Source organism: Ovis canadensis, chromosome 1 (assembly GCF_042477335.2).
Source record: "Ovis canadensis isolate MfBH-ARS-UI-01 breed Bighorn chromosome 1, ARS-UI_OviCan_v2, whole genome shotgun sequence".
Taxonomy (NCBI): Eukaryota; Metazoa; Chordata; class Mammalia; order Artiodactyla; family Bovidae; genus Ovis; species Ovis canadensis.
In genome coordinates this window covers 254,914,047-254,986,135 of record NC_091245.1, presented here as the reverse complement: position 1 = coordinate 254,986,135, position 72,089 = coordinate 254,914,047, and positions in this window count along the sequence as shown.

Sequence of the window (72,089 nt, the reverse complement as noted above, 5' to 3'; positions counted from 1 at the left end):
TATTTGGAATAACTCCTTTGAGTTGTTATGCCAGGAATTTTTGATTCTTGGGAATTGCTTTATTTCTTTCTTTAATACTATCTTATAATTATGTAAAATATTTACATGATTACAAGATTAAATCTACAAAGCAAGTTATATTCAAAGGAGTCCAGCTTCTATATTTATCCCCTAACCAACACTCTTCCCTCTTCTATAGGTTACCACTCTTTAAAAGATTTATGACTTTTAATATCAGCAAATATATGTCTATATCCCTCCTCTGAGATAAAAAGAAGCCACTATAAATGTTTCCTCCTTTTACTTTTTTTCCACATAATAATATGTCTTGGAGATTACTCAATAGTGTACAGTAAGATATTCCCCATTCCCTTTTGTGAATGCATAGAACTCCACTGTATGGAGGTACCATAGTTTATTCAATCATTTCTGTTGCTAGGTATTTGGATTTTTTCCAGTCTTTTACTCTTCCAAATAACGTCACAGTTAGGAATCTTGCATCTTTTTATTACTTTTGTCAAGGTGGCCTTGTACATGTATCCTTTGTTTTTGTGAGTATAGCTTTATTTAAGAATATCTTTTACCATTTCTGTTAGCCAGGATCTAGGAGTAGTTAATTCTTTCACATTTAATTTTTTAGAAACATGTTTTTTGCCTTCACTTTATATGCTAGTTTTGCTAAGAATGTGAAGTTGTTGCTTTTATTCTCTCAGCACATTGAAGACAGTACTTTATTGGCTTCTGTTGCTGCTGGTGAGCAGTTTGCTGTTAAGATCTATAGCTATTGCTTTATAGGTACTCTACTCTTTCCTTCTGGTTGCCTTAAGAGATTCTTTTAGTTTCAGATTTCTTACAGTTTCACTAAGGTATGCCTGGTGGTTTTCATTTCAATTCCTTAATCTGAAGAGTCTAATTTTTTGACAATCCTGAAAAAACTTCTTAGCAATTTTTTTTTTTTCTGTTATTACCTCTTCTCCATTCCTCTACCTTACTGCCTTATCCTTCTTGTGCTCCTAGTAGTTGAATTTGTGTTTCTCATTATACTGTCTATGTTTCTTGATTTCTCTTGCATATTAAAAAAATTCTTATGGTCTCTCAGTTTAGCAGTTTTAGTAATTGTAATTTTTTGTGTGAGTTGCATTCATGTCCTTACAGTGTTGCTTATAGTGAAGAGTAATTGTGTTCATAATAGGATTCTCACTGGGATTTGTGTTTGCCCTGAAATGGTCACTAAAAGATTAAAAACCGAGGAGAAGAAGCTATCAAGTTTTTCAGACTCTAAGGAGGGCCCCCCAGCAGTTGGGGCTTATTAATAATCAATTGACTCTGCTATCTCCTGAAATACCCAGGAGCTTAACTATATAATCAGAATATGAAAGAGAGAAGGAAATCACAACCGGAAGTCATCAGTTGTCTAGTAGTCATCAGTCTTCCTTGTCCCTCAAAACCAGGTGAGGCGCCAAGTAACATTAGCATCTTGTTCCGCAGGTGGATAGTAGACTTGCCGATGTGCTTCTGTGCCTAGGGGCATCAGGTAAAGAGAAACTGGGAAGGATGGCAGTGTGGAGAAGCATGGGGCCTCCAGGCAGGAGCCAGGAGCCCTGTCTGTTCTTTGGTGGATTGTATTCACTTGGGTCAAATAGACACTGTGAAAGGTAGTCTTGACTGAGTACTTTTCCAGATGCTACCTAAGAGAGAGGGAAGGCCACTGAGGAGATGGCAGGGACAAGAGGTGGTGGAATAGATGTTGAGTCACCACCAGTGGCTCTCTGAGGGGGATGAGGAGACCCAGAGGGTGTTCTGGGGAGATCACAAGGGCATCTAGCTGTGCTTTGCCTTTCTCGAGAATAATTTTTTTTTAAAAGTATTTATTCATTTAGTTGCATCAGGTCCTAGTTGAGGCATGTGGGATCTTGCCTTGGGGCATGTGGGTTTCTCTCTAGCTGTGGTGCCTAGGCTCTAGAGTGCGCAGTCTCCGTAGTTGCAGCGCATGGGCTCAGTAGTTGCGGTCTGCAGGCTTAGTGGCCCTGCAGCATGTGGGATCTTGGTTCACCCACCAGGGATGAAACCTGCAACCTCTGCATTGGAAGGTGGATTTTCAGTCACTGAATTACCCAGGAAGTCCCTCTAGAATCTTTTTACCCCCTTTAATCATTAGTTTTAATGTTTCTGCTTTTGAGTAGAACCCTTAATTTTTTTTTTCTAGAGGGTGAATACATTTATTGCTGTGCTGGACTTCACTGCGTTTTACTCATCTTGTGTGCTCTATTAATTTCAACACTGACCTTTTAGCCTCCTTAGGCTGCATTTTGACATACAGCTCCCTGGTGTTTGGTGCAGTCCTTCATCCTTCACACTAACCGCGAACCTGCCCAAGTCCAGCCAGCATTTGTGGCTGGCCTCCTCTCTTGTATCCAGGCGCCCTATCACCATCCTCTCTTTCTGCACAGACTAAGCCCTCCCTTGCAGCTACAGCCATAGTCTGTCTTAATGCTTCTCATGACCAGCCCTCACATGCGCTTTGTGCTCCAATGAAGGGGCCACTTGTGCAATCAGGTAGGAAGAGATCGATTTTTCCAGAGTGATTTATACTCTCTGATAATTGAGCTATCATCAGTGACACTGCTGAGCCCGCAAAAGAAAGTGGTACCTCTGGTTACAGGGAGAGCTCAGTCCTTGGAAGCATCTGAAAATAATGATGAGAATATTAAAATAAAATGTTATCATCATCAGGGACCTGCAGTTAGTATACATGAATTTAAAGGAAATAAATATTCTATATTCAAGAAATAAATAATAAAATCTGTTTTATTAATAGAAGAGGTTATAGGCAAAGCCAAAGAGATCCCCTTGAAGTTTGATGCTATCCCCATATCCTTTGTGGGTGTCCCTAGTGGCACAGAGGATAAAGAATCTGCCTGCAATTCAGAGACCCAGGTTCTATCCCTGGGTCAGGAAGATCCCCTGGAGAAGGAAATGGCAACCCACTCCAGTATTTTTGCCTGGAAAATCCCATGGACAGAGGAACCTGGTAGGCTACCATCCACGGGATCACAAGTCAGACATGACTTAGTGACTAAACCAAACCATATTCTTTGTACTTCTTTCTATAAACAGAGCTTGTTAGGCAAGATGATATGATATCTCCCCTCCTGTGGTTTTATTACCTCTCAAAGAACAGATATACATCACCAGCCATTGCAATACCATGCTGCACAAGTAGTAGTTAAAAATGTACTTGACAGAGAAACTTGGATTTGAGTATTTACTTGTTTTATGACCTTGGGCAAGTTACTCATCCTTTCTGAGCTTTAGTTTCCTTGTAATAATCCCTATCAACAAGAAAATTGATGCACAGAAACACTGACACCTGGCCTATCAACTCACATAGTGACTTCTTTTGGATCATGACTACAAAACCCACTTGGGAATGAGCTTGGAGTTTTATTTCTCTTCTCTTTGCTTTTCTGTTTTGTTTTCTCCAACTGGAGAGTTATGCAAGTTAAATTATTGGACAAAGGTGTAATTGCAGAATTTTATAAATATTGAAAATGGCATCTAAACCTAAACAGACATTTCTCCAGAGAAGATAAACAGACGGTCAATAAACACATGGAAATATGTTCAATATCACTCATTATTAGAGAAGTATAAGTCAAAACTACAATGAAATATCACCGTACACAGATCAGAATGGCCATTGTCAAAAAATTCTACAAACAATAAATGCTAGAGAGAATGCAGAGAAAAGGGAACTCTTTTGCACTGTTGGTGGGAATGTAAACTGATATAGTCAGTATGGAGATTCCTTAAAAAACTAGGAATAAAACTACCTTATGACACAATCCCACTACTAGGCATATACCCTGAGAAAACCATAATTGAAAAAGACACATGTACCCCAATGTTCATAGCAGCACTATTTGTAATAGCCAGGACATGGAAGCAACCTAGAGATGTCCATCGACAGATAAGTGGATAAAGAAGATATGGTACATATACGCAATGGAATATAACTCAGCCATAAAAAATAATGAATATGAGCCAGTTCTAGTGAGGTGGATGAACCTAGAGCCTGTTATACAGAGTGAAGTAAGAAAGAGAAAAGCAAATACTGTATATTAATACACACATATGGGATCTAGAAAAATGATATTGATGAACCTATTTGCAGAGAAAGAATACAAGACACAGATACAGAGAACAGACTTGTGGACACAGTGGGAGAAGAAGAGAGTGAGAAGAATGGAGAAAGTCACATCAACATATATATACTACCATGTGTAAAACAGATAGCTGGTGAGAAGTTGCTACACAACACAGGGAGCCCAACATGGCACTCTGTGATGACTTAGAGGAGTGGGGTTGGGGGAGGGGAGGGAGGCTCAGGAGGGAGGTGACATGTGTAATGGTATGGCTGAATTGCATTGTTGTATGGCAGAAACCAACACAACATTGTAAAGCAATTTTCCTCCAATTAAAGAATAAAAAAAATAATAAAAGAACAACAGAGTTGCAAGAAAGCCATCTTCTGTGAAAACAGTGAGTCATGGGTGTGGATGGATTCTCTCACATTTTAACAGGGTTTTTAGGACATGGACCCTCTATTTATTGTCTTACCTTAGGCTGACTCCATTTGATGACAGCTCTAAGAACTGATTTCTTTATCCACTGAGCACTTGAAACCGAGGAGGAAAGAGAAAATCTCTAGCTAAATTAAGGTTGGGGAGCTCTCTGCCCAGAGTTGTCTTCTTGGGTGGAGCTATACCAAAAGGCTAAATAGTAGGCACATGGAACTTTGAGTTCCCTTGCTGATAAAACTTTCTAGCTCAGAATCTTGGAAACCCTACTGTCTCCCTTTACTTCCTGCTGTTGAAGCCTGAACATGGTTTAGAATGGAAATGTTGGAAATTTAGAGCACAGCTTTTAAGTAAGACAGACGTGGACTCAATCCTGGTGTATGGTCAGTGCCCTGTATATTGCATCTATTATTATTTCTACTCCCAGTTCAGCTTTTGTACTTCAATCACATTGATCCTTAATCTTCCTTTGAATGTTTCTGTGTAGAAGAGCCTTTAAGTGATTAGTTTTGGATTCTTAGCTTTTATATCCTGCATTTTGAATTCTGTCCATGTAGCCAACCTGACCATGCTAATTGCAGCACTCTCAACACAGAGGATGTTTCTTGGATACAGGGTCTATTCCAAAGCATTCAAGGAGGATTGACAGGTCATTCTGGGATGGGCTCCACTCTACAAATTCAATTTTTTTTTTTCTCAGTATGTTCTAGAATCTGTCAAATGAGGGTCTTTAAACCCTCATTTCAATAGTAGGGTTTTATGCAACACTTCTTATATTCCCATATATCCCCCAGTCTGGCTAGGAAATCTTATAAGAAGGGGTCAGGTGTCTGCTTTTGAAAATTACATTATATATTAGCACTTATCTTCTTCTCTTCTCATAGGTTGTTTGGAGCTTTGCCACCGTGTAGCTGAACACTCTTAGAATTTTTGTCAGCCTTTGTGTTGTTTCATTTTGGCATCCTCTTTGGCCTCAGAAGTTTCCTTTGTTTCTCACTCCACCGCATTTTCTCTTGGTGGATACCCTTCTTTTCTGGCTGTATCTCAAGTCATGCTTCCTTTGGAATGAGATGCCATTGTAAACCCAATAATTTTAAAGATGATGATAATAGAGATTAGATTCACTCGCCTCTAATACATTCACCATGTATTAGACATTACTGTGACCACTTTATATATATGAACACACTGAATGCTCACAACTTCTCCATAAATACATACAATTATTGTCTTCTTTTTATAGGTGTGGAAACTGCTATAAAAGAGTCTTAGGACCTTGGACAGCTGTACCAAGTAGACAGCAGCTAGCTTGGCTGCAGGTCTTCATGGACATTCAGGAGCTGACTCTGGAGAATTCCCTCTGTAGGTACCTCTAGGGTCTGGACACTGATGTCCAGGATCCGGCTCAGACAGTACTGAATACAGTGCTCTTGTCACTAGCAAGAGTCCAACACAAAGATATTTCCTACAAAATTTACAAAATTCAGGAATAATGTGTCATTTCTGCAAATCCCTATACAAACAACTCTGCCAGACAGCCTTTATGACATTAACTTCATACTCAGAAGAAATAATATTAACTAATTTAAAAAATACTAAAATAAGTTCACCTCCCTCTCTTGCCATAAGGCTGGGAAGGTATTTTTAGAGCTTGTTTTCCAAACAAAGAAAGTTGAGCTGAAGAAGTCCATTTTATTTGAAAGTCAGGTGAAAGTCAACAATATTGCAGATTATGAAATTAAAAATGGATAATTCTCCAGGAGAGTATCTTCACATGCAAACTAGTTACCAAGGTCAAAAAAAATTAGACAGAATTCAGTTCAACAACAGATAATTTTGAAAAGAGCCAATTTAGGAACTACCCACTAAGTAGGAGTTTGAAGGCTACAATTATTTTGTGGTTATCTAAAACTGACGTGTGTAGACACAGCCCATGCAAGGAAAGGGGACCATGATTTGAAACATGCTGCTGCCAACCAAACAATGAAGTGAAGAGAACAATAAACAAAGGAAACCTTTCCAAAGGCTCTCTTCATTTACATTCTGAGATTACTGGCCTCATCTCTCTGCTGAAATAGCCTTGCGTTCCCAGCCGTCCAAAAGCATAATCAGGTGCTAACGGGAGCTTTGGCTCCAGCAAACTGCATGGAGAATATTTGAATACTGCCAAGACTATAGGTGCCTGTTTCGAGTTGTCATAGTATATGCTATAACATGTCATAAATAAGGGAGGTCTATTTATAAATCTGACATTAAAAATGTGTTCCTAAAATATCTCGTGTGTTCCCTGGCCGTGTCAGCATAGAAATAATGTTAGTATTTGTTTATTTTACTGGACCACCCCATGAACCTGGAGGAAACATGTTAGAAAAAAAATTATAGCTACGCCAACTATTCTGGGAGATACACGAGCCCTCCATGTTTATCAGGTTGAGGGCACTGTATTTTGATGTCAATAAGCAATTTTTCCAGCCCGGTCTCCTGCCCGACCCTTTTAATCCATCAATATATTATTAGAGATAAAGTTGGTGGATGCCTGCTGCAGTTAGAAGATAAATGACATCTCTGAAGTCAGGCATTAAAGACTAGATTAAGGCCTTGTGACACCGTTTTCAGTGCTCATCTGTGCACTTCTGTTCAACCTATCACACTGAGTGACAAGAAAGAAAAATAATGAACTGGGCCAGGGGAAGAAGAAGGAAAAAAAAAAGGCAGAAAAAGAGAGAGATTTTTTCCCCCCCTAACACACAAACTACATCAGTTCATACTCAGGATTAGACTGCATTTAAAGAAAAGAAAAAAGAAAAGAAAATGGGGAATTGGGAAGGACAGGGAGGGGACTGTTCTATAAAGATGAAAATAGGCAGGCAAAAGACATTAAAGCCAAGAATTTCATTTCTGCCTGGCCCGTGTGGCTGTAGTACCCCCACCTTCCTCCCAGCCTCTCCCAGGCCGATGACTCCCAGTTGGTGTCCAGTTGCTCCAGGGATCTTCTCCATTCCCAGGTGGGGAGTGCTGGCATAAATCTTGTTAAGAGGCAGTACTGGGTTCTAAATCTTAGTGAATCATGTTCTTCCCTTCTGCCAAAGGATTTCCTTCACGCTGCTACCACTGGTCTGGTTGGAAGTATTAAAGATTTTTGTAACTGTCTTCTGATAGTGATTTGAATATGGCTCCTGGGTTGACTAATACAAATGTTGAATTTTCTCTGATTATATAAAACAGCAGCCACAAATTAACTGCAAGTTAGAAGCAAAAGGAAAGGGAGATGCAGGTAAGAGAGTAGGCATTAACCAGTGGGAATGACCTCGGTTTGTGGGCAGGGGGCTACTTGAAGACTAGTTATGTCCTAGCTCCTTCTCTCTCAGTCATTTATGTAGAAATAAAACTGCTCCCCATGTGTCATGCCATGCTTGTGAGGATAGAAGACACACCTTCTTCATAGACCAGTTGTGCTCCCAAGGCTCCGACGGTCTTCATCAGGATTCAAGTCTGTGAGACATTTATGTACATTGGGGTTCCTGGTACCCTTCACAGTGGAACACGCAGGAGGTCCTCCACTGGTATTTGGTAACTGACTGACAGATAACTCCCAAACATGTATCTCAGATCCCAGTTTCTTTCCCAAGCTCCTATTGAATGTCTCCCGCTAATTTTCCTGCCATCATAAACATCCTCTGTCTCTAATTAAATGCTTGGCTTTCTGCCCCTTGGTGAGATGCTGTTTATCTCATCTTCCATGGTCAATTGTTCCATTTGTTTCCAAGTCCTGGCCTTTTCTTTTCTTTCCCTCTTGCTTGTCCCTTGTTCTGTTCCTTCCTCACCCCTTCCTCTGGTCTCAGTTCAAGGCCTCTTTGTCTCAGACTTTTGTCCTTCAAATCCACCATACCAGGTGTCACCAGACTGATCTTCCCCAAACTCTTCTTAACAATGACGTTCCCTGTTCAGTATCTCAAATTTCTTATGATAGCTTTAAAACCCTCCAAAATCTGGTTTAACTGCTTTTTCCAGTCTGTTCTTTTCTCTTCATCCTCTAAAACCCATGTTTCAGAAAAGTAGTTCATGTGCTTCAGACATTGTTATCATTACTTTATGTCTATTTATTTGCTCTTGTTCTTTCTTGTCTTGAAACTTTCTTCCTGAAACCTGCATCTGTCCAAATTCTTTACCTCCCTGGTTCACTCTCCTCCTTTTCCACATGATTATCCTTGTTTTCCCTTGGTTGGACATGGTTTTTACCTTCTCTGAGATACCATGTCTCATATTGGCAGAACATTCTTGGTTATACATGGCAGAATCTAGCTTGGCTCAGAAAAGTAACTTATTAGAAGGTTTGGTAATCATGGAAAAGGAAGAGGGCCTCTGGGTCTCAAGGAATCCAATCAGGAGATTGCTCATCCTTAGAACTCTCTTTGTTTTTATTCTCTGCTTCTTTGTAAGTGTTGACTTTCTTCTCTCCAGCTGATGACAGATTCTTCTAATTCAAAAGTGGATTCCAGGGGCAGGTAAACACATGGCTGATAGCTCTAGTTTCATATTTTTCCTACAAGGGACAAACTGATACTTGGGCTCTTTGGCCCCTAAGGGAAAAGACATGGGTAGGATATCTGATTAACACAGCAGTTATTGGATGTCCACTTCTAAGTCAAGAAAATGATGCTGAGAGTGGGGGAGGAAGGTACTATGCTGAGCCCAGTATGGGGATATGGCCCCAATTTGGCCAGGGGCAATATGGTTGATTGCAAAAGTGGCCATGATCTTTCATTCCTCCTTGGGACTTTGTAGCTCCTTCCATCAAGAGATGGAGTTTATTTCCCCATCCATTGAATCTTGGCTGAACTTGAGCCTTGCTTTGGTGTTACCAGAATGCAGCAGAAGTGATGCTTTGTCAGTTCCAGGGCCCAGGTCTCAAGAGGCACACACATTTCCATTTTTCTCTGAGATCTGCCACTGCCAAGTGAACAAGTCTGGGTTATGCTGCATAACTGTGAGAGACATGTGGCCCAGTCACCCTATTACCCCAACTGACAACCAGACAACCACAAGAAGCAGAGCTGCCTAGTGATCCATTAGTATGGCCATCAGTACCATACCATCAGGCACTATACTTGTTATTGTATAAAAAAAATCTCACTTAATTTAAGATAACCCTATGAAGTAATTATTATTCTCCCTTTACAGATGGGGAAACTGAAGCTCAGGGAGACCAGAGAAATCATCTGATGAGCCTAGACTAAAATGCCAACCCACAAAGTCATGAAAACCTTAATGGCTATTGCTCAAAGCCACTAAATGAGATGTTTTGTTATTGCAACAAATCTAATTGGCACAAAGGTAGAATCTGTAATAACACTTTCTCCTTTTGGATGCACATAGTTTAGAGTAGAAAAATATTTCCCAGAAGCAGGAAAGTTGTGTGCCGGGGAGACAAAACCATGGAGGGCATGTATAGACACTTCTAGGTACTTAATATGAGACTATTGTATTCTTTTCTCTCCACCTAGATAGTGGGCTCCTTAGGAAGGTGTCTAATATGATTCTTCTCCTCCAGTGACTATCAGAGGCTGGTTAATCTTAGTGAATGAGTTAATTTTAGTGACATCCTCATATAATCAGTGAAATGGGCAGCTAGATGGGATGTTATTCCACTATAATTCTGACTTGTGTGTATGTAAGACCTAAAGATTTTCCCATTGACTTACTATTAAACCTTAGACCTCTAAAGCTATTCCTAAAAAAAAAAATCTTCCACATGCTACGTAAAGTGCAACTTTGGTGCCACATCATAACAATAGTTCTGGTAAAATCCAGGGCTCAACCACCTCATAGAAAGGAAATATTTCCAGCAGTGCTCACAACACAATTTTTGTCCATTCTCCTCTCAGAAACTAAGCCTACTCTGCCCATCACTGGTGAGACATCTATGGATCACAGTTGAGCATCCACTATGAGCCAGTATCTTTGTCCACTTGAACTGCTATAACAAAAGTACCATAGACAGAGTGACTTAAACAACAAGCATTCTCACAGTTCTGGAGGTTGGGAAGTCCAAGACCTAGGCAATGTCAGATTTCTATGTTTGGTGAGGGTTCATTTCCTTCATAGACAGTTATCTTCTTCTATCCTTGCATGGCAGAAGGGGTGAGAGATATCCCTGGGATTTTTTTTTAAGTAAAGGCACTAATCCCACTCATTAGGGCCACACCCTTATGACCTAATCATCTCCCCAAAAGACTTACTTCAAAATACTATCACATTGGGGATTAGGATTTCAACATATGAATTTGGGGGGTGATACAAACATTCAGTCTATAGCAGTCAGGCACTATACTTGTCATTGTATAAGCACAAAATCACTTAATTTAAAATAGCCCTATGAAGCAATTATTGTTTTCACTTCACAGATGAGAAAATTGAGGCTCAGGGAATTAGGTGCAATTAATTGCTCAAGTTAACACAGGTAGTAAGAGCTCAAGCAGTGGTTCAAACACAGTGCTCTCCTGCTTTATAAACCTCATGTATTTGAATAGTGCTTCTGGGAGATGAGGGAAGACTTCCAGGTTGAGATAATGTGTCTCTGCATTGGCCTTGATCTCACTTTTGGGTCAATGTATTCACTGGTTTCTTCATGTTAGATGTTTCTCTTTATTACAGTTTCAAATATTTTTTCAGATAATTATTTACTTTAGCTTATTATAGCTTCCAAAGCATAGGGAGAATTGTCTATTTAGGGTCATGGTCAGCCATGGCTTGCTATGAAGTGTAAGTAAAATTTACTAACATGTTTGGAGAATTACATATAAAGATATTCAAGTAAGTACAAAGCTTCAACTTACAACCATTCTGTGTGTAGTGAATGCTACAAGTGAAAGTTCAGGTGATAAGTTATGACCTCTGCCTCATGGTGAAGAGAGGAGAGCCTGGTGGGGAATACAGACCTGGACACAATGTCCTGTCAATGAGGGGTGTATATGGAATGCTAGGGCACAGTCCATATACAGAAGAGGGGGAGATAACTTCCATCTGCAGGAATCAGGGAATGATTAACAATGAAAGAGATGAATACTTGAGCTGAGTCTTGGAGGACAGATGGGAGTTAGAAAGGCAGAGATGGTGTGGCATTCTAGTTTAGTGCCTCTGTCCAGAAATGCTTATGTCCCAGAGAGATAGGGAGTATGGCATTACCTTCAATCAAGCATTGGGTGAGAAGGGTTGATAAGGTGGAGGTGAAGATCATGACAATGGAATAAGGCAGTATTACAAGTTCAAGGGATGGAAAATAGGAGAGTCTCCCAGATGTGAATCTCTGAGTCTCTATAACAGTGGCTAGTTTAGACTGGCCTTTTTTTGTGTGTCGGGGGGGTGGGGGGGAGGAGGGGAATACATATTTAAGTATTTCAAGGTATTTTATTCATTACAAGGAAGATATTTTCAATTCTGAAAGTATGAGACCTATTGAAGGAAACTTCTAGTTATAGGAAGTAAAATACACAGAGTAATGAAGGTAAAATTGAAAGAAACAGATGTTGTTAGACATAAGAAACCAATTTAATATATTTTATGGAGAAAATACTGTTTAAACAATCATGCATGCTTCTTCATAAAACATGGGAGAATTTTTACAAATCCTATTTCTATTACATTTGAAATTGGTGTGTTCTTCTTTAGTTGCTCTGAGAAATTTTAAAAAGTCTCTTAAATGGTAATTTGAATTTGAAAATGAGGCAAACCAATTTTAAATAAAGTAAAACAGTATATGATAATGGTGGATTGAATAGCAGCTCCCAGAAATTCAAGGCCACCAAAACTTCAAACCATAACCTTTTTTGGAAGAAAGGTCTTTGCAGATGTACTTAAGGTAAAATTCAAGATGAGATCATATTAGATTACAATGGCCCTAAATCTAAGGACTGGTATCCTTAGAAGGAGAGAGGAGAGGGCATAGAGGAGCGAACTATGTGATTGAAGAGGCAGAGACTAGAGTTATGCTGTCACAAGCCAAGGAATGAGAGGGGCCCCCAAACCTGCAAGAGACCAGGAAAGAGTCCCTTCCAGAGCCTTCAGAGAGATTGGCCTTCCAACACCTTGAGTTTGGACTTGCCCTCAGAACCGTGAGGAAACAAACTTCTGTTGTTGTAAGCCACCCAGTGTGCAGTAATTTGTCAAAGCAGCCCTGGGAGACTAATACAATGATTAACCAGCTAATACAATTATTAACCACTGGGTTTCAGGGAAAGAGGGGATATGGAGCAGGCAGGGCTGGAAGAGAAGGTCAGGCTGGAAAAGAAGGTTTAGGGAGGTGAGGAAGAGAGGGAGGGCTTTCCTGATCACAGGAATAGCAGCAGCGAAGGTATTGGGGTAGAAACAGGCAAGTCTGGGGAGATCTGTGTATGGGGAACAGAACTTGCTTTGATTTGTACCTGATGGTACAGGATTTATTTCTTGATACAGATATATCACTAGACATAGTCTCATATTTAACAGTTATAATAAGGGGAAGATTTTTCGTTCTCAAGTAGACTAAGTAAGGCTGGAAGAAATTAGTGGGAATTTTCTGATGGTCCAGTGGTTAGGACTCTGCTCACTGTAGAGGGCCCAAGTTTAATCTCTGATAGGGGAACTAAAATTGAATTAAACTGTTAGAGCAAGTGTTCTGGCTCAAACACCCGGTGGTGTCATCCGTTTATGACAACTTGGCTATGCCTCAGAATGGCCAAGATGGGCAAAGTTTTAGTGCCTGGGTGCATTTGGAAATTTGTGAGGTATGGGCTATTTGCAGGCTATGTACTTATGATTTAGGTTAATGATCTGTAAAATACAAATGTTTCCTAAACTATGTGGCTTCTAATTTTGCAAAAATTTTAAAATGGTTGTGGATTTCCCATCTGACCAATGAATGAAAAATAAGGAAAAGCAAGAGAAGGTTTATTCCATTTCTAAGTTAATATGTGTATTGTTCTACATGATTATAAAGTCACAAAGGACTTTAGGGTTGAAAAATCTTTGGTTTGTTTACATCTAATTTTCTGAATATGGTCTGAAGTCCTCAGGTAGTTAATCCTGAAATCCAGAGACTGTGTGTTATTCATTTTTCAACCTTCAGCAGGCACAAAATTCAGGGGATTAATCAGTGTTTGTGAAATGAATAAATTCTATAGAATTCTGTAAGTGAAACTGAACATGTGGTCAATGCTATTCCTAATAGTGATTCAGTATGGCTAAAATAATTTTTATGAGGAGGTGGACTGTAAGAAAATTTATTGGGAAAAATCCTTGAGTGTCTAGGGTCAGCTTCTAGGACTTAGGTTTTATTGCATCCCATGTACCAAGGGGCTTTCAACTGGTTTCTGGGAGGGCTTATTTTCTTTGCTTCGCCTGAAACTGTAGATCCTTTGTGGGATGCCTCTGAAATGAAGGCTTGCCTTGCTTTCTATACTCCTAGGAAAGGCCCTAAATATTTCTGTAAAAGAGAGAGAAATTTAGGTGATGGGAAGAGGAACCTCAAATTAGGTTTTTGGTGACTCTTAAACGGCAAGTACAGACCTGTCCTGTCCCAGGATTCATCCCAGTGACCACTGTTCTCTGATGTTTTGAACCAAAAATAATTTACTAAAGAGCTCAAGGTGGTCAAGATGGGCCTGGTATGGCCCAATTTAAAGAGCAAAAGAAGTGAAAACTAACATTCTGTGCTGGCTATAATCACTTCAAACAAATTTGTGTTCTGCAAATCAGCCTCTATAGTCCAACATTTGCTGAGGCATGGCCACCGTGGCTCCATGAGAATGTACTGATATGTGTACAGTTGTCCCAGCCCTGCAAACTTACTTTGGCTCAAGAAGTCTAAACCAAATTAGAACATTACCGTACCCCCCAGACAGAAACCTGGAAGAAGAGTTTTGCTCCCTAAAATATCTAGACGGTACTCTTCTAAAAGATAAAAACAACCTTGTCAAACCCAACCCCAACCACTATGCCTTTCAAAATTCTTCCTTCCATATTTTTAACTATTTCATTTCATAGGTTCATGTGCTAAGTGCTCATGATTATCTCACTCCGAAGGAAGGAAGTTCTCAGTTGATCATGGAAGTCTGCAGACTTTCATGGACTGAACTTGTCATTGATCATGGCCCTTATCCTAGATAACCTAAGTCATCAATAACTATGAAGCAGATGGCCAGAATTAGTGCAGGACCGTGCTCAGCAGGGCAGGAATAGGGCTCTTTATTATGAGCCATTTCCCTGAACAGAAGTTACTTTAACACCTGGGACCAAGATTGCAGCCACTGAGGTAACCTCTGCAAGTTGGTAAAGGGCAGGAGAACCCTTGGCAGAAGGGATTATGGCAGCAAACCCAACCAATCCTTCCACAGGCAAAGCCCTAGGTAGAAGCAATATGTTTGGTTTGACTCTTTTGCTCTGCCAGTTCCCAGCTGCAGAGAAAACTGAAAACCTCTTCTGCAAAATGGGCATTATGTCACTACTTTGCAAGTTTGTAGTGAGGATTAGAGAAAGTAACACACTTTAATGCATTGGGACAAAACTAATATATGAAACTAACACATATTAGTTTTCATTTCCTTTTCCCCAAACTGAATGTAATTCAATCAATAAGTATTGAGTCCCCACTAGAACATTAATCTCTGGAATTGGGGTGTACAGAATAACTACCCTTCTTGTTAGATTAGCTCAGAGGAACTCAGATACTTTGCTGTTGAGAGCTCAGACTTTGTAAATTAGAAGCAGGATTTGGCCTTTGCAAGGAGGACAAAGCCAGAAGAAGCCATTCCATTTCTCTAGGCTACGGGGAGGCAGTCAGGTCCATCACACTGCCCATGGCAGGTCTCTACTTGCATTTCCTGGGGACCCCTAGAACCAGTCACTCTATTTTTGTGCATCTCAGAGTTTTTCATCTGCATGATGGAGAACTCAATAGTGTTGGCCTCATGGGTAATATACTAAGTAATTTTCATAGACAGATATGTCTATAAACCATGTTATTTTGTTTCCCCAGATCTTTACAATGTGGATGAGTGTGTGCTCTCTACATGGCTTCTGATCATCTATGAGCGTTATCGCTCTTGTCTGGCAGTGGTGAGTTATATCAAACACACCCTCAGATCCCCTGCCTGACAGAGTCTCCTTCTCCTTCCAGCGCCTTCCTCATCACTGTCTCCTTTTGAAGATTCTTTTTTCAACTTTCTCTTTTTCAAAAGATTACTTTGTCACAATTATTCAGGAGAGGGTTTTGCGCCTGTAGGAAATATTAATAGACTATTATGAGGCTCTACAACTAATTTTTCCACACATATCATCTGTCTTTGCATGGTTATTAAACTTCAACAATATTTCATGCAATGCTTCCCTGCTAAATTAATTTGGTTCCTTCTTTTCTGGCTTCTTCTTTTCTGTCCACAAGCTTTAAAATTAAATTGAATCTTCATAATTATAGCTTTTTGTTGTTCTCCTTCATATCTTTTTCTTTTTTTCAATTTCTCTATCAAAGGAGCAATAAAGACATAAAGAAGCAAAATTATAACTCTAAAAGACCCAAATGGTCTGGAGTTTGATGGGCTTGAGGTTGGGTATCTTTTAAGGAGGAGGAGAGAGGGTAAAGAAATTCAGACCTGCCTGGAATGTAGATAAATTGGCTCTGATTTATCCTGGGGCACTGGAAACAAATGAGAATTGTTCTCTCAATCATGAAATTTTCATGATTGCTATAGTGTTCTTATTTGTGTCAAGTGATATTCTCATTTTTAAAAAAGTAAATGTTCTTTCTCCACACACATACACATGCATGTATACACACACACACAGACACACACACACACATTTTTCACTTGGTTAAATTTTCCCAAAGTCATATGTAGCTAATAAACTTCTCTTAAAATCCTATTCTTAGCCACCAAGGATTCTTCACTTTTATGCTCAGTTCAGTTTAGTTCAGTTCAGTTGCTCAGTCATGTCCGACTCTTTGCGACCCCATGAATCACAGCACGCCAGGCCTCCCTGTCCATCACCAACTTCCGGAGTTCACTCAAACTCACGTCCATTGAGTCGGTGATGCCATCCAGCCATCTCATCCTCTATAATCCCCTTTTCTTCCTGCCCCCAATCCCTCCCAGCTTCAGAGTATTTTCCAGTGAGTCAACTCTCTGCATGAGGTAGCCAAAGTACTGGAGTTTCAGCTTTAGCATCATTCCCTCCAAAGAAATCCCAGGGTTGATCTCCTTCAGAATGGACTGGTTGGATCTCCCTGCAGTCCAAGGGACTCTCAGGAGTCTTCTCCAATACCACAGTTCAAAAGCATCAATTCTTCGGAGCTCAGCTTTCTTCACAGTCCAACTCAAACATCCATACATGACCACTGGAAAAAACATAGCCTTGACTAGACAGACCTTTGTTGGCAAAGTAATGTCTCTGCTTTTCAATATGCTGTCTAGGTTGGTCAGAACTTTTCTTCCAAGGAGTAAGTGAAAGTGAAAGTGAAGTCGCTCAGTCGTATCCGACTCTTTGTAACCCCATGGACTGTAGCCTATCAGGTTCCTCCGTCCATGGGATTTTCCAGGCAAGAGTGCTGGAGTGGATTGCCATTTCCTTCTCCAGGGGATCTTCCCGACCCAGGAATTGAAACCGGGTATCCCGCATTGCAGGCAGACGCTTTACCGTCTGAGCCTTAATTTCATGGCTGCGATTACGATCTGCAGTGATTTTGGAGGCCAGAAAAATAAAGTCTGACACTATTGCCACTGTTTCCCCAACTATTTGCTATGAAGTGATGGGACCAGATGCCATGATCTTAGTTTTCTGAATGTTGAGCTTTAAGCCAACTTTTTCACTCTCTTCTTTCACTTTCACCAAGAGGCTTTTTAGTTCCTCTTCACTTTCTGCCATAAGAGTGGTGTCATCTGCATATCTGAGGTTATTGATATTTCTCCTGGCAATCTTGATTCCAGCTTGTGCTTCTTCCAGCCCAGTGTTTCTCATGATGTACTCTGCATAGAAGTTAATCAAGCAGGGTGACAATATACAGCCTTGACGTACTCCTTTCCCTATTTGGAACCAGTCTGTTGTTCCATGTCCACTTCTAACTGTTGCTTCCTGACCTGACCTGCATATAGGTTTCTCAAGAGGCAGGTTAGGTGGTCTGGTATTCCCATCTCTTTCAGAATTTTCCACAGTTTATTGTGATCCACACACTCAAAGGCTTTGGCATAGTCAATAAAGCAGAAATAGATGTTTTTCTGACACTCTCTTGCTTTTTTGATGATCCAGCTGATGTTGGCAATTTGATCTCTGGTTCCTCTGCCTTTTCTAAAACCAGCTTGAACATCTGGAAGTTCATGGTTCACATATTGCTGAAGCCTGGCTTGGAGAATTTTGAGCATTACTTTACTAGCATGTGAGATGAGTGCAATTGTGCGGTAGTCTGAGCATTCTTTGGCATTGCCTTTCTTAGGGATTGGAATGAAAACTGACCTTTTCCAGTCCTGTGGCCACTGCTGAGTTTTCCAAATGTGCTGGCGTATTGAGTGCAGCACTTTCACAGCATCATCTTTCAGGATTTGAAGTAGCTCAACTGGAATTCCATCACCTCCTCTAGCTTTGTTCATAGTGATGCTTCCTAAGGTGCACTTGACTTCACATTCCAGGATGTCTGGCTCTAGGTGAGTGATCATACCATCATCATGTCTTGAAACTTGTGGATTAAGATCTAAAACAACCTTAATGCTTGGGGCTGACTCAACCACAGGGCTAGTGGGAAGTGGAACCAGGGAGGAGGCTCTGATTGGAGGCCCCGAGGGTTAGAGATTGAAGCCAATTTAAGTCTATCAGGGAAAATGGACACTCAGACACAAACACCAGGAAACATGCAGGGGAGGGACTTCTCAAACTCCTTTCATCTTCTGCTCCGTAGTTCATTGTTTTATGAGCTTCCCCATAAAAAGAAGAAATGGCCAACCTGACAGGTTGGCGAGGTGTAGCTGATGGGGCTCTGTTTCCTGGTGGGTGGGATTACTGTGCTTCCAAGGTCAATCCACATGGCCAGCCTTTTCTCAGATGGAAGCAAAGCTTCTTTGGGTAAGCCAACCACCCTTGTGAGCCTTCCCTGTGCATCTGAACTGTTGGTTGGGTAGGGAATCTAAGGCTAATCTTGGTGCTTGGTACCTCTTTTTCTCCCCATTTCTACAGCCAAAAAGCTGCTTTCTTCAATTAAACTTCACAAAGGAGACTTGCATGTAGCAGTTTTGGTGCTGATTTAGTCATTAATAAGGAGGTACCAGGATTCTTGTTATGTCTCTGTGGTAGGATGGAAAAGGAAGAAAGGATTTCAATGTTCCTAGAAATCTGGCTATAACATCATAATACCGTCAAATCTTACTTTAATTCACAAGAGTGAGACCCAATATAACTATGGAGTCAGGCAATATTCAGAGTTGGATGCCCACATATGTGATCAAGATAGATCCCAGACAGAACACAGGGATAAGTGTCCCGGACTGTTGCTTTGAACATCAGTAGATACAGGTTTTCACAGTCATGGGCTCTGGGTTTTATGGTGTCTGGTGAGTTAGGCTGGATTAAAGTCCAGAAGTATTTCTCCATGGAAAAAGTATTTATCCAGCAAACAATGTAGTATGATAGTATGATCAAACCTCAGATGAGTGCTTAATTTACCCAAAAAAGTAAATTGAACCAAAGATTTTTTTTAAATGCCAGTTTTCTAACACACTTGGCAAAGCAAGAATTACTCTCCTGATTGCTGAGGAAAGAAGCTAGAGACAACATGATGAAGAAGCTGAGGCCCAGAGAGGCTGGCTGGAAGTGAGACTTCAGATGTCCCTGAACCCAAATCATATCCTATGCATCTCATCCCGAGCACCACTCTTTTTCTTAGCTCCTTTAGTCTGTAGTTGCACAATAACATTATATTTCTTTCCTAAACTTCTATAATAAGTAATTTTTACTGATTCAGCTTTGTCAATACTGGATTAGCAAAATACTAATGAAAACTACAGTATCACCCCAAAGTTGTATGGCCAAAGAAGTGAGAGACTAAAGCATGGGGCGGGGGGTGGCAGTTGATTTGAACAATAATTTCAATATCTGAGAGATTACCTTTGTAATGTTTTACTTCGAAAAGAACCCAGAAAACTCCTAAATGTCTAATTAGCTTATTAGCCATGCTTATAAATTAGAAACAAATATCATTTCCCCTGTCTTATAAATGGACAGAGAAATTTTTAGAGCAGTTCTGTTACTCTCAAGATGACGGACATTCTGCTGAGAGAGGGTGGGTCGCATCTAAGGCTTATTAACCTGTGAAGATTCTGATGTGGTCACAAAGCAGTGTGTCCAGGTAATCAATCTTCAGGGGCAGGAGAATGGGGGACCCAACCCTGGGGCCCATTTGGTCACTTTTTTCACTCTGAGGCTAGAGCTGTAAGTATGGATGTCTAACTGAGAAGTAAGAAGTTCAGTGCAGAGATGATGTAGGAGAGAGCTATCAATCACCAACAAATTTGTTAACATCCACTGAACCCAAACGAGATGGATTTAAAAGCTGAATCAATTTGGTTGGATGTACATGAGTCAGATCCCTCCTCTGGATTGAGCAGATGACATTCCAGGGAAGAGGACTCAGGCCTTATCCCCTGGTCGCTCCCCTACCCCCTGCACCTACATCAGGTCCTCAACTGTGAGTAGTGGTATAGTGGATGGAGCGAGAATGCTTGATCTACCACTTACTAAGTCATTGCTGAGGATCAGACTTGTTTCTGTCTTCTGATTAGATCATTTTGTTGATTGAAGAGAGAAGTGTGTGGAAGAGAAAGAACACACATTCATTAGTTCACTTGTGTGTTCATTCACAAACATTGCCAGGCCAGTCCCTCTCTTCTAAGCATGGGGCTAAGCACTGAAGACAAACATAAACAGGGCAAAGTTGACCTTTAGTAGAAAAAATGTGTTGTGAATCATAAAATGCACCATGAGGTTGAATCTGTGGTGTGTAAATCTGATAGGATGCTCTGGGAAGGAAAGCTCATTTTTAAAAATTTTAATTAATTTTTATGGACATATAGTTCATTTACAGTGTCATGTTTTAGGTGCATAGCAAAGTTATATGCATATATGGGTTTCTCAGGTGGTGCTAGTGGTAAGGAATCCACCTGCCAATGAGGAGACATAGGAGACGTGGGCTCGATCCCTGGGTCAGGAAGATCCCCTGGAGAAGGGAATGGCTTCTCACTCCAGTATTCATGCCTGGAAAATCCCATGGACAGGAGTCTGGCAGGCTATAGTCCATGTGATCACAAAGAATCGGACATGACTGAAGCAACTTAGCATGCACACATGCACATATATATATATATATATATATATATATATATATATAAAATCTTTTGCAGATACTTTTCCCCCACAAATATTGCAAAATGTTGAGTAGAGTTCCCTTTGCTATACAGTAGGTCCTTGTTGGTTATCTATTTGATATATAGTAGTGTGTATATATGGAGAAGGCAATGGCAACCCACTCCAGTACTGTTGCCTGGAAAATCCCATGGACGGAGGAGCCTGGTAGGAGTTGGACACGACTGAGCGACTTCACTTTCACTTTTCACTTTCATGCATTGGAGAAGGAAATGGCAACCCACTCCAGTGTTCTTGCCTGGAGAATCCCAGGGATGGGAGAGCATGGTGGGCTGCCGTCTATGGGGTCACACAGAGTCGGATACGACTGAAGTGACTTAGCAGCAGCAGCAGCAGCTGCAGTGTGTATATATCAGTCTTGAACTAACTTATCCTCCCCTTTCCCTTTTGGTAACCATAAGCTTCTTTTCTATGATAGTGTTTATATGTGGAATCTGAAAAAAAAAATCCAAATGAACTTATACTTAACAAGAAGGCTCTTTACTTAAGAGCTACTGTGGCCACTGGCTTCCCTGGTAGATCAGTGGTAAAGAATCTGCCTGCAGTGCAAGAGACATGGGTTCGATCCCTGGCTTGGGAAGATCCTCCAGAGAAGGAAATTGCAACCCACTCCAGTATTGTTGCCTGGGAAATCTCATGGACAGAGAAAACTGGCTGGCTACAGTCCATGGATTTGTAAAAGAGTTAGACACGACATAGTGACAAAATGACAACTGTGACCTCAGATTTCCATTTTCATGGGAGCAGTGAGCACATAAAAGGGCATCAGAGGCTCGAGTGCCCTGTAAGGGGAAGAAGTGTCATGTAGGAGGGTCTGATGGGCTACCTGCCAAGCAGGGAGGCACATGTGGAGCCTGGAGGCTGACTAGGGTGAAAGGGTGGTTGTGGGGAAGGAGAAGGTTCCAAGTCCCCTACTGGATGTGAACCATATGCATTCTCCATCTCGCCATCTTCCCACCAGTTCAGCTCATCATTCTGCTCCCCCCTTCCCTTTGTCAGCCACTCTCCTCTCTGTCCCCAGCTTAACTTGCCTAAATCTCAACTTCAGTGTAGCAATTGTAGCTGATACTTACAAAGCCCTTCCTCTGAGTACCGTGCTATGCTCTTTACAGATGTATTAACTAAGTTAATCTGCAAAACATGTAGGTACCATTATTATACCCCTGTTACAGTATAACAGCTGACACCCTAGGATGTGACTTTTCTCAGGTCATAGGGTAAATGCTGCTGCTGCTGCTGCTAAGTCACCTCAGTCGTGTCTGAGACTGTGTGACCCCATAGATGGCAGCCCACCAGGCTCCCGCATCCCTGGGATTCTCCAGGCAAGAACACTGGAGTGGGAAAATTCAAATTCAGGCAGCCAGGCTCAGAATCTGCACTCCTAGTGGCCAGGCAAGGGTCCACTGCACCTGTGTCATCCTCAAGTTCAGAAACATACTCTGGTTCACCACTTACTATCAAACAAATCTAAACTTCAACTTGTAACCTAGCCCTGTCCACCACTGCCCAGAGTTCAGTCACCATCATTTGGCAGGCAAACTGAATCACTTAACATCCTTCGTGGCTTCTTATCTCTTGACCTTTGCTTTTTCCCCTGCGTGCATGCTTAGTTGGTCACTCATGTGACCCTGGGACTGTAGACTACCAGACTTATTTGACCTTGGGATTTTCACCTGGACTGTTCCCTCTTTTCTTTTGTGCCTCCAGTTCAGTTCACTTAGTTGTGTCCAACTCTTTGCAACTCCATGAATCGCAGTACACCAGGCCTCCCTGTCCATCACCAACTACCGGAGTCCACCAAAACGCATGTCCATTGAGCCGGTGATGCCATCAAACCATCTCATCCTCTGTCGTCCCCTTCTCCTCCTGCCTTAAATCTTTCCCAGTATCAGGGTCTTTTCCAATGAGTCAGCTCTTCGCATGAGGTGGCCAAAGTGCTGGAGTTTCAGCTTCAACATCAGTCCTACCAATGAACACCCAGGACCAATCTCCTTTAGGATGGACTGGTTGGATCTCCTTGCAGTCCAAGGGACTCTCAAGAGTCTTCTCTAACACCACAGTTCAAAATCATCAATTCTTCAGTGCTCCACTTTCTTTATAGTCCAACTCTCACATCCACACATGACCACTGGAAAAACCCTAGCCTTGACTAGATGGACCTTTGTTGACAAAGTAATGTCTCTGCTTTTTAATATTCTGTCTAGGTTGGTCATAACTTTTCTTCCAAGGAGTAAGCATCTTTTAATTTCATGGCTGCAGTCACCATCTGCAGTGATTTTGGAGCCCCCCAAAATAAAGTCAGCCATTCTTTCACTGTTTCCCCATCTATTTGCTATGAAGTGATGGGACTGGATGCCATGATCTTCATTTTCTGAATGTTGAGCTTTAAGCCAACTTTTTCACTCTCTTCTTTTACTTTCATCAAGAGGCTTTTCAGTTCCTCTTCACTTTCGGCCATAAGGGTGGTGTCATCTGCATATCTGAGGTTACTGATATTTCTCCCAGCAATCTTGATTCCAGCTTGTGCTTCTTCCAGCCCAGCATTTCTCATGATGTTCCCTGCATAGAAGTTAAATAAGCAGGGTGACAATATACAGCCTTGACGTACTCCTTTCCCTATTTGGAACCAGTCTGTTGTTCCATGTCAAGTTCTAACTGTTGCTTCCTGACCTGCATATAGGTTTCTCAAGAGGCAGGTCAGGTGGCCTGATAGTCCCATCTCTTTCAGAATTTTCCACAGTTTGTTGTAATCCACAAAGTCAAAGGCTTTGGCATAGTCAATAAAGCAGAAATAGATTTTTTCCTACAACTCTCCTGCTTTTTCGATGATCCAGTGGATGTTGGCAATTTGATCTCTGGTTCCTCTGCCTTTTCTAAAACCAGCTTGAACATCAGGAAGTTCACGGTTCACATATTGCTGAAGCCTGGCTTGGAGAATTTTGAGCATTACTTTACTAGCATGTGAGATGAGTGCAATTGTGCGGTAGTTTGAGCATTCTTTGGCATTGCCTTTCTTTGGGATTGGAATGAAAACTGACCTTTTCCAGTCCTGTGGCCACTGCTGAGTTTTCCAAATGTGCTGGAATATTGAGGGTAGCACTTTCACAGCATCATCTTTCAGGATTTGAAATAGCTCCACTGGAATTCCATCACCTCCACTAGCTTTGTTCGTAGTGATGCTTTTTAAGGCCCACTTGACTTCACGTTCCAGGATGTCTGGCTCTAGGTGAGTGATCACACCATCATGATTATCTTGGTTGTGAATATCTTTTTTGTACAGTTCTGTGTATTCTTGCAACCTCTTCTTAATATCTTCTGTTTCTCTTAGGTCCCTACCATTTCTGTCCTTTGTTGAGCCCGTCTTTACATGAAATGTTCCCTCGGTATCTCTAATTTTCTTGAAGAGATCTCTAGTCTTTCCCATTCTGTTGTTTCCTCCATTTCGTTGCACTGATCACAGAGGAAGGCTTTCTTATCTCTCCTGCTATTCCTTGGAACTCTGCATTCAAATGGGTATATCTTTCTTTTTCTCCTCTGCCCTTAGCTTTTCTTGTTTTCACAGGTATTTGTAAGGCCTCCCCAGACAGATATTTTGCTTTTTTGCATTTCTTTTTCTTGGGGATGGTCTTGATCCCTGTCTCCTGTACAATGTCACAAACCTCTGTCCATAGTTCATCAGGCACTCTGTCTATCAGATCTAGTCCCTTAAATCTATTTCTCACTTCCACTGTATAGTCATAAGGGATTTGATTTATGTCATACATGAATGGTCTAGTGGTTTTCTCCACTTTCTTCAATTTAAGTCTGAATTTGGCAATAAGGAGTTCATGATCTGAGCCACAGTCAGCTCCTGGTCTTGTCTTGCTGACTGTGTGGAGCTTCTCCATCTTTGGCTGCAAAGAATATAATCAATCTGATTTCAGTGTTGACCATCTGGTGATGTCCATGTGTAGAGTCTTCTCTTTTGTTGTTGGAAGAGGGTGTTTGCTATGACCAGTGTGTTCTCTTGGTAGAACTCTATTAGCTGCTTCATTCTGTACTCCAAGGTCAAATTTGCCTGTTACTCCAGGTGTTTATTGACTTCCTACGTTTGCATGCCAGTCCCCTATAATGAAAAGGACATCTCTTTTGGGTGTTAGTTCTAGAAGGTCTTATAGGTCTTCACAGAACTGTTCAACTTCAGCCTCTTTAGTGTTACTGGTCAGGGCATAAACTTGGATTACTGTGATATTGAATGGTTTGCCTTGGAAATGAACAGAGATCATTCAGTCTTTTTTTTTTTTTTTTTAGTGGGCAGCATTCTTTATTTTTTTTATTTTTTTATTTTCAAATTTTAATATCTTTAATTCTTACATGCGTTCCCAAACATGAACCCCCCTCCCACCTCCCTCCCCATAACATCTCTCTGGGTCATCCCCATGCACCAGCCCCAAGCATGCTGCATCCTGCGTCAGACATAGACTGGCGATTCAATTCTTACATGATAGTATACATGTTAGAATGTCATTCTCCCAAATCATCCCACCCTCTCCCTCTCCCTCTGACAAAGGTCCGTTATACACATCTGTGTCTCTTTCCCTGTCTTGCATACAGGGTCGTCATTGCCATCTTCCTAAATTCCATATATATGTGTTAGTATACTGTATTGGTGTTTTTCTTTCTGGCTTACCTCACTCTGTATAATCGGCTCCAGTTTCATCCATCTCATCAGAACTGATTCAAATGAATTCTTTTTTACGGCTGAGTAATACTCCATTGTGTATATGTACCACCTCTTTTTTATCCATTCATCTGCTGATGGACATCTAGGTTGTTTCCATGTCCTGGCTATTATAAACAGTGCTGCGATGAACATTGGGGTACATGTGTCTCTTTCAATTCTGGTTTCCTCGGTGTGTATGCCCAGAAGTGGGATTGCTGGGTCATAAGGTAGTTCTATTTGCAATTTTTTAAGGAATCTCCACACTGTTCTCCATAGTGGCTGTACTAGCTTGCATTCCCACCAACAGTGTAGGAGGGTTCCCTTTTCTCCACACCCTCTCCAGCATTTATTGCTTGCAGATTTTTGGATCGCAGCCATTCTGACTGGTGTGAAGTGGTATCTCATTGTGGTTTTGATTTGCATTTCTCTAATAATGAGTGATGTTGAGCATCTTTTCATGTGTTTGTTAGCCATCTGTATGTCTTCTTTGGAGAAATGTCTATTTAGTTCTTTGGCCCATTTTTTGATTGGGTCGTTTATTTTTCTGGAGTTGAGCTGCAGAAGTTGCTTGTATATTTTTGAGATTAGTTGTTTGTCAGTTGCTTCATTTGCTATTATTTTCTCCCATTCAGAAGGCTGTCTTTTCACCTTGCTTATATTTTCCTTTGTTGTGCAGAAGCTTTTAATTTTAATTAGATCCCATTTGTTTATTTTTGCTTTTATTTCCAGAATTCTGGGAGGTGGATCATAGAGGATCCTGCTGTGATTTATGTCTGAGAGTGTTTTGCCTATGTTCTCCTCTAGGAGTTTTATAGTTTCTGGTCTTACATTTAGATCTTTAATCCATTTTGAGTTTATTTTTGTGTGCGGTGTTAGAAAGTGATCTAGTTTCATTCTTTTACAAGTGGTTGACCAGTTTTCCCAGCACCACTTGTTAAAGAGATTGTCTTTACTCCATTGTATATTCTTGCCTCCTTTGTCAAAGATAAGGTGTCCATATGTGTGTGGATTTATCTCTGGGCTTTCTATTTTGTTCCATTGATCTATATGTCTGTCTTTGTGCCAGTACCATACTGTCTTGATGACTGTGGCTTTGTAGTAGAGCCTGAAGTCAGGCAAGTTGATTCCTCCAGTTCCATTCTTCTTTCTCAAGATTGCTTTGGCTATTCGAGGTTTTTTTGTATTTCCATACAGATCTTGAAATTATTTGTTCTAGTTCTGTGAAAAATGTGGCTGGTAGCTTGATAGGGATTGCATTGAATTTGTAAATTGCTTTGGGTAGTATACTCATTTTCACTATATTGATTCTTCTGATCCATGAACATGGTATATTTCTCCATCTATTAGTGTCCTCTTTGATTTCTTTCATCAGTGTTTTATAGTTTTCTATATATAGGTCTTTAGTTTCTTTAGGTAGATATATTCCTAAGTATTTTATTCTTTTCGTTGCAATGGTGAATGGAATTGTTTCCTTAATTTCTTTTTCTACTTTCTCATTATTAGTGTATAGGAATGCAAGGGATTTCTGTGTGTTGATTTTATATCCTGCAACTTTACTATATTCATTGATGAGCTCTAGTAATTTTCTGGTGGAGTCTTTAGGGTTTTCCATGTAGAGGATCATGTCATCTGCAAACAGTGAGAGTTTTACTTCTTCTTTTCCAATTTGGATTCCTTTTATTTCTTTTTCTGCTCTGATTGCTGTGGCCAAAACTTCCAGAACTATGTTGAATAGTAGCGGTGAAAGTGGACACCCTTGTCTTGTTCCTGACTTTAGGGGAAATGCTTTCAATTTTTCACCATTGAGGATAATGTTTGCTGTGGGTTTGTCATAGATAGCTTTTATTATGTTGAGGTATGTTCCTTCTATTCCTGCTTTCTGGAGAGTTCTTATCATAAATGGATGTTGAATTTTGTCAAAGGCCTTCTCTGCATCTATTGAGATAATCATATGGTTTTTATTTTTCAATTTGTTAATGTGGTGAATTACATTGATTGATTTGTGGATATTGAAGAATCCTTGCATCCCTGGGATAAAGCCCACTTGGTCATGGTGTTTGAGATTGCATCCAAGTACTGCATTTCAGACTCTTTTGTTGACCATGATGGCTACTCCATTTCTTTTAAGGGATTCCTGCCCACAGTAGTAGACATAATGGTCATCTGAGTTCAATTCACCCATTCCAGTCCATCTTAGTTGGCTGATTCCTAGAATGTTGATGTTTACTTTCGCCATCTCCTGTTTGACCACTTCCAATTTGCCCTGATTCATTGACCTAACATTGCAGGTTCCTATGCAATATTGCTCTTTATAGCATCGAACCTTGCTCTATCACCAGTCACATACACTTGGGTGTTGTTTTTGCTTTGGCTCCATCCCTTCATTCTCTTTGGAGTTATTTCTCCACTGGTCACCAGTAGCATATTGGGCACCTACCGACCTGGGGAGTTCATCTTTCAGTATCCCATCTTTTGCCTTTTCATACTGTTCACGGGGTTCTCAAGGCAAGAATACTGAAGTGGTTTGCCATTCCCTTCTCCAGTGGACCACATTCTGTCAGACTTCTCCACCATGGCCTGTCCATCTTGGGTGGCCCCACAGGGCATGGCTTACTTTCATTCAGTTAGACAAGGCTATGGTCCGTGTGATCAGATTGGCTAGTTGTCTGTGACTGTGGCTTCTGTCTGTCTACCCTCTGATGCCCTCTCGCAACACCTAACATCTTACTTGGGTTTCTCTTACCTTGGACATGGGGTATCTCTTTACGGCTGCTCCAGCAAAGTGCAGCCACTGCTCCTTATCTTGGAGTTGAGGTAGCTCCTCTCGGCCGCTGCTCCTGAGCTTGGGCATGGGGTAGCCCCTCTCAGCATGCTTCTTCACTGGCTGTCACAGCTGTCACGCTTCTGCCTCTAAGTCCATGCTTATGCCTCCAAGTACCCCCCATATTCATGGGCAGCTGAAATGCCACTATCTCTGTAAAGTGAAAGAAAGTGAAGTCGCTCAGTCATGTCCAATTCTTTGCAACCCCATGGACACCAGGCTCCTCTGTCCATGGGATTTTCTAGGCAATAGTACTGGAGTGGATTGCCTTTTCCTTCTCCAGGGAACTTCCCGACCCAGGGATTGAACCCAGGTCTCCCACATTGTAGATAGACACTTTACCATCTGAGCCACCAGGGAAATCTGTAAAGGCTTCCTTGATTCCTGAGTAGGAAAGATGCTCTCCTTCCTCAGAAGATTCATAACACCTTTCAGTTCACATGCTTCTTGACACCCTTATATTACAGAAACTTGAGGTATCTTATAATATAACTAAGGTGCCACATGGGTTCTTCTCACCTGATTTGTAAGCCTCATGAGGCCCTCTTATGCTTTCCCAACCTCCACCCATCAAAGCTCACCTAACTGGTCCTCACTTAAGTCCCCCTTTTCCTGCCACACACGACTAACACTCACTTAGATTTGGCCAGAGCCAAGACACAATAAACACACAGGACTTATGGTCAGATGTCCTAAATCAAGACTGTGTCATTTTATCTCTGCAGTTTGGGTGTCACTATCAATAGTGGACCCTCCCGAGAAAGGTGATCATTTAAAAGTCTACAAATAACAGATGCTGGACAGGGTGTAGAGAAAAGGGAAACCCTCTACACTGTTGTTGGGAATGTAAATTGGTACAGCCAATATGGAGAACAATATGGAGATTCCTTGAAAAACGAAAAATGGAACTACTATATGATTCAGCAATCTCACCCCTGAGCATGTATTTGGAGAAAACTATGATTTGAAAAGATAGCTACACCCCAGTGTTCATAGCAATACTATTTACAATAGCCAAGACATGGAAGCAACCTGATTGTGCATCAAGGGAGGAGTGGATAAAGAAGATGTGGTGCACATATATGATGGAATATTACTCAACCATGGAAAAGAATAAAATAATGCCAATTGCAGTGACATGGATGGACCTAGAGGTTGTCATACTGAGTGAACTGGGTCAGACAGAGACAAATGCCACATGATATCACTTATATGTGGGATCTAAAATATGACACAAATGAACTTATCTGTGAAACAGACATAAAGAACAGTCTTGTGGTCCCAAGAGGAAGGGGGTAGGGGAAGGATGGATTGGGAGTTTGAGATAAGCAGATGCAAACTAGTATATACAGAATAGATAGACAACAAGGTACTACTGTATAGCACAGGGACCTATGTTCAATATCCTATGATAGCCTGTAATGGAAGAGAATATGAGAATGTATGTATGTATAACTGAGTCACTTTGCTGTACAGCAGAAATTAACACAATGTTTAAATTAACTATACTTCAATAAAATATTTTTGAAAAAATAGCGTACCCTCTCATTTTCAGAAGTCTCATGGTGTGGAAGGTAAATCATGGTTACCTTGCTGAAGGCCGCTCTCTAGACAGGACAGCATGACATTGTGGCTGATGTCACAATGTGACTCCCTGAGTTAGAAATCAAGCTCTGCCACTCAGTGGTCATGGAACCCTGAGGAAGCAGAGCTTGGAACCTTCTGGAAAGTAGGTATAACACCCATCCTTCACTTTAGGTTGTGAGGAAAATCAAATGAGTTAATCTTGCACACTTGTCTGGCATGCAGTAACAGCGCTCGCCAACAGGAGGCCCACATGTCTGGGCCACCACTGTTCAGGCTGCACTTTTTCAAGTGTTAATTGTCTTTGTTCATAAATCTGTGTGTGACAGTTATGCTTAATATTGTAACCATGAAATTGAATTAAGTGTTACATAAACTGATGATAAGTGTGAAAAGAAGAATTGTTGCTTCTTTGAACATTAAATTGAATGCTTTGGACTCCATAAAACGTGAGTCACTAAAAAATAGCTGTTGAATTAGATGTGGGAAAAACCACTATAAAAGAATGGGGGGAAATCATAAACATCTAGAGTTTTTGCAATGAAATTGTTTCAAAAATGACCTAAGATCTTGTTGTACTTTATAGAAACTGAATCTGGAAATGGGGGGGTGGGGGGATGAATTTCCATGAGTGTGGTTTGTACAAGAAAAGGAAAGCAGGACTGCATTAGTGCAAGTATATTAAAAGAAAAGAGCAAGGATCAACATCAAAATAATAGGGACTAAATGTATATTTGTGTGCTTTAATTAAAATGTGTAAGATACGTTTTTGTAACATTTTTGGGAAAGCTTCAAAGCACAAATAAACTTTCTCAGTAACCATTATGTTCTGTCTGGAGAATGTTGGAAAAGAAGACATTTCTGAACACTTTTTGAATTAGTGAGTGAACAAATGCACGGGATTAGAGGGTGGCTGTAGGATATGCTGTTGGCTCTGGTCATCTTCTCTTGGCCTTCACCTCCACATGTCAAGCCTGTTTGCTAGGCAGATATCACCTTTCCAGCTGAGAGCTTTTATTTCTGGCTTTGGAAATCACTCAGCTCACACAAAGGGCTTCCCTGGTGGCTCAGATGGTGAAGAATCTGCCTGCAGTACAGGAGACCTGGGTTCAATTCTTGGGTTGGGAAGATCCTCTGGAGAAGGGAATGGCAACCCACTCCAGTATTCTTACCTGGAGAATTCCATGGACAGAGGAGCCTGGTAGTCTACAGTCCATGGGGTCACAAAGAATTGGACATGACTGAGTGACTAACACTACTAAAGCTCACAGAAAAGGGCAAATCAGGAGTGAGTGTGGGAGAGTTAACCCAGAAATAAGCCCCTCCAGGAACAGGTGGGGCTTGGTAAAGAAATGACTCATCTTCTTGGCGCCATCATTGAGCTATCTCAGGGTCTCCAGCTACCCTCAGTGGTATCTTACTGGATCATACTGCCGCTGTTGGCTTCCTCCTACACTCTGCCTCATCTCCTCACTCCCTTGATGATATTTCCTCAAGTCAGCTCCTAAATAAACTCTGGCTTCTTGTCTAGGAGGCTGCTTCAAGGGGAACCCAAATGAAGACACAGGCTCTAGCCATAGGGCTGGACAGTGTCTTTCACAGAGAAGATGTACAGCAGAAGATGTACAGACAAAAGAGCACAAGCACAAATTTACTTAGAAGTTTTAAAAAATCATCTGATTTGATTGAGGTTCAGACAAAATACTCAAATTTTTAAAATCAATAAGAAGTTATCTTTTTATTTTCCAGAGCAGTTACCAGAAGGGTGGTTTTACTTATTTGTTTAATTTCAGTTGTTTTCTTGAGTACATGCAGCCTTTGAGAAGTTGGAGATGTAGGAATTGAGCTTTGAGTGCAGACCCAAGAAAGTTAGTAAACTGCTTTACCTCCTGCTCACCTTTTTTCCTGTTCAAAGAAGGGGGCTGTTCCAGCCTCACATTGGTTGAGAGCAAGTAACCAAAGAAGGGGGCAATGGGGAGGTCCCAGCAATGGCTTCTCAGGCTCCCAGTGATGAACCCTATGTCTGTGGGCCAAAGAACCCTTTGGAGGCTCAATAACCTTTTCTGATAAAAGAGCCCACACCCTGAGTGGTTCTGGTGTTTATAAAAATGTTTGAAAATCTCTCACTCATTCTCCTGCTCACCCCCATCCTACCCTAAGCACACAGCTTAGACTGTGATGAGCATAAGGCCCTGGGCACTCTGCCAGGTCTGATGAGTTCTGTAGATTCATGTGAGCAGCAGCAGCTGCCTGGGAAGTTATCCAACGCTCCATCAAACCTCAACAACTGTCCTGGGATGGCTGTGCTGGCTGGGATTGCTTGCTGCAGCCGGCAGAATCTCCACACACCTGTGGTTCATCCCCTAGAGCAGCAGTTTCTGCCATTGAGAAGCAGGAAGCATCCAGGCTGGGCATAGAAAGGTGAACAAACATTGCCCAGTGCCCTGCCAATTGCCAGTCCCCTCATTCTGGTTTTATTTTTTTTTGACTTGGGAAAATTTGGTTTCCTGAAATTAATTATTCAACAGGAGGTGACAGCCGGTGTATAGCAGCACTGTTGGAACAGAGAATAAAGAGACACATTGGACACAGCAGCTGCACCTCCCAGACCCTGAAATTTAAGATCTTTATAAATGATCTGTTAAAACTATGGTGACGATAAGCTTATGAATCATGATCTATATTAATCAGGGCTGCTGATATGGAAAGATTAATTGAAACGTGCAGTTCTACACAAATGATAAAGTGGTAACAATTTAATATCAGACAAGAAGAGTGAAGAAATTACACTCCAAGCTTCATGCATCATTACTATGGATATTAATATTTTACCCAGCGCAACAGCATCGGGAATCATAATGAAAATCCATAAGTGGTGCACAGACATGATTAAATACAACAGTCTTTAGGAGCTGTTTGGTGGCGGCAGTTGGGCCATATTTCACTCGGTGGCTGGTGATTCCAGTGATAGAGTCTAGACGAGGGTGATTAAAAATCGTTCCTCCTAAAGGCTGTTAACCTTTTACTACTAAAATGAATTTCTTTGATTTTTAAATTATGTCATTCTCTTTGCTCTTTTCAAAACCAAGTTTGATCCCAAACCTTGATAGGATGCTGAGTCCTTGGAATACTGACAATCAAAGTAAAATTTCTCAACTACAGTCCCTGCCTTTGGGTGTGGTATTAGCCAGGTCATGGAGAATGGAGGGTTATTGTCTACCTTGACCACAGTTAGATGGAAAGAGTGAATGATGGATGAATCATCAGGGACGCTTAGGGAGTTTCTCAAAACCAGGGGTTAATATGGCTGACTTCCTCACCCAACCTTAGCAGAGTGGGATGGCAAATTACTTACTCTGAGATCCTGGTCTCACTGGTTTAATTAATTCATTTATTCAATCACTCATCCAACCAATAAGTAAAGAAACATGTACCCACACCTGTGAAATGCAAAAAAAAAAAAAAAAATCTGCCCCCATGCACATGTGTTTCAGGTTGAGGAGATGAAAATGCTAATCAGTGAGATGGCTTCCGTGATGGAAACAGAGAGAGTCAAGAAGAGCTTCTTTGCCAGGTTGTTTCTCCTGCCTTATGAAATCTTCTCTCTCACAAGCCAAGAGACTTCTGATCCGCCTTATGTGCGTGTAAGCGTGCTCAGTCGTGTCTGACTCTTCGTGACCTCATGGACTATAGCCTGCCAGATTCCTCTATCCAGGCAAGAAACCTGGAGTAGGTTGCCAGTTCCTTCTTCAGAGGATCTTCCTGACTCAGGGATCAAATCTTTGTCTCCTGCATCTCCTAAATTGCAGGTGGATTCTTTACCACTGAGCCACCTGGGAAGCCCCTTGATCCCCCTTACCTTTGTCTAAAACAGAGAGGTCAGTGTATATTTGCAGTGGTGAAGTTCATCACCACCTCAGGTGGTAATAAAAAAATGCAGCCTATTCCCTTGAGTCTATTACATTCATTTCTTAAATCTCTGGGGTAGTGATTCTCAAATTTTAATGTGCACAAGTATCAACTGAGGGAGGGAGGGGCTTGTTTAAAAAAAAATGCAGTTTTAAAGAGAGAATCCCTATAGAGATATCCAGAATTCCTTTGCTGAATAGTTCTCTTCTTTCTGAAACTCTGCCCTGTAATTTCCAGAGACCTTGACCTGCCTGAAGACCTGTCTCCTCTACTCAATGAAACCATGGACTCAGATGGGATTCCCTTTGCTGCCTTATAGTTCTGAACGGTGTTCTCAGGCAAAGTGCTACGGTGATCATAGCTACTTTGTTTTCTTTCTTACATGGATCACAGTTCTGTGCTGCTTGTTCCCCAATGTCTGAAAATCATTGTTTCACATACGTTGTCCACTTTTCTAGTGGCTTATGGTGGAGGGGGAAATCTAGTCACAAGTCCTCTCAGAGTCTGAAGTGAAAATTGCTACCATCATCTTTTATCTCAAATACTGCAAAGTGCTCTGATTTCCATTCCTGCCAACTTTTCCACCTCATGTTCTACCATTCTCTTCATGCCAAACTCAGTTTTCTTCTATCCATTAAATACACTAAGCATCTTTCAATTGTGGGGCCTTTGCAGTTATTCTTTCTTCTGCCTAGAATACTTTCTCAATCAAGTTTCAGCTCAAATGTCACCTTCTCTGAAGGTCTATGCTGACCAATGAGCTATAGTCATCCTTCAGCATCCTTCAGTCTACTATATTGGACTATTTTACATCCTCATTGACTTCATCACAACCTGATATTACCTTATTTGCTTACTTACATGTTCACTGTTTTGTTATTTCCATGGAAGTTCCATATGGTAAAATGGAAGTTCCATATGGTAAAAATCATGACTGTCTTACTTACCAGGTAACTTTAAGGTCTAGGACAGTGTGACAAATGCTTAAAAAATACTTTTGAGTGATAAGTAAATGAATAAATATAGGAAGGCATATAAAAAAGAAAACAAATTCAGGAATAATGTTATGATGGGATTTGGTAGAAAACCAATCACAAGGACAGGGCACTCTTACTCTGCTAGGGATATAAATTAACCTGACAACTTCTTCTGAACTGTTTTAGTTGGATATTTGGGGCTTGCAGAGCATTGTAATAGAGACGGTTAAGAACATGTGTTTTGAAGTTGGGAAGCTTGAGTCTGGTTCTTGGCTTTATTGTTTAGAGATTGTGTGTGGGGGCCTCAGTTTCTTCTGTAAAAAGTAATCCATTAGTGTTGGTGTGAGATAATGTTTGTAGAATATGTACTACAGTGCCTGAAAATAATTAGAATGACCAGACATAGACCTTAAAGTAACTGTTTAGTAGTTCAAAGAGGTAAAAAGCAAGATTCAAATTTTTTTTTCTACAAAGAACTGAAAACCATGCCACATGAATTTTATAGAACTGAAAAAAAAAGTTAATCATCAAATTAGAGAGCTCACTAGACATGTCAGACTACATGTATCAGTGGACTGGAAGGTAGGTTAGAAGAAAGGAGCACTAACGACACACGGAGGAGCAAAGATATAGGAGGTACAGAGGACTGTGAGAGACATAGGAAATACAGGGAGAGATTCTAATATACGTGTAATTGGAGTCAGAGAAGGAGACAATAAGACAGAAGAAGGTGATGAAGAAGAGCTGGCCAAGAATTGGTGAAATACATTGAGCCACAGATTTAAGATGCTCTGTCAACCCTGAGCCAGATAGAAAAATCTATACCTAATCATAGAGTAAAACTGCTGAAAACCAAAGCCAACTAATAATACACAACCAATCAGAGGAAAAAATTGACAGATTATTTCAAGGGAATATAAATTAGACTGACTTCTAGCCACTTAATAGAAATAATTGCATCCAGAAAACAGTGCAATGATATTGAAGTGTGAAAGAAAATAGAAGCCAAACTATAAATTTATATCTAGCAAAAATATGTTTTAAGAATGAAAGAAAAATAAAAATATTTTCAGACAAACAAAATTGGAGAATTTGTCACCAGGAGACCCAGAAGTAAAAATGCTCTTCAAGCAGAAAGAGAATGATCCTAGATGGAAGAAAAGAAGAATGAAATACAGTGAAAATGAGGTTGGTGAATAGAAGCAAACACTGATGTATAAAGCAATTACAATGTGTTACTAGATTTAAAATATTCTATAGACCATTAAAATGCATGACAACAATGAGATAAAATTCAGAGAGAGTATGTACCTATAGCTAAAGAATTTTAATGACTTTGTATTGCCTGGGTAAAGAGTATAATACCAATTAATATTAGACACTTAGAAGGATGCATGTGATAACTTCTAATGTTCTTGTTATAATAAGATAGTAATATATAGTTTCCAAGATAATAGTATGGAATTAAATAATAAAAAAATACCAAGAAACTATTATTAAAGGCCAAAAGGAAGAGAAAAATGAAATAGAACAGGTATGGTAAACTCAACCCAAACATATCAGTAATTTCATTAAAATTAAAATGATTAAATGATTTAGTAAAAAGACTTCAGACTGAATAAATACAGTAAAACCTTCTGTACTGTATTTATAAAAGTCACATGTAAAACATGTGAATAAAAAACTGTTGGTGATAAATGAAATATTTAATGAAGGTGATTTGGTCATATTAATATCAGACAAAATAGACTTTAAGAATGAAACCACTACTGAAGATAAAGAAGATTATTTTATAGTAATAAATGTTTAACTCAAATATACAGCAATTCTAAATTTATATATGCTCAATTTATGAAATGAAAATATATGAAAATTTACAGAGCTATTAAAGGAGATTAAGTTCACAATCATCAGTTCAGTTCAGTCGCTAAGTCGTGTCCAACTCTTTGCGACCCCATGAATGGCAGCACGCCAGGCCTCCCTGTCCATCACCATCTCCCGGAGTTCAATCGGACTCGCGTCCATCGAGTCAGTGATGCCATCCAGCCATCTCATCCTCTGTCGTCGCCTTCTCCTCCTGCCCCCAATCCCTCCCAGCATCACAGTCTTTCAAATGAGTCAACTCTTCGCATGAGGTGGCCAAAGTACTGGAGTTTCAGCTTTAGTATCATTCCTTCCAAAGAAATCCCAGGGTTGATCTCCTTCAGAATGGACTGGTTGGATCTCCTTGCAGTCCAAGGGACTCTCAAGAGTCTTCTCCAACACCACAGTTCAAAAGCATCAATTCTTTGGCGCTCAGCCTTCTTCACGTCCAACTCTCACATCCATACATGACTACTGGAAAAACCATAGCCTTGACTAGACAGACCTTAGTTGGCAAAGTAATGTCTCTGCTTTTGAATATACTATCTAGGTTGGTCATAACTTTTCTTCCAAGGAGTAAGCATCTTTTAATTTCATGGCTGCAGTCACCATCTGCAGTGATTTTGGAGCCCCCCAAAATAAAGTCTGACACTGTTGCCACTGTTTCCCCATCTAGTTCCCATGGAGTGATGGGACCAGATGCCATAATCTTAGTTTTCTCAGTGTTGAGCTTTAAGCCAACTTTTTCGCTCTCCTCTTTCATTTTCATCAAGAGGCTTTTCAGTTCCTCTTCACTTTCGGTCATAAGGGTGGTGTCATCTGCATATCTGAGGTTCTTGATATTTCTCCCAGCAATCTTGATTCCAGCTTGTGTTTCTTCCATCCCAGTGTTTCTCATGATGTACTCTGCATAGAAGTTAAATAAGCAGGGTGACAATATACAGCCTTGACGTACTCCTTTTCCTATTTGGAACCAGTCTGTTGTTCCATGTCCAGTTCTAACTGTTGCTTCCTGGCCTGCATACAGATTTCTCAAGAGGCAGAAATCTGGTGGTGGTCTGGTATTCCCATCTCTTTCAGAATTTTCCACAGTTTATTGTGATCCACATACTCAAAGGCTTTGGCATAGTCAATAAAGCAGAAATAGATGTTTTTCTGGAAATCTCTTGCTTTTTTGATGATCCAGCGGATGTTGGCAATTTGATCTCTGGTTCCTCTGCCTTTTTGAAAACCAGCTTGAACATCTGGAAGTTCACGGTTCACGTATTGCTGAAGCCTGGCTTGGAGAATTTTGAGCATTACTTTACTAGCATGTGAGATGAGTGCAATTGTGCAGTAGTTTGAGCATTCTTTGACATTGCCTTTCTTAGGGATTGAAATGAAAACTGACCTTTTCCAGTCCTGTGGCCACTGCTGAGTTTTCCAAATGTGCTGGCATATTGAGGGTAGCACTTTCACAGCATCATCTTTCAGGATTTGAAATAGCTCAACTGGAATGCCATCACCTCCACTAGCTTTGTTCGTAATGATGCTTTCTAAGGCCCACTTGACTTCACATTCCAAGATGTCTGGCTCTAGATGAGTGATCACACCATCGTGATTATCTGGGTCATGAAGATCTTTTTTGTACAGTTCTTCTGTATATTCTTGCCACCTCTTCTTAATATCTTCTGCTTCTGTTAGGTCCATACCATTTCTGTCCTTAATCGAGCCCATCTTTGCATGAAATGTTCCCTTGGTATCTCTAATTTTCTTGAAGAGATCTCTAGTCTTTCCCATTCTGTTCTTTTCCTCTATTTCTTTGCACTGATCGCTGAAGAAGTGTTTCTTAGCTCTCCTTGTTATTCTTTGGAACTCTGCATTCAGGTGCTTATATCTTTCTTTTTCTCCTTTGCTTTTCACTTCTCTTCTTTTCACAGCTATTTTTAAGGCTTCCCCAGACAGCCATTTTGGTTTTTTGCATTTCTTTTCCATGGGGATGGTTGATTCCAGTCTCCTGTACAATGTCACGAACCTCATTCCATAGTTCACCAGGCCCTCTATCTATCAGAACTAGACCCTTAAATCTATCCCTCACTTCCACTGTATAATCATGAGGGACTTGATTTAGGTCATACCTGAATGGTCTAGCAGTTTTCCCTACTTTCTTCAATTTAAATCTGAATTTAGTAATAAGGAGTTCATGATCTGAGCCACAGTCAGCTCCTGGTCTTGTTTTTGTTGACTGTATAGAGCTTCTCCATCTTTTGCTGCAGAGAGTATAATCAATCTGATTTCGATGTTGACCATCTGGTGATGTCCATGTGTAGAGTCTTCTCTTGTGTTGTTGGAAGAGGGTGTTTGCTATGACCAGTGCATTTTCTTGGCTATCTATTAGTCTTTGCCCTGCTTCATTCTGCATTCCAAGGCCAAATTTGCCTGTTACTCCAGGTGTTTCTTGACTCCCTACTTTTGCATTCCAGTCCCCTGTAATGAAAAGGACATCTTTTTTGGGTGTTAGTTCTAAAAGGTCTTGTAGGTCTTCATAGAACCATTCAACTTCAGCTTCTTCAGCATTACTGGTTGGGGCATAGAATTGGATTACTGTGATATTGAATGGTTTGCTAACAATCATACATATCTTTAAATCACTGATTTTTAAAAACAGACGAGAAAGTCAGTAATGTTATAGAAAACATGAACTTGCACAGGCATTCTACCCATTTAAAATAATGGATATTCTTTTAAATCACCATAGAATATTTATAAAAATTAACTGTATAAAGAAAATTGACTATAAAGCAAACCTCAACACATTTCAAAAAACTGAAATCATACAGAGTGTCTTTTCTGATGAGAGTGAAATTGAAATTATAACAAAAGTGTATCTGGAAAATTCATGTTCATTTTCACTACTTAGGAGTTAATGAATAATTTCTAAATAATCCATGAATAAAAAAATAAAATAGCAATTAAAATATATTCTTACATTAAAAAACTCAAATCAACAACTTAATTTTCCACCTTAAAACACAAGAAAAAGAACAAAGTAAACCCAAAGCAAACAGAAGAAAGGAAATAATTATTAGAGCAAAGACTAATAAAATAGAGAATAGAATAACAATAGAGAAAATCAGTGAAACCAAAAGTTGTTACTTTGAAGAAATCAACAAAATTGACAAACTTTTGGCTAAACTAACCAAGAAAAATAAGAGATGTCTCAAATTACTAGAATCAAGAATAAAAGAGAGACTATTATTACTGATCTTAAAAATACAGAAGCTTCCCTGGTGGCTCAAATGGTAAAGAATCTGCCTGCAATGGAGGAGACCTGGGTTTGATCCCTGAATAGGGAAGCTCTCCTGGAGAAGGGAATGGCTACCCACTCTAGTAATCTTGTCTTGAGAATTCCATGGACAGAGGAACCTGGTGGGCTACAGTTCATGGGTCGCAAAGAGTCAGACATGACTGAATGACTAACACTAACACTTACAGATACAAAAAGAATTATAGAAAAATGCTATCAATAACTGTACAACACAAACTAGATAACTTAGATAAAATGGACAAATTCCTAGATAGACTCAGACTACTGAAATTGACTCAAGAAATAGAAAATATCAATAAACCTATAACAAAGAAATTGAAATAGTAGTCAAGAAACTTTCCACAAAGAAAAGTCTAGGACTAGTTGGACTCACAAAGGAATTAAAGCAAACATTTTAAGGAAGAAATAATGATGGGGAACACGTGTATACCTGTGGCAGATACATGTTGATGTATGGCAAAACCAATACAATATTGTAAAGTAATTAACCTCCAATTAAAATAAATTTATATTAAAAAAATTCCCTAGCCTTTTCAACAAATGGAAAAGGTTCACATTCCAATTCATTTTATGAGTTCAGTGTAACTTCGATTTTCTAAAGGAAATCAACCCTGAATAATAGGAGGACTGATGCTGAAGCTGATGCTCTAACACTTTTGTCACCGGATGTAAAGAGATAAATTCAGTTCTGTTCAGTCACTCAGTCGTGTCTGACTCTTTGCAACCCCATGGATCAAGCACGCCAGGCACTCCAACTCCCGGAGTTCACTCAAACTGATGTGCATCAAGTCAGTGATGCCATCCAGCCATCTCATCCTCTGTCATCCCCTTCTCCTCCTGCCCCCAATCCCTCCTAGCATCAGGGTCTTTTCCAATGAGTCAGCTCTTCGCATGAGGTAGCCAAAGTATTGGAGTTTCAGCCTCAACATCAGTCCTTCCAATGAACACCCAGGACTGGTCTCTTTTAGGATGGACTGGTTGGGTCTCCTTGCAGTCCAAGGGACTCGCAAGAGTCTTCTCCAGAACCACAGTTCAAAAGCATCAATTCTTCGGTGCTCAGCCTTCTTCACAGTCCAACTCTCACATCCATACATGACCACTGGAAAAACCATAGCCTTGACTAGACGGACCTTTTTTGGCAAAGTAATGTCTCTGCTTTTGAATATGCTGTCTAGGTTGGTCATAACTTTCCTTCCAAAGAGTAAGCATCTTTTAATTTCATGGCTGCAATCACCATCTTCAGTGATTTAATGCAAAGAGATAACTCACTGGAAAAGATCCTGAAGCTGGGAAAGATTGAGGGCAAAAGGAAGTGGGGGTGGCAACAGAGAATGTGATGGTTGGACAGCATCACTGACTCAATGAACTTGAATTTGAGCAAACTCCAGGAGACAGTGAAGGACAGGGAATCCTGGCATGCTACAGGACATGGGGTCATAGAGAGTTGGACACAACTTGGTGACTAAACAACAACAATAAAAACAAAACAAACAAAAAAAACTGTGATACAAATGGACAAAGATGATATAATAAATAAAACTAGGCAACAATTTTTAAAAATATATAGATCCAAGTACCCTCAACAGAATGTTAGCAAACTGAATACATAAAGAAAATTGTACACTATGACCAAAGAGATTTTATCTCAGGAATTCAAAATTTATTTGACACCTGAAAATCAGTTAATGTAATACACTGTAGAACAAAAAACAAAAAAGCACACGATGATGACTGTAGATGCAAAATAAACATTTGCTCAAAATTCAATGTCTGTTAATGATTAAAAAAACTCCACTCATCAAACTAGTAGTAGAAGGAAACTTCTTCAATCAGACAAAGGGTATTGGTGAAAACCCCAGAGCTAGCATCATCCTTCATGGTGAAATATTAAATATCTTCCTCCTAAGATCAGGAACAAGACAGGGATGTCCACTCTCACAGCTTCTATTTAATGTTTTACTGGAAACTTAGTTCAAGAAGAGGAAATAAAAGGCATCCAGATTGGAAAGGAAGAAGCAAAAGTATCTCTTATTTGCAGATAATATGATCTTATAATGTCATATAGAAAATCCTAAATATCCTTTAAAAATTACTGTAATTAAAAAATGAGCCCAGTAAGTTTTCAGAATACAAGATCAATATACATAAATCAACTATTCCTATACAATATCAATGCGCAATAAAAAAATAAAACTGGGGAGCTTCTGGTTCAAGGTGGCAGAGCTTCTGGTTCAAGGACGGGCACCCATCTCCTCCTGTGAGAACACCAAGATTGCAACGAGTGGTTGTACAACCATTAACAGGCTGATGCTGGAACCCACCAAAAAAAGATATCCCATGTCCAAAGACAAAGAAGAAGCCACTCTGAGAAGTAGGGAGGGGCACAATCACAATAAAATCAAATCCCATACTTGCCAAGTGGGTGACCCACAGACAGGAGAACAATAATACCAAAGAAGTTCTTGCACTATTGTGAAGGTTCTGAACCCCATGTCAGGCTTTCCAACCTGGGGATCTGACAAAGGGACTGGGAATCTGGCTTTGAGGACCAGCAGGATTTGATAATAGAACTTCCAGAGGACTGGAGGAAACAGAGACTCCAGTCTTAGAGGGCACAAGCAAAATTTTGCATGCACCAAGACCCAGAGAAGGGGAGCAGTAACCCCACAGGAGGCTGAATCAAAACTACATGCTACTGTTGGAGGGACTGCTGTGGAGGCATGGGTTGGCAGGGGCTCACCATAGGTAGAGGGGCACTGGAAGGTCCCCCTTGGCATAAACTCTTTTGGAGTTAGTTAGCCTTTAACCCTACCATAGAGCCTGTAGACCCCAGGGCTGGGTTGCCTCAGGCCAAACTACCACCAGGGAGGGAGTGCAACCCTATCCAATGGCAGATAATTAGATTAAAGCTTTACTGAGCAAGCCCCTGCCCACCAGAACAAGACCCAGTTTTTCCCATTGTGAGTCCCTCCCAAGAAGCTTACACAAGGAGAGAGAACAAGATGGCAGAGGAGCAGGTGGACGTGGAGTACATCTCTCTCCATAGATTCTTCAGGAATATGCTTTCAGACACAGAAGTGCTTGCAGAACACCAGCTGAGAGTGGACAGGAGTACCTGACCATGGGAAAATATATAGAACCACACTAAACTCGGTAGGACAAAAGAACTAGGGGGAAAAACAGGAGTGTTAGCAGGACTAGACCTGCCCTTGGCAGGTGGGGAAACTGAAGCAGGGGTCTGATCCCCACATCAGAGCAATTGTCTGGGTCAGAGGAGAAACATTTAAGGCTGAGAGTGTAACAGCTGATCTGTGGTAGCCCAAATGGAATGAGAATCAGATAGTCCTTGCCACAGCCATATATTCCCCAGATAGGGATGCAGGTCCCCTGGAAGGAATAGTAGCTGGGAGCTGGAGTTTAGGGATTGTGGAGCAATCCCAGAGCAAGGGCTGCTGTTGACTGCAGAGAGACGGACTGAAGGGACATGAGGGAGGAGACTGTGTGGGAAATGCCTGTGGAGGAAAGCCAGGCAGCCACAGAAGCAAGGCAATAGTGCTGAGTCACATGTAGGGGGTGGAGCCATCATCATAGCCTCTCTCTCCCCACATGCCAGCATCTGCAGCTGAATAATAGAGTGTCTGGCCCATAAAGTGCCTGATGCACCAAACTACAGAGTAGGACTCCACCCAGGGTGCTCCTTTAAGTGACTGATACACCAAACTGCAGAGTAGAACCCAAACCGGAGGGGGGGGGGGGACCCTCTATGAGCCCGAATGGGCAGAGCTATGGAGAAAGACTAGCCAAAGAGGTCTTCTGATTGCCAGCTACTGGAGGCTCAAAAAAAGACTCCAACAGGGCCATAACTCCTACCACTGAGGCAGGCCGTGTCCCTGAGCACTTGGTGCTGCCAGGGTCCCTACAACCCAAGCAGCTGCAACACCTTCACACTCAACCCTCTGGGGCAGACCTGCCACAGGCAAAAGAAGTCTGACATCTATGCATGCGGGGTCACTTCGGTCGTGTCCAACTCTTGGCAACCCTGTGGACAGTGGCCTGCCAGGCGTCTGTCAGTGGGGTTCTCCAGTCAAGAATACTGGAGTTTATTGGCCAACACTGATTGCCATACCCTTCTAGAGTACTGTATTTCCTACTGCCCTAGCTGCCAACTCCCCTGAGTACCTGGTGCTGCCAGAACCCTTGCGACCCAAGCAGCTGTACTGCCACCACACCTGGCCCTCACTGGGGCAGGCTGAAGTCTTCCAGGGCAGCCTCAGGAGCAAACTCCAGGGGACGGCCCACATGCAAAGGTGGAAATAAAACCACAATTGAAACCCAGGGGCAGTGTGGCAAAGGAAGAAGAACCAAAACCTTCACACCAGCTATAAAGCTGCTGATTAAATCCACACAATCAACTAGGCAGACTCTGTGCCTATGGAATATACAAAAGGACATTGAGAGCTCCCACAAAAGAAAATGCACTGGTTTTGATATCTGCGGACATTGGAAGCAAGAAAACACAGGGGTAAGACCAGATTAGAGTCTGATCTGCCCCTACAGCAGGTCCAGAGACCGGGGCATTGTTGGAAGGGACCCTAGCGGGATAAGGTGGACTGTGACTTCCAGTAAGGGAAGGGATGCAGACAGCAGTGACTTGAAAAATATTTACTATTCTTATATTTTGTCTTGCTCTGCAGGTTCTTTTGGAATTTTTTTCCTTTTTTTTCCTCTGTTGTAGTTGTCAATTTTATTAGCACTATGAAATCGAATTTTTTGGTTTTTTTTTAATAATCACACTTTTTATTGTTCTTAAAAAACCTCTGCCTCTATGTTGGCCTTTTGTATTTCTGTGGAGTTCCCCCTCCCACTTTTTTTTAATCTCTTTTAAAAATTTTTAATTAAAAAAATTTAAACCTGTTATTATTTTTCTACATGTATTCCTTTGTTTGCTTTTCCTACTATTCTTTTTCCTTTGCAGTTAATCTTTAATGTATATAAATCTTCTTTATCTACTTCTATTTACCTTTGCATATCTATTCCTTTTTTTCTTTTCTTTCTTTCCTCTCCTCCCACCATATTTGTTAGGTTTTTTTTTTTTTTCGTTACTTTATTCCCCACTAGGCACCTTGCCTTAGTTTTGTTTTCCAGATTATGCTTTAGTTAGTTTTGTTCCTAACTGGTAGATATAATTTTTAGTTTCCTTTATTCACTAGGTCAATCTATTGTACTTTATTTTTGTTGGGATGTTTTTATTTTGCTTGTGGATGTACAAATATATGTGTATATTCCATTATTTTAATTATTAGTTGCCTGATTTTGTAATGCCATTTGTCTGGGGTTCACCTTTGGTTTCTCAATGTTGGGTGTTTATTTTAATTTCACTTAATGCCATAACAAATCACATGTGGAATCTTTGTTCCTGGCCAAAGATCAAGCCCTGAGCCTTTGGAGTGGGAGCACTGACTCCAAGACCCTAGATGACCAGAGTACTCCTAACCCTAGGGAGTGTCTAATAGTGAGAACTCCCACAAAGGAAACCACTTGAATACAAGACTTGGCATCACCCAACCACCATTAGCACCATGTGAAGGATGCCTAGCCAAACAACAAACAGGACAAAAATACAAACCCAATCATCAACAGATAGGATTACCACCTCACTCAGCCCTGCCCATCAGAGGAAAAAAAAAAAGAACTCAGCATAAATCTCACCCTGTACAGAGCTTACACAAACCACTGGACTTCAGGAGTACAGACCCCAAATGAAGAAAAAATTCAAACTTGAAGCCTGGGAAAAGGAGACCTCAAACACAATAAGTTTAAAAAAAAAATAAGAAGAAGACAGAGAAATACTGCACAAATGAAGGAACAAACTAGAAACACAGAAGTCCAAATAAATGAAGAGGAAATAGGCAAGCTACCTGCAATATAATTCATAATAATGACAGTAAAGATGATCAAAAACCTTGAAAACAGAATGGAGAAAATGCAAGAATCAATTAACAAAGACCTAGAAGAATTAAAGAATAAACATATAGAAACAACACAATTACTGAAATTAAAAATATTCTAGAAGAAATCAATAGCAGAATATCTGAAGCAGAACAGATCTGTGAGCTGGAAGATAAAATGGTGGAAATAACTACTGAAGAGCAGAATAAAGTAAAAAGAATGAAAAGAACTGAAGATAGTCTCAGAGACCTCTGGGACAATATCAAATTCACCAACATTTGAATTATAGGGGTCTCAGAAGAAGAAGAGAAAAATTTTAGAGGAGATTATAGTTGAAAATTTCCTCAATATGGAAAAGGAAATAGTCAATCAAATTCAAGAGACACAAAGAGTCCTATACAGGATAAACTCGAGGAGAAACACACCGAGTCACATACTAATCAAACTAACAAAGAGTAAACATAGAGAAAGAATACTAAAAGCAGCAAGTGAAAAGCAACAAGTAACATAAGGGAAACCATATATACTTAACAGCTAATCCTTCTGCATAAACTCTGCAGGCCAGAAGGGAATGACAGGATACATTTAAAGTACTGGAAGGGAAAAATCTACAACCAAGATTACTCTACCTGGCAAGGATCTCATTCAAAATTGATGGTGAAATAAAAAGCTTTTCAGACAAACAAAATTAAGAGAATTCAGTACCACCAAGCCAAGTTTACAATAAATGTTCAAGAGACTTATATAGTCAAGAAATACAAGACAAGAAAAAGATCTACAAAAACAAACCCCAAACAATTAAGAAAATGGCAATAGAAACATATATATCAATAATTACCTGAAATGTAAACAGATTAAAAATTCCAAAAAAAGACACAGACTGCCTGAATGGATACAAAAACAAGACCCATATATATTCTGTCTATAAAATACCCACTTCAGACCTAAACACACATATAGACTGAAAGTGAGAGGATGGAAAAATATATTCCATGCAAATGGGAAGCAAAAGAAAGCTGGAGTAACAATCCTCATATCAGACAATCCTCATAAAGTAAATCTTAAAATACAAGAGGTAAGAAAGGACACTAAATAATGATCAAGGGATCTATCCAACAGGAAGACATAACAATTATAAATATCTATGCACTCAATATGGGTGCACCTCAATACATAAGACAAAGACTAACAGACATAAAAGGAGAAGTGGACAGTAACACAATAATAGTAGGAGACTTTAATATCCCACTTACACCAATGGGCACATCACAAAAAGAGAAAATTAATAAGGAAACACAAGTCTTAAATGGTACACTATATGAGATGGATCTCTTTGACATCTTTAGGACATTCCATCCACATGCAGAAGAATACACCTTCTTCTCAAGTGCACATGGAACATTCTCCACAATAGACCACATCTTGGGTCACAAATCAAATCCCAGTAAATTTAAGAAAATTGAAATCATACCCAGCATCTTTTCCAAACCACAACACTATGAGACTAAATATCAATTACAAGAAAAAGAAAAAACTGTAAGAAACATAAAAACATGGAGGTTAAACAATATGTTTCTAAATAATGAACAAGTTACTGAAGAAATCAAAAGGGAAATAAAAAAATTTCTAAAAACAAATGACAATGAAAACAGCACAACTCAAAATCTATGGGATGCAGGAAAAGCAGTTCTAAGAGGGGAGTTTATACCAATACAATGCTACCTCAAGAAACAAGAAAAACATCAAATAGACAGCCTAGCTTTACACCTAAAACAACTGAACAAAAAAGAACAAAACACCCCGAAATTAGCAGAAGGAAAGCAAACATAAAGATCTGAGCAGAAATAAATGAAAAAGAAATGAAAGAAGCAATAATAAAGATTAATAAAACTAAAACCTGGTTCTTTGAGAAGATAAACAAAACTGACAAACCTTTAGCCAGACTCATCAAGAAAAAAAGAAGACTCATCAACAAAATTAGAAAGGAAAAAGGAGCAATTACAACAGACATTGCAGAAATATAAAGGATTATAAGAGACTATTATGAACAACTATATGGCAATAAAATGGATAGCCTGGAAGAAATGGACAGATTCTTAGAAAAGTTCAATCTTCCAAGATTGAACCAGGAAGAAATAGAAATTATGAGCACCCCAATTACAAGCACTGAAATCGAAGCTGTGATAAAAAATCTCTCAAAAAAACCATGCCCAGGACCAGATGGCTTCATAGGAGAATGCTATCAAACATTTAGAGAAGAGCTAATGCTTATCCTTCTAAAACTCTTAAAAAAGTGCAGAGGAAAGAACACTTCCAAACTCATTTTACAAGGCCATCATCACCCTGATATCAAGACCAGACAAAGACAACACACAAAAAAGAAAACTATAGGTCAATATCACTGATGAACATAGATGCAAAAATTCTCAACAAAATTTTAGCAAACAGAACTCAGCAACACACCAAAAAGTTCATACACCATGACCAAGTTGGGTTTATTCCAGGAATACAAGGATTCTTCAATACATACAAATCCAACAAAGTAATATGCCATATTAATAAATTAAAGGATAAAAACCATTTGATAATCTCAATAGATGCACAAAAAAACCTTTGATCAAGTTCAGCACCCATTTATGACTAAAACTCTTCAAAAAATGGGCATAGAAGGAACCTACCTCAACATAGTAAAGGCCATATATGGTAAGCCCACAGCAAGCATTATTATCAGTGGTGAAAAACTGAAAGAATTTCCCCCTAATATCCGGAACAAGACAAGGGTGTCCAGTTATACCACTGTTATTCAACATAGTTTTCGAAGTCCTAGCTATAGCAATCAGAGAAGGGGGTGGGGGAGAGGAATCCGGATTGGAAAAGAAGTAAAACTCTCACTGTTTGCAGATGACATGATACTATACATAGAAAAAACCTTAAAGATATATTCAGAAAATTACTAGAGCTAATCAGTGAATTAGCAAAGTCGCAGGATACAAAATCAATACACAGAAATCACTTGCATTCGTTTATACTAAGAATGAAAAATCAGAAAGAGAAATTAAGGAATCAGTCCCATTCACCATTGCAATGAAAAGAATTAAATATCTAAGAATAAACTTACCTAAGGAGAAAAAAGAACTGTATACAGGAAAGTATAAGACACTGATGAAAGAAATCAAAGATGACATAAACAGACGGAGAGAGATTCCATATTCCTGGGTTGGAAGAATCAATATTGTGAAAATGACTATACTACCAAATGAATTTCAGAATCACTGTGATCCCTATCAAATTACCAATGGCATTTTTCACAGAACTAGAACCAAAAAATTTAACAATTCATATAGAAACACAAAAGACCCTGAATAGCCAAAGCAGTCTTGAGAAAGAAGAATGGAACTGGAGGAATCAACTTTCCTGACTTCAGATTATACTACAAAGCTACAGTCATCAAGACAGTATGGTCCTAGCACAAAAGCAGAAATATAGAGCAACAGATTGGGATAGAAAGCCCAGAAAGAAAGCCATGCACCTACGGATACCTTTTTTTTTTCTTGAGAAAGGAGGCAAGAATATACATTGGGGCAAAGATAGTCTCTTCAGTAAGTGCTGCTGGGATAACTGGATAGCTACATGTAAAAGAATGAAATTAGAACACTTCCTAACACCATACACAGATATAGACTCAAAATGGTTAAAGACCTAAATGTAAGACTAGAAATTATAAAACTCTTAGAGGAAAACATAAAACAGTCGATGACATAAATCAAAGCAAAATCCTATATGACCCACCTCTTAGAGTAATGGAAATAAAAGCAAAAGTAAAGTGGGACCTGATTAAACTTAAAAGCTTTTGCACAGCAAAGGAAACTATAAGCAAGATGAAAAGCAACCCTTAGAATGGGAGAAAATAATAGCAAATGAAACAATTGACAAAGGATTAATTTCCAAGATATACAAGTTGTTCATACAACTCAGTACCAGAAAAACAAACAACCCAATCAAAAAGTGGGGAAAAAGACCTAAATAGACATTTCTCCAAAGAAGACGTACAGATGGCTAAAAAACACGTGAAAAGATGCTCAACATCACTTATTATTAGAGAAATGCAAATCAAAACTACAGTGAGATATCACCTCACACCGATCAGAATGGTCATCTTCAAAAAGTCTACAAACAATAAATGCTGGAGAGGGTGTGGAGAAAAGGGAATGCTCTCGCACTGGTGGTGGAAATGTAAATTGAAACAGCCACTAGGGAAGATGGTATGGAGATTCCTTTAAAAACTAGGAATAAAACCACCAGATGACCCAGCAATCCTACTCCTAGGCATATACCCTGAGGAAACCAAAATTGAAAAAGATACATGTATCCCATTATTCATTGCAGCACTATATATAATAGCTAGAACATGGAAGAAACCTAGATTTCCATTGACAGATAAATGGATAAAGAAGAAGTGGTACATATATAAAATGGAATATTACTCAGTGATAAAAATGAACACATTTGAGTCAGTTCTAATGAGGTTCATGAACCTAGAGCCTATTATATAGAGTGAAGTAAGTCAGAAAGAGAAAGATAAATATCATATACTAACATATATGCAATCTAGAAGGAATTTATTTACAGGGCAGCAATGGAGAAACAGACATAGAGAATAGACTTATGGACATGGGTAGTCAGCCTCCTCCATCAGAAGGTAGACAGAAGAAGCAAGAAGAAGCACAGTCTCACAGCAGCTAAAGCAAAAACCATATTACAGAAAGTTAGTCATGATGAAAAAGCAGAATGTTATGTCCCAGAAGACGGGACAAGGTAAAATCCAAGAAAAACAACTAAATGAAGTGGAGATAGGCAGTCTTCCAGAAAAAGAATTCAAAATAATGATAGTGAAAATTATTTAGAATCTCAGGAAAAGAATGGAGGTAAAGATTGAGAAAATGAAAGAAATGTTTATCAAAGACCTAGAAGAACTAGAGAACAAACAAACAGAGATGAATAATACACTAGAAAGAATGAATAGCAGATTAACTGAGGCAGAAGCATGGATAAATGACCTGGAGGACAGAATGGTGGAAATCAATGCCACAGACCAGAGTAAAGAATGAAGAGAAATGAAAACAGCCTAAGAGTCCTCTGGGACAACACTAAATGTGCCAATATTCACATTATAGTGGTCCCAGAAGGAGAAGAAAGAGAGAAAGGACCTGAGAAAATACTTCAAGAGATAATAGCTGAAACTTCCTGAACATGGGAAAGGAAATAGTCAGCCAAGTCCAGGAAGCACAGAGAGTCCCAGGAAGGATAAACCCAAAGAGGAATACACCAAGACACATAGTAATCAAACTGACAAAAGTCAAAGACAGAGATAAAGTATTAAAAGCAACAAGGGAAAAATGACAAATAACACAAGGGAACTCCCATCAGGCTATCAGCTGATTTCTCATCAGAAACTCTATAGGCCAGATGTGAATAGCAAGATATATTTAAAGTGATGAAAGAGAATCTACATCCAAGAATACTCTACCCAGCAAGACTCTCCTTCAGATTTGATGAAGAAATCAAAAGCTTTCCAGACAAGCAAAAGTTAAGAGAAGTCAGCACCACCAAACCAACTTTACAACAAATGTTAAAGGAACTTCTCTAAGCAGGAAATACAAAAGAAAAAGACCTACAGAAAATAAACCCAAAACAAGTAAGAAAATGCTAATAAGATCATGTGTGCACACTGGGTCACTTCAGTTGTATCTCTTCGCAACCCCATGGACTTGTAGCTAATTACCTTAAATGTAAATGGATTAAAGGCACCAACCAAAAGACATAGACTGACTGGGTGGATGAAAACATGTGCACGTATGTACTTCCACTTACCACATTATTCTGCTTGACCCCCCCCCCCCAATTGTATATAATTATTTTATATTGTTAAGTTAATCATGTTCCCATTATGACTTGCAATTGTAATTATATATTATTTTTTGTCTGGCTATTGACTGTGAAAACTGATAAACATCTTTTACTGTTGTGATTATGTAACTATTACTCACTTAATACCATTGTATCATTATTGGTCAACAGAAAAATAATAGAATTCTATATCACCAAATCTAGGATCTAATAGGAAAATCTGTCATCACTTTAAAAATCCAGATGCATATCAGAATTATCTTGAAGTTTTTTGAAAAACACAAATGTTCAGGTATTGATTTTTTCCTCCAGAGCTCTAGATATATTTCTAATGAGCAGTCATGTTTAAAAACAACTGGACTATATGATGATCTTTTACTGCCAGGAGGGTTGCAGGCAGAGATTGGCTCCCCAGAGGAGACACACAGCACACCTGAAATGGTGTTCCCGCTGTGCACCCAGGAAACTGAGCAGCTGGGATGGGAGAGGTGCTAAATGCACCTCCCACCTGGGGAGTGGGTGCTCACCAAGGACCTGGTCACCTGAGCTGGTTGGACCTGGGAAGGGCACAAAATGCAGGCCCAACCGAGTCTGTGCCTTTGTGGAGTACCCGAGAACCTGAACCTGAGAGCCTTAGACCTGGGAAGTGCACAAAACCCAGGGCCCACTTTAGATAGTTCCCCTGCAGAGCAACCTGGAGCCTGAGCAGTATAGACCAGGAAAGCACACACGCCGTGAATAGGGGCAAACCCAGTGTGGCCCAGACACTGCAAACACTTGCCACACACATCAGTGGTATTTGTTTGCAGTGTTCCTCCCTCCCCATAGAACAACTGAACAAGTGAGCCTGAATAAGTGACCACCTCCGCCCCCTTGTGTCAGGGTGGAAATTAGACACTGAAGAGACTTGCAAACAGAGGAAGCCAAAATAAACAAAGAGGGAACCGCTTTGGAAGTGACAGGTGCAACAGATTAAAACCCTGTAGTTAGCATTGACTACATTGGAAGACCTTGAGAAGAAGTATAAGCTGGAATAAAGTACTATCTGAAACTGAACTGACCCCACACTGCCCTCAACAGCTCCAGAGAAATGCCTAGATATATTTTACTATTATCATTTTTAATTTTTTTAAATTTTAAAGTTCTTTGATACTACTTTAATTTCCATTTTTAAAACCTACTATTCAGTTCAGTTCAGCCACTCAGTCATGTCCGACTCTTTGTGATCCCATGAACCTCAGCACGCCAGGCCTCCCTGTCCAACACCAACTCCCGAAGTCCACGCAAACCCATGTCCATTGAGTCGGTGATGCCATCCAAACACCTCATCCTCTGTTGTCCCCTTCTCCTCCTGCCCTCAATCTTTGCCAGGATTAGGGTCTTTTCCAATGAGTCAGCTCTTTGCATCAGGTGGCCAAAGTATTGGAGTTTCAGCTTTAGGATCAGTCCTTCCAATGAACACCCAGGACCAATCTCCTTAAGGATGGACTGGTTGGATCTCATTGCAACCTTGCAAAAAAAAAAAAAAAAAAGACCTCATTTTTAAAAGCAAATTTCATATATATATGTTTTATAATTTTTAAAAATTTTTTAAATATTGTATTTTTGAGAGTCTAACCTCTACTCTAGATTTTTAATCTTTGCTTTTTGGTATTTATTATCAATTTTGTACCTTTAAGAATCCAATCTTCAGTACCCATTTTTACTTAGGAGTGTGATTACTGGCTTGATTGCTCTTTCCCCTTCAGACTATCCTTTTTCTCCCCCAGGTCACCTCTATCTCCTCCCTCCCCCTTCTCTTCTCTACTTAATTCTGTGAATCTCTTTGTGTGTTCCAGGCTGTGGAGAACACTTAGGGGGGTGATTACTGACTAGATTTGTCTCTCTTCTTTTGACTCCCCCTCCTCTCCTCCTGGCCACCTCTATCTCCTTCCTCCCTCTTCTCTTCTCTATGTAACCCTATGAACCTTTCTGAGTGTTCCAGACTGTGGAGAGCAAATAGGGAATTGGTTACTGGCTAGATTGCTTTCTCCCCTTTTGATTCCCCCTCTTCTCCTCCTGGTCACCTCTATTTCACTCCTCCTTCTTCTCTTCTCCATGTAACTCTGTGAACCTCTGTGGGTGTCCCTCACTGTGGAGAAGCTTTTCACCATTAACCTAGATGTTTTATCATTGGTGCTGTATGGATAAAAAAGTCTTGAGGCTATAGTAAAGATAAGACTGAAAGCCAGAGGTGGGAGGCTTAAATCCAAACCTTGAGAACACTAGAAAACTCCTCTAGCTCCAGGCAACATTAATAAACAGGAGCCCATCTAAAAGCCTCCATACCTACACTGAAACCAAGCTCCACCTAAGAGCCAACAAGTTTCTGAGCAAGACATACCAAGCTAACTCTCCAACAATGCAGGAACATAACCGTGAGAATTAAAATACAGGCGGCCAAAGTCACACCAAACACATAGACACCTCAAAACTCACTACTGGACACGTCATTGCATTCCAGAGAGAAGAGATCCAGCTCCACTCACCAGAACACTGACACCAGCTTCCCTAACCAGGAAACCTTGACAAGACACTTGTTCAACCCCACCCACAGGGAGGAACCTCCACAATAAAGAGGAACCACAAACTTCCAGCATACAGAAAAGCCACCCCAAACACAGCAATCTAAACAAGATGAAAAGGCAGATAAATATTCAGCAGGTAAAGGAACATGATAAAAGCTCACCAAACCAAACCAAACAGGAGGACATAGGGAGTCTATCTGAAAAATAATTCAGAATAATGATAGTAAAAATGATCCAAAATCTTGAAAACAAAATGGAGTTACAGATAAATAGTCTGGAGACAAGGATTGAGAAGATGCAGGAAAAGTTTAACAAGGACCTAGAGGAAATTGAAAAGAGTCAATCAATAATGAATAATCCAATAACTGAGATCAAAAGCACTCTGGAGGAAACCAACAGTAGATTAACTGAGGCAGAAGATAGGATAAGTGAGGTGGAAGATAGAATGGTGGAAATAAATGAAGCAGAGAGAAAAGAAAAAAGAATTAAAAGAAATGAGGACAACTTCAAAGACTTCTAGGAGAATGTTTAATGCCCAACATTTGAATCATAGGAGTCCCAGAAGAAGACAAAAAGAAAGGCCATGAGAAAACACTTGAGGAGATAATAGTTGAAAACTTCCCTAAAATGGGGAAGGAAATAGCCACCCAAGTCCAAGAAACCCAGACAGTCCCAAACAGGATAAACTGAAGGCAAAACACCCCAAGACACATATTAATCAAATTAATGAAGATCAAACACAAAGAACAAATATTAAAAGCAGCAAGGGAAAAACGACAAATAACACACAAGGAGATTCACATAAGGATGATAGCTGATTTTTCAACAGAAACTCTTCAAGCCAGAAGGGAATGGCAGGACATACTTAAAGTGATGAAAGAGAAAAACCGACAACCAAGATTACTGTACCCAGCAAGGATCTCATTCAAATATGAAGGAGAAATCAAAAGCTTTACAGACAAGGAAAAGCTGAGAGAATTCAGCACCACCAAACCAGCTCTCCAACAAATGCTAAAGGATCTTCTCTAGACAGGAAACACAGAAAAGATGTATAAACTCAAACCCCAAACCACAAACTAAGTGGCAATGGGATCATACTTATAAACAATTACCTTAAATGTAAATGGGTTGAATGCCCCAACCAAAAGACAAAGACTGGCTGAATGGATGAAAAAACAAGACCCCTATATATGCTGTCTACAAGAGACCTACCTCAAAACAAGGGGCACATACGGACTGAAAGTGAAAGACTGGAAAAAGATATTTCACACAAATGGAGACTGAAAGAAAGCAGGAGTAGCAACGCTCATATCAGGTAAAATAGACCTTGAAAATAAAGTTTGTGAAAAGAGACAAAGAACACTACATAATGATCAAAGGGTCAATCCAAGAAGAAGATATAACAATTATAAACATATATGCACCCAACATAGGAGCACCACAATATGTAAGGCAAATGCTAACAAGTATGAAATGGGAAATTAACAGTGGGAGACTTTAATATCCCACTCATACCTGTGGATAGATCAACTAAACAGAAAATTAACAAGGAAACACAAACTTTAAATGATACAATGGACCAGTTAGACCTAATTAATATCTATAGGCCAATTCACCCAAAAACAATAACTTTCACCTTTTTCTCAAGTGCACATGGAAACTTCTCCAGGATAGATTACATCCTGGGCCATAAATCTAGCCTTGGCAAATTCAAAAAAATTGAAATCATCTCAAGCATCTTTTGTGATCGCAATGTGGTAAGATTAGATGTCAACTGCAGGAAAAAAAAAAACTATTAATAATACAAACATATTGAGGTTAAACAACACACTTCTGGATAACCAACAAATCACAGAACAAATAAAAATGTGCATAGAAACAAAAGAAAATGAAAACACAACAGCCCAAACCTTATGGGATTCAGTAAAAGCAGTGCTAAGGGGGAGGTTCATAGCAATACAAGCCTACCTCATGAAACAGGAGAAAAATCAAATAAATTACCTAACTCTAAACCTAAAGAAACTAGAAAAAGAAGAAATGAAGAACCCCAGATTTAGTAGAAGGAAAAAATAATAAAAATTAGGACCAAAATAAATGAAAAAGAAAGAAAGGGGACCATAGCAAGACTCAACAAAGCTAAAAGCTGGTTTTTTGAGAAGATAAATAAAATAGACAAACCATTAGCTAGACTCATTAAGGAAAAAAAAAGGGAGAAGAATCAAATCAACAAAATTAGAAATGAAAATGGAGAAATCACCTCAGACAACACAAATAGAAAGGATCATAAGAAACTACTATTAGCAACTATATGCCAATAAAATAGACAAATTGGAAGGAATGAACAAATTCTTAGAAAAGAATAACGCTCAAAAACGGAACCAGGAAGAAATAGAAAATCTTAACAGACCCATCACAAGCACAGAAATTGAAACTGTAATCAGAAATCTCCCAACAAACAAAAGCCCAGGACCAGATGGCTTCACAGCTGAATTCTACCAAAAATTTAGATAAGAGCTAACACCTATCCTACTCAAACTCTTCCAGAAAATTATAGAGGAAGGTAAACTCCTAAACTCATTCTATGAGGACACCATCACCCTAATACCAAAACCAGACAAAGATGCCACAAAAAAGAAAACTACAGGATAATATCACTGATGAACATAGATGCAAAAATCCTTAACAAAATTCTAGCAAGCAGAATACAACAACATATTAAAAGATCATACATCATGACCAAGCGGGCTTTATCCCAGGGATGCAAGGATTCTTTAATATTCACAAATCAATCAATGTGATACACTACATTAACAAATTGAAAGATAAAACCATATGATTATCTCCGTAGATGCAGAGAAGGACTTTGACAAAATTCAGCATCCATTTATGATAAAAATCCTCCAGAAAGCAGGCATAGAAGGAATATACCTCAACATAATAAAAGCCATATATGATAAACCCACAGCAAACATTATCTTCAATGGTGAAGAATTGAAAGCATTTCCCCTAAAGTCAGGAACAAGACAAGGATGTCCACTCTCACCACTACTATTCAACACAGTTTTGGAAGTTTTAGCCACAGCAATCAGAGAATAAAAAGAAATAAAAGGAATCCAGATAGGAAAAGAAGAAGTAAAACTCTCACTGTTTGCAAATGACATGATCCTCGACACAGAAAACCCTGAAAACTCCACCAGAAAATTAATAGAGCTAATCAATGAATATAATAAAGTTGCAGGGCACTCAGAATTAACACTCAGAAATCCTTTGCATTCCTATGCACTAACAATGAGAAAACAGAAATAGAAATTAAGGAAACAATTCCATTCACCATTGCAATGAAAAGAATAAAATACTTAGGAATAAAGCTACCTAAAGAAACAAAGGACCCATATATAGAAAACTATAAAACACTGATGAAAGAAGTCAAAGATGACACAAAAACATGGAGAAATATACCATGGTCATGGATTGGAAGAATCAATATAGTGAAAATGAGTATACCACCCAAAGCAATGTATAGATTCAATGGAATCACTATCAAGGTACCAGCGGTATTTTTCAGAGAACTAGAACAAATAATTTCACAGTTTGTATGGAAATACAAAAAACCTCGAATAGCCAAAGCAACCTTGAGAAAGACAAATGGAACTGGAAGAATCAACCTGCCTGACTTCAGGGTATACTATAAAGCTACAATCATCAAGGCAGTATGGTATGGGCACAAAGACAGAAATATAGATCAGTGGAACAATATAGAAGCCCAGAGATAAATCCAGGCACCTATGGACACCTTATCTTTGACAAAGGAGGCAAGAATATACAATGGAGAAAAGACAATCTCTTTAACAAGTAGTGCTGGGAAAACTGGTCAACCACTTGTAAAGAATGAAATCAGAACACTTTCTAACACCATACACAATAATCAACTCAAAATGGATTAAAGATCTAAATGTAAGACCAGAAACTATAAAACTCCTAGAGGAAAACATAGGCAAAATACACTCTGACATAAATCACAGCAGGATCTTCTATGACCCACCTCCCAGAGTAATGTAAATAAAAGCAAAATTATACAAATGGGATCTAAGTAAACTTAAAAGCTTTTGCACAATGAAGGAAACTATAATCGAGGAAAGACAGCGTTCATAATAGTAGAAAATAATAGCAAATGAAGCAACAGACAAAGAATTAATCTCAAAATATACAAGCAGCTCCTGCAGCTATATTCCTGAAAAATGTGACCCAATAAAAAAAAAATGGGCCAAAGAACTAAACAGACATTTCTCCAAAGAAGACATACAGATGGCTAACAAACGCATGAAACGATGCTCAACATCACTCATTATCAGAGAAATACAAATCAAAACCACGAGGTACAGTCTCAGGCTGGTCAGAATGGCTGCTATCAAATTGTCTACCAAAAAAAAAAAAAAAATGTTGGAGAGGGTGTGGAGAAAAAGGAACCCTCTTACAATGCAGGTGGGAATGCAAACTAGTACAGCCACTATGGAGAACAGTGTGGAGATTCCTTTAAAAACTGGAAATAAAACTGCCATATGACCCAGCAATCCCACTGCTGGGCATACACACTGAGGAAACCAGAATTGAAAGAGACACATGTACCCCAGTGTTCATTGCAGCACTGTTTACAATAGTCAGGACATAGAAGCAACCTAGATCTCCATCGGTAGACAAATGGATAAGGAAATTGTGGTACATATACAAATGGAATATTACCAGCTATTAAAAAGAATGCATTTGCATCAGTTCTAATGAAGTGGATGAAACTGAAACCTATTATACAGAGTGAAGTAAGTTGAAACGAAAACACCAATACAGTATACTAACACATATATATGGAGTTTAGAAAGATGGTAACTATGACCCTATATGCAAGACAGCAAAAGAGACATAGGTGTAAAGAACAGACTTTTGGGCTCTGTGGGAGAAGGCAAGGGTGAGATGATTTGAGAGAATAGCATTTAAACATATATATTTATCATATGAGAAATAGATCACTTGTCCAGGTTCAATGTATGAGTCAGGGTGTTCAGGGCTGGTACATTGGGATGACCCTGAGGGATGGGATAGGGAGGGAGGTGGGAGGAGGGATCAGGATGGGGAACACATGTACACCCTGGCTGATTCATGTGAATGTATGGCAAACCCCACCACAATATTGTAAAGTAATTAGCCTCCAATTAAAATAAAATAAATAAGTAAAATAAATAAAAATATTTATGTAAATATAAAATATGTAAAAATAAATAAAAATATTTATGTCTTACATTAAAGACAAATGTAAGAGCTAAAACTATAAAATTCTTAAGAAAAATCATAGGTGTAAATATTTATGACCTTTGATTAGGCAATGCTTTCTTAGACATGATACCCACTGAACTTAGTCAAGATTAAAAACTTGTGCTTCAAAGGACACTACAGGTAAATTAAAAAATAACCCTCGAAATGCAAGAAAATATTTGCAAATCATATAGTTGCATATTTAGTATCCAGAATGCATGAAGAATTATTATACATCAACAGCAAAAACATGAATAACAGAGCAAAGTAAATGAATAGACTGTTTTCCAAACAAGAGATACAAATGGCTGAAAAGGACATGAAAAATGACTAACATCATTAATTATCAGGAAATGGTTAATTCTACTTCACACTATAATTTAAAAAGACAGTAACAAGTATTAGAAAAATTGGAACTTTCATACACTGCTGGTGGGAATGTAAATTGAGGAAGCTGCTTTGGAAAACAGTCTTTCAATTCCTCAAATGGTTAAACACAGTTACCATATGATCTGGCAATTCTACTCCTAAGCAAAACTCTATTAGCCTTTGCCCTTCTTCATTCCGTATTCCAAGGCCAAATTTGCCTGTTACTCCAGGTGTTTCTTGACTTCCTACTTTTGCATTCCAGTCCCCTATAATGAAAAGGACATCTTTTTTTGGTGTTAGTTCTAAAAGGTCTTGTAAGTCTTCATAGAACCGTTCAACTTCAGCTTCTTCAGCGTTACTGGTTGGGGCATAGACTTGGATTACTGTGATATTGAATGGTTTGCAGCTGACATCACCCTTATGGCAGAAAGTGAAGAGGAACTAAAAAGCCTCTTGATGAAAGTGAAAGAGGAGAGTGAAAAAGTTGGCTTAAAGCTCAACATTCAGAGAACGAAGATCATGGCATCTGGTCCCATCACTTCATGGGAACTAGATGGGGAAACAGTGGAAACAGTGTCAGGCTTTATCTTGGGGGGCTCCAAAATCAGTGCAGATGGTGATTGTAGCCATGAAATTAGAAGGTGTTACTCCTTAGAAGGAAAGTTATGACCAACCTAGATAGCATATTGAAAAGCAGAGACACTACTTTGCCAACAAATGTCCATCTAGTCAAGGCTATAGTTTTGGTAGTGGTCATGTATGGATGTGAGAGTTGGACTGTGAAGAAGGCTGAGTGCCGAAGAATTGATGCTTTTGAACTGTGGTGTTGGTGAAGAGTCTTGAGAGTCCCTTGGACTGCAAGGAGATCCAACCAGTCCATTCTGAAGGAGATCAGCCCTGGGATTTCTTTGGAAGAAATGATGCTAAAGCTGATGCTCCAGTACTTTGGCCACCTCATGTGAAGAGTTGACTCATTGGAAAAGACTCTGATACTGGGAGGGATTGGGGGCAGGAGGAGAAGGGGACGACCGAGGATGAGATGGCTGGATGGCATTACGGACTCGATGGATGGGAGTCTGAGTGAACTCCAGGAGTTGGTAATGGACAGGGAGGCCTGGCGTGCTGCGATTCATGGGGTCACAAAGAGTCGGACACGACTGAGCGACAGAACTGAACTGACTCCTAAGCAAATGCCCCAGAGAAATGAAAACATTTGCATTAAAATTTGTGTGCTAAATGTATTATTCAGCAATGAAAATGAAAGAAGTACTAACATTGTGCTAAGTGAAAGAAGCCACTCAAAACGATTGCACAGTGTATGATTTCATTTATATGAAATGTCCAGAATAGGCAAATCTATAGATACAGAAAGTAGATTAGTAGTTTCCGAGGGCTATGTGGGATGGAATAATGCAAGGAAATGGCTGAAGTGAGTGAGGTTTCATTTTGGGGTAATAAAAGTATACTAAAATTGATTGTGGCAATGAATGTACAACTCTATGAATGTACTAAAAGCCATTGAACTGTACACTTTAAATGGAAAAATGATATGATGTATGACCTGGAGGAGGAAATGGCAACCCATTCCAGTATTCTTGTTGGGACAATCTTATGGACAGAGGAGCATGGAAGAAGAGCTACAGTCAATGGAATTGCAAAGTGTCAGGCCTGACTGAGTGACTGAGGACATGATATATGAATTAACTAGTTTATATTAGGTAGGTTGGACAATTTATACTTTTTGAGGAATTGTTCCATTTCATCTAAGTTGTCAGATTTATAGATCTAGAGTTGTTCATATTGTTACCCAGTTACCCCTTTATGTCTGCAGAGTCAGCAGTGATAGTCCCCATTTCATTGGTGATTTTAGCATTTTGTGTCATCTCCCCCTCTCTTTGGCAATTTGCGCCATCTTTCTTTTTCCTCCTCTTTCTTGCTAAGTTTTATGAATTTTAATGATCTTTAAGGAGAGTTGGGTTTTTATTTCAATTTTGTATTGCTTTTCTGTTTTCACTTTCATTGATTTTTGCTTTTATATTTATTATTTCTTTCCTTTTGTGAATTTTGGATGTATCTGCTCTTTTTTTTTTTCATTTCTTTAGGTTGGAGGTTAGATTATTGATTTGAGACTTGATCTTTTTCTAATGTATGAATATAGTGCTATGTATTTTCCTCTCCAAAGGGACAGACAGAGGATGAGATGGTTGGATGGCATCACTGACTTGATGGACATGGGTTTGGGTGAACTCTGGGAGTTGGTGATGGACAGGGAGGCCTGGCATGCTCTGGTTCATGGGGTTGCAAAGAGTCAGACATGACTGAGCTACTGAACTGAACTGAACACTTCTCTAGCTATATCCCACAACAATTGATGTATTTCATCTTCATTCAGTTAAGTAAATTTTTGTATTTCTTTTGAGATGCCTCTTTGATCACTGGATTATTTAGTAGTGTGTTGTTTTGTTCTCAAGTATTTGGAGATTTTGCTATTATCTTTCTTTCTTTCTTCTTCTTTTTTTTTTTAGTTTTTTATTTTTTAAATTTTAAAATCTTTAATTCTTACATGCGTTCCCAAACATGAACCCCCCTCCCACCTCCCTCCCCATAACATCTCTCTGGGTCATCCCCATGCACCAGCCCCAAGCATGCTGTATCCTGCGTCAGATATAGACTGGCGATTCAGTTCTTACATGATAGTATACATGTTAGAATGCCATTCTCCCAAATCATCCCACCCTCTCCCTCTCCCTCTGAGTCCAAAAGTCCGTTATACACATCTGTGTCTTTTTTTCCTGTCTTGCATACAGGGTCGTCATTGCCATCTTCCTAAATTCCATATATATGTGTTAGTATACTGTATTGGTGTTTTTCTTTCTGGCTTACTTCACTCTGTATAATCGGCTCCAGTTTCATCCATCTCTGTTTTTGATTCTAACTTTGATTAGAATCCTTGTGGCAGAGAACACCCGCTATACAGTTCCAATGAAAGAAAAATCTGTTGAGATTTGTATTATGGCCCAGAATATGGTATATCTTGGTTTATGTTCTGTGAAAAAGAAAGTGAAAGTATTAATCACTCAGTCTGTCCGACTCTTTGCAACCCCATGGATTGTAATCCACCAGGCTCCTCTGTCCATGGGATTCTCCAAGAAAGAATACTGGAGTGGGTTACCACTCCCGTTTCCAAGGGATCTTCCCAATCCAGGGACTGAACCTGGGTCTCCTGCATTGCAGGCAGATTCTTTGCAAAGAATGTGTATCACACTTCTGTTGCATAGAGTGGTCTGTAAATGCCAATTAGGTCCTGTTGGTTGATGACATTATAGAGCTTTGTACCCTTGCTCATCTACTATGGAGATGCTCTATCAGTTTCTTTGAGAGGATTTTTGAAGTAACCGAGTAACTGTGGATTTATCTATGTCTCCTTTCATTTCTGTCAAGTTTTGCTTTGCATGCATTGATTCTGTTGTTTGGTGCATACGGATGTAGGATTGCTAGGTCTTCTTGGAGGATGACTTTTATCATTATATTATGTCTCTCTCAATTTCTGGTAATTTTATTTGCTCTGATGTCTATTTTATCTGATATTAATTTATCCACTCTTGTTTTCCTTTGTTTTACATTTTTGTAATATATGTCTTTATATCAAGAGAATTTATACACACACACACACACACACACACACATATATATATAATGAGGTATACATGCCTGTATATATATATATTTATCTTATTACAGTGTACTGGTGCAGCCATGTCACCAGTTCCAGTGACCTCATTTTATATCCCATTAGCCTTCCCTGTTTATGAAATAGTTGTCTTAAATATTTCCTTCATATACATTTAGAACTACATCAATCAGTGTTACAATTTTTGCTTCAATCCTCAAACGTTATCTAGAAAACTCAAGAGCAGGAGACAAACCTATTGTATTCATCCATAGTTCTGCTTGTCATGTTCTTTCTTCTCTTCTGATGTTCCAAGGTTCTTTCTTTCCTCATTTCTTTTCTGTAAGAATTTTGTTTAACCATTCCTTCAGGATAGGTTTGGTAGTAAGAAATTTTCTCAGTTTTCCTTCTTTGAGAATGTCTGTATTTTTCCTTCATTCCTGAAGAGTATTTTCATTGGGTATAGGATTCTGGATTTGATGATATTTTCTTTCAAGACTTTGAAACTATCATGCTATTTCCTTCTGGTCTCTGTGATTTCTGATGAGAAAAAGTCATTCCAACTGCTACTTCCCTTTATGTAATATGCCTTTCTGGCTGCTTTAAGATTTTTCTTTATCTTTAATTTCTGAAGTTTAATTATGATATATCTTAGTATGGATTTTGGGGGTAATTATTCTGTTTGAGGTTCAGTCACCTTTTTGAATCTATAAGGTTATGTCCCTTGACAAATTTGGGAAGTTTCAGTTATTATTACTTCAAGTATTTTTTTCAACCTGGCCCTCTTTCTCCTTTCCTTCTGGGACTCTGATGACACAAATGTTAAAACTTTTGTTGTAGTACCACAGGTCCCTGAGTTTATGTTTTAACAGAGATTCTGAAGAGCCATACATCCATAAATCCCAAATCAGATCACTATGCAAAATGATCAATGTAAGTCTGGGTTATCTTTAGAAATTATTAAAAAAGATCATTTTATTAAGAAATTAAAGAAGAAAAACCATATGATTATTCATTGCTGTATATAAAAACATTGATAAAACAAACATTTGATAAAAATTCAGCACGTTTTTATGAAAGAAAAGTACATATAAAGCAAATTTCTATAATATTCATAGAAAGGTAGCAATATTAATAGGTGGAAATTTTTTAATTTCATAAGATATACCCAACAGAAATATTGCAAATATTATACTTAATGGTGAAGGTTTAGAAGTAGTTTCTTTAAGGTAAGAACAAGAATAGATAGGATTATTAATGCTACCTTTTATCATTATTCTGGAGGTACTGCGATCCCCTGGTGGCTCAGACGGTAAAGAGTCTGCCCGCAATGCGGGAGACCTGGGTTCGAATCCTGGGTTGGGAAGATTCCCTGGAGAAGGAAATGGCAATCCACTCCAGTACTCTTGCCTAGAAAATTCCATGGATGGAGGAGCCTGGTGGGCTACAGTCCATGGGGTTACAAAGAGTCAGACATGACTGAGTGACTTCATGACAACAATTGCATATTACAACAAGATATGAAGAATGATACAATTATTGGAAAGGAAGAGATTAAACAATTATTATTTGAAAATATAACGATTGTTGCCGGGGTCCAGCCCCAGTGGATCCAGGGTGATTCGAAGGTGGGGACGGAGTCGGCGTCTTTGGAAAAATACATATTTAATCACAGATAGAGAGAGATTAGAAATGGATAGTGTAGTAGGAAGATTAGTGGAGAAAAGGAGGCTGAATAACTTGGATTACGTGGAATAGCATCCATGCTCCAGATGGGAATTCAGCCAGAAAAAACGGGAGCAAGAAAGAAGCGACATGGGGGAATCAGTCTTTCTGGAAACTGATCCGATTTCTTTATTTTTGGGTTTGCTTATATACCTTTTGTTACACATAGGGATGAATACAGAGTCATGCTGGAGTCAGCAGTCCTGACCTTTGTCAAAATCAGGTGCTTCACATAAATGTATAAAAAAAAGGTCTTAGGGATATTACATCATCTTCTGGCCATGAGTGAGACCTGTTGACATTTTATGATCCTTTCTTTCTGATAACCAAAAAACTTATTTCTTCCAAGGGTGTTTTTTCTTAAACCAGGCACCACCCTCCAAATAAAGTTACATTCCTATAGGGTGAGGGTGTAGTGAGTTACAATCAAGAAAGGAATTTACTTAACCCAAGGTTAACAAGATTAATCTTAAAGGTTAATACTTATTTCTCCTATATGCTTAAGGGTTAATACTTATTTCTCCTATATGTTAGTTATATTCATTATAAGGGTAGGGAACATGGAGATTTAGCAGCAAACATCAGCCCAACAAATGAAAATCCTTTCACCAATGCTCCCCTTAAGATCTATTTAGTCTTAAGATATGATAAAGTTACATTTTTACATAGCAAGGACACAGTGATTTATAACAAAGTATAGTGATCTATTACAAAAGAGAAAATCCATTAACTCAAAAAGTCTAGTATTGCTAACATCAAAAACTACTATATTTCCTTTGCTATATTCCAAATACATTGATTAATATATTCCCAGGTGCCTAAGGATATGGAGGCCTGGCGGCAATCATTGACTCAACAAGAAGAAAAAGTCCTATGCTAATTAAGACTCTCAAAATACTCCAAAACTCTGTGCTGTTTATGGTTGAGAGGTAGTAAACAATCATGTGGTAGTGGCAGCAGTATGGATAATCCTGTCACACAAGCTAGTCTGTCAGCAGAGAGGTTTGACCTGAGACATCCTTGTCCCACCCAGAGCAGGGAATTAGCAGCAATTATTGACACAACAAATGAAAAAACCCTTCACCAATATAATTCCTAACCAACCCATTATACTAATAATTTCTAACTCCCCAAAAGAATTTGCCTTTAGTAAGTCTAAAACATCTCATGCCTCTCAGGTTGGGAGGCTGTAAACAATCACATGTGGCTGGACGAACCTATACAGGTGGGCTAGATAACCTTCAGAGGAGTCCGTAAGCTGAAACACTCTTGTCACGCCCAGGAATTTTTATTGCCTTGGAGCTGCACGTTTACTCCTTCTCTGAGAGAAACGGTTATGGGGGAGAGCCCCCCGTAAAGTCAGAGGTGTAGGTGAGAGCATAAAACAGACTCTGGTTTGGGGGTTAGATGCTCGGGAACAGGGGGTTTCCTGAGGCTTGATCACGCCTTTGCGTATGCCAAGCCTCCTTCCTCATGACCTTTGCCATGGGCGGAGTTCCTCACGCTGGCCCCCGGCAGATTGTCTCCTTAAAAAATCCAAGAAAAACAATGTAAAAATGATTAGAACTATTAAAATAGTAAGACATGTGGGTATAAAATCAACATTCAAAAACCAGTAACTTCATTCTAGACTAACAATGACCCCATAGAAAACGCAGTGCAGAAAAGTGCCATTCACAACAGCAACAAAATACTTAGCAATAGACCTAATGGGAAATGTATGAGATTCATATAAAGGAGGATAAAACTTTACGGAAAAATTAAAGAAATGCTAAATAGAGACATATGATCATTTGAAAGGAAAGACTTAAAATTGTAAGGATGGCAATTCTCTAGAAATTTAATTTGTAAATGCAAATAAATGTCAATCAAAAGCTTAAAATGATATTTTATGAAACTTGAAAGGATGATTCTAAAGTTTACCTAGCAAGGAAAATGTGCATGAAAGCACCAAGGAAAGAATTTTAAAGAGAACAATGAGGAGCTTTTGCCTACCAGATATTAACATATTTTATAATGTCATAGCGATTTTAACACTTTGGTGTGTGTACTAAAATAGACAAGTTTATAAAAGAATACTGCAACAAACCAAGAAACACTGTAATCGAGTCTTTTTTACTCCTTCTAAGAGGCTTGAATTGAACTTGACCTCCACCCACACTTTGTCAGCAGCAGAAAAGACAGAGAGTAATTCAGATAGGATGCAATTGCTCCAATTCTTGCACCCAGGTGGTAGGGAGAATGAGTTTTATTATATTCTTTGAAGAAATGCTGGTAGAGCAAACATGAGGCAACAGGTGAATCTGAAAATCCTGACCAAGTCAGAGGGAAAATAATAGGTATATGCAGTATACCACTCTAAATACCACCAAGTTCATCTACTTGCTTTGTTTTTTTATTTCTTTTTAAATTTTTTACTTTAGTTTTTAACTATGCTGTGCAGCATGTAGGATTTTAGTTCCCTGACTAGGTATCAAACTTGTGCTCTCTGCATTGGAAGAGTGAAGTCTTAACCACTTGACTTCCAGAGAAGCCCCAAAGTCCATTTACTTGTAAATTATTTTTTGTTTACTCTTCAACACAATGAGCTCATTACTTTCCCCAAGATAAAAGTAACTAAATTACATGGAAATGTGTTCTTTGTTGGAGTTCATTGAATTTTTCAGTGGCTTTCTTATTAACTATAATATAGTTATGAATGAATAAGGGTGCCTGCAATCAGAGTGGATATACCTAAGAGTAAACATTTTCCCTAGACAATGTCTACTTTTGATTCAGTCTTCTGTGTTTGAAAGTTTGTGACATTATGTGGCCTTCTCCCTCTTTATTTCTATCAGTCAACTATATCTTGATACTAGGACAACTACACAGGGTGATTGAAAGCTACCATATCTAAAAAATGTGTTTTCCCTTGTTGAAAGGCTTTTTGTCCAAATGCAATCATATGCATTTCACTACATACTACCATAATTTTTATTCTAATACAGTAATACTCCTTCAGTTTATCAGATCCCCTTAATAAGGGAAGTAGCATATGATTAATACATCATTTAAAAAGAGTGGAGAAAGACTGTTTAATAAGGATGTTTGGATAATGGATTATTATTTTTAAGTTAGATTACTCTTTCACACAATGTGTTATTTCTCACACAATAGTTAAGATTAATTCTAGATTGCATATCAAAAACAAAAATTTTAAAGTTTCAAAAATGTAAGGGAACATTTTTATAGTCTGAACGGTGCAGCACAGAATTCTACCACAGAAAATGGAGACCACACTAGTTATTTCAAGCAGAAAAGAATCAAATGTAGAAAATTAGTTGCTTCTAAAATCTATAAAAATGACTGGATAGGTAGTTATTTTGAGCCATTTTTTAGTTTGATGTTCTGTTTCTTGCAACCAAAGATATTCTAAGTGATAGCCTAACTCATATTTGACAGATGTGACTCCATTGAAATGTACTCTTTAATATGACTTAGTAATCATAAAACTCATAATAGTTTCCATTAATTGAACACTTTCAAGGTGCTAGATGATGCAGTATGCACTTTACACAAATTGTCTCATTTAATGCTCACGATAATTCAAGATGTGGGTACCACTGTAGCAGATCCCTACTTTAAGAGCACAAACTAAGTCTTAAAAAGCATTAGTGATTTTACAAAGTTATGTAGCTAGTAAGTCGTAGAAGTACTATTTGAACCTAGGCTGTCTGATTCCAGAGCAAATAACCACTATTCTGTGATCTTACTGCTATGAAGATGTCATAAACAATGATAAAAACAAGTGATAGACCAGGGACAAATATTTGCAATCTATATAACAATTATAAAATTAATATCAATAATATGTAAGTAACAACTACAAGTCAGCAGGAAAAAAGAAAATTACCTGATAGGAAAATAGCAATAAACACAAATGCCTGATAAAGACATTAAAAAAAAACACTTTAAAATTGTAACTCAATAAATTCAAATCAAGGAAGTAAATTCAATTTAAAGTAATATATACATGGAAGCTTTATACTCTTCAGATTATCAAATTTAAAATATTTTTAATATCCAATGCACATATGCAAATAGACAACCACTGTTAATACATTGCTGATTAGAATAAAATCTATAAAAGCTTTTCAGAAAGGTAAATTTGAAATATAGATCAAAAGGTAAGAATTTAAATGTTTATACTTTGTCTCAGCTATTCTACTCTGGGGAATCTCTCCTAAGGAAATAAGCCCATTCTAGTCATATGGGTTTAGCATTCTTTTTTTCTTTTTCTTTTTTTATTTTTCACTTTACAATACTGTATTGGTTTTGCCATACATTGACATGAATCCACCACAGGTGTACATGAGTTCCCAACCCTGAACCCCCCTCCCACCTCCCTCCCCATACCATCTCTCTGGATCATCCCAGTGCACCAGCCCCAAGCATCCTGTATCCTGTATCAAACCTAGACTAGCAATTCATTTCTTACATGATAGGATACATGTTTCAATGCCATTCTCCCAAATCATCCCACCTCTCCCTCTCCCACAGAGTCCAAAATTCTGTTCTTTACATCTGTGTCTCTTTTGCTGTCTCACATACTGGGTTATCATTACCATCTTTCTAACTTCCATATTCTTTCTGGCTTACTTCACTCTGTATAATCGGCTCCAGTTTCATCCACCTCATTAGAACTGATTCAAATGTATTTTTTTTAATGGCTGAGTAATACTCCATTGTGTATATGTACCACAGCTTTCTTATCCATTCGTCTGCTGATGGACATCTAGGTTGCTTCCATGTCCTGGCTATTATAAACAGTGCTGTGATGAACATTGGGGTACACGTTGTCTCTTTCAATTCGGATTTCCTTGGTGTATATGCCCAGCAGTGGGATTGCTGGGTCATAAGGCAGTTCTATTTACAGTTTTTTAAGGAATCTCCACACTGTTCTCCATAGTAGCTGTACTAGTTTGCATTCCCACCAACAATGTAAGAGGGTTCCCTTTTCTCCACACCCTCTCCAGCATTTATTGCTTATAGACTTTTGGATTGCAGCCATTCTGACTGATGTGAAATGGTATCTAATTGTGGTCTTGATTTGCATTTCTCTGATAAAGAGTGATGTTGAGCATCTTTTCATGTGTTTGTAACCCTAAAGACTCCACCAGAAAATTATTAGAGCTAATCAATGAATATAATAAAGTTGCAGTATATAAAATCAGCACACAGAAATCCCTTGCATTCCTATACACTAATAATGAGAAAGTAGAAAAAGAAATTAAGGAAACAATTCCATTCACCATTGCAATGAAAAGAATAAAATACTTGGGAATATATCTACCCAAAGAAACTGGTGCTGCTGCTGCTAAGTCGCTTCAGTCGTGTCCGACTCTGTGCCACCCCAGAGACAGCAGCCCACCAGGCTCCGCCATCCCTGGGATTTTCCAGGCAAGAACACTGGAGTGGGTTGCCATTTCCTTCTCCAATGCAGGAAAGTGAAAAGTGAAAGTGAAGTCGCTCAGTCGTGTCCGACTCTTAGCGACCCCACGGACTGCAGCCCACCAGGCTCCTACGTCCATGGGATTCTTCAGTCAAGAGTACTGGAGTGGGGTGCCATCGCCTTCTCCACCTAAAGAAACTAAAGACCTATATATAGAAAACTATAAAATACTGGGTTTAGCATTTTTAAAAATAGCATATTTGAAACAATATAAATGACCTATAATTGGGGAATGATCAAAGAAATAATAGCCCATCCATAGTCTATTAGTCAGAGTTCTCCAGAGAAAAAACCAGTTTACATGTCTTTACATATAAATGTATATATAAATTTATTATAAGGAACTGAATCATGGCTAAGAGTTCTCAGAAGTATAGTCAGCAAGTTGGACAACAAGGAAAAGCTGAGGGTATAGTTCCAGTCTAGAAGCTGGCAGGATTGAGACTAATAAAAGGCAGATTAAAAAACAACAACAACAACAACAATATTCCAGCTTGAAAGCAGCCAGCCAGAAGGAATTCTATTTTACTGTACCATTTTGTTCTACTCAGGCCTTCAACTGACCAGATGGGGCCCATCCACATTGAGGAGGTCAATCTGCTTTACTCAGTCTACTGATTCATTCAAAACAATATTTGACCAAATATCTGAGCACCCCATGGCCTTGTCAAGTTGACACAGAAAAATAATCATGCAAAATATGATTATATGATTATTAAGAGGAATAAAGTAGATCTGTATATTTTGACATGGAAATATCTTCAAGATTCCTTGTTAAATGAAAAAAAGTCACTGAATAATAATACAATGTTATTCTTATATGCATATGTTTATTTATTTTATATGTTGATATATGTACATATTTAAATATAAGCAAAAAGTCTTGAAATTTATTACTTTGAACTCTTTAAGTTTCATGCATGGGCTTTC